This window comes from Zingiber officinale, chromosome 6A (assembly GCF_018446385.1).
Source record: "Zingiber officinale cultivar Zhangliang chromosome 6A, Zo_v1.1, whole genome shotgun sequence".
Classification (NCBI taxonomy): domain Eukaryota; kingdom Viridiplantae; phylum Streptophyta; class Magnoliopsida; order Zingiberales; family Zingiberaceae; genus Zingiber; species Zingiber officinale.
Window position 1 is genome coordinate 59,845,856 of NC_055997.1, and position 72,089 is coordinate 59,917,944.

Genomic DNA, 72,089 nt, shown 5'->3' on the forward strand with positions numbered 1-72,089 from the left:
CATAATAATAAAATAATTTATAAAAGGCTATGACCGGTTTATCTAACTTTAACTATTAATTAATTAATAAAATGTATCAAATGACATTTTTTCAATCAAGATATTTAATTTTTCAAACTGATTAATTTTATAAGTGACACAATTCCATCCATAAAAATTTATTATCAATGACCAAAGTATCCGGAGGCTTCTCAAAACGAGTAGCAGTTTTAGGATTGTTAGTCGTTTTAATGATAATCACCGTAATCGAAGGAAATGACCTATATGATTATTATCTAAAAACATATATTCATTAATTGAACTATAAATTAGTCGTGTATTGAGGATGAATGGACGTGACATGGTACTACGATTTCTAATGAAATGACGATAAAATATAAGCCAACATATTGCAAGTCTTAGAAAAAAAAAATTTAGAAATAATTAGACAATCGTGAATATCTAAATAATAATTAGACGCCGTTCCACTGTACTATAACTCTGGACTGGAGGCCTACTGAGAATGATATAGGCAACATTGATGGAAAAGCATCGTATATTATTTTATCAACGAATGGACACATCTCATCAGAACCAAACATTTCTTTGATTGGAAGGGAAATTTGATCTACCCATGCAACCTTATATAGCGTACATCAGGCATAGGTCTAAGTTGAGTCCTACCAAAACTACTACATATAAAATTAAAACAATACTTTTTTTCAAATTCCCATTAGAAAGGGTTTGACAAATTCATGACTGTGCTGAACTCCAACAAGGCAGAAGGAATCTAGAATCAGATATTTGGCAATGATAGGGATCAACTTTATGTATTCATTTTTTTTAAAAAAAAGGTAGATGTTCTACCATCAATTGAGTAGACACTGCTAGACACCCTACCTGGCTCAGAATTTGCAGTAATTACCTCAATTTTATAAGGAAAACATTTTTTAATTGTGATAAATCTGGAGACAAATGATTATACAATCTTCTAATTATCCCAAATGAGGATATGTGACCCTCGGTAAAATGGGTTGATAATGGTTCCAAATCGCCAAACCTTGTAGACAAAAGAAACAACTTGTTAATTTGGTAACAACATTCTCCAAACATATTAGTAAAAACAAATGAGATAAAATTAAACTTGTGTTTACCTCTGTTAAAAAATTGGCAAGTGGAGTTCAGCCAAAAATCTAGTACTGACGCATGAAGTTTCAAACTAACTATGCACTTTGAAGCACCTCAACAATGGGAATAATTGTAGCAAGTGCTCCCGGCTTCTTTTCTGAACATTCACAAAGAGAAAAAATAAGCTACAAAACACAATGGATAAACACGTGGAGTACTAGATACTTGACCTTGATGCCAACACAACCATTAACATCGAGTGTCATCAGTGAATTTGAGCTGAACTTTGATAAAGCTTCTAGACATGCATCTGTAACACTGATTATCCCATGCAAGCTGTGTAATAAACATTACATGAAGTTAATATGTGATAGTGTGAACCATAGTGTCTCCATAATCCCGTCTCCATTAACATGATCAAATCTTGGAATCGCAAACATGCAGATAAGATTCTACCTGTAGTACCTAGGATGACTCCAATATCTAGGGACTAGGGAAGGAACAATAGGAAATTTTTATTGGAATATTTTTCTTTTGATGGTCTCCTAGGTTTAAGCATATAAAAGCACCAATCCCTCTCCCCTCTTAATTTATACTATCTTTCATGCTCAAACTTTCTCTCCCTTTCTTTAATTGCCATGACTCATAATTCTCTTGCCCCACAAGCTAGCGTAGATGGTTCATGCAATGGTGTTGCCACAGATAAGCTAGGGGTCGATTCCTAGCGGGTGCAGAAGCCCCGCGGGTTACCTTCCCCATGCATGCGCAACTGTTGTTGGGTGAAACCCCCTATGATTTACCTATATCTAGCTAGGGGGTTGGCGATAGTGGGTGGCCTGAGGTGAGCGTTATCACCTTTTGCCACAAATGACTCATAATTCTCTTTTGTACTAAATTCATCACCAAATGGAATCAAAATTGCAAAATGATCCCCTATTTGTAGCTTACTAATGGATTTATATTTGTATGCTTGCTATGAAAGGATTTAGAGAGTTGAGTGGCTATCAAAGCCATTAGAGAGTGATGTGTGATTGGATGAGGTAAAGGTGCAATAGGATTTAGAAGTTTAAAATTTATCATGTCATGCTAATCAAGTGCATCTCAGATCAAGTATGATACTGTTAGGAATATTATTATGGGTGCTCTCATTTTTCATTGTAGACGGTAGGGGAGCCAGCTTTTTGAAATACTCCATGCCTCCTTCAAGATCTTCTAGAACTTCACCACTTGTTCCAGCCCGCTGACCCATTGAGCAAAACCCAACTCAATCCACCAAGTCAAGATGCTCCATGAGCTCCATGTGCACATATATGAGAATTGTCAAAACTTAAAAACATGGTCAAATGTGACCATAATTTAGCATTGTTTCCAAGAATATCATGTATGCTCGCTCGAACATTATACCACATCATCCGCCAACATTGATTGCATTGTTGAAAATTATTGCATGAGCTTATTTTTACATTAATTTTTATCCACATCATCTTTCAGATTTAGGAATGTTCCATCCCCAACATTTCAATTGGCTTCAGCTTCAAGATGAGGAAACGGTGAATAAGATGAAGAAACACTACAACTAACGTGGTCCAAACGGAGGCACTAATACTAAGCCAATTCATTTCACTGCCCTTGGATAGTAGTAGTCTAATCCAAACTTGATAATCTACCTTGTTGTAATGTAAATCTCATAAGAAAAGGGTGCATGGTTGAATAATATTGCACTGCTAGAAGCAGGTTTGTTGCCCTTGTTGATTCATGAAATATTAGTGACTTATTGAGTGTAGATGCTGTGGGAAATCATGATTTGGTAACTATAAAAATTTTCCATAAATTATACAATATGATAGCGTAGCTAGTTTGCATAGAAATTTGTTTAGTTGTGTTTATATAAGTTTGCTTAGAAAAGTGTGTTAAAGTTTCTAGGCTTTTTATTAGAAAAGGTATGATACTTCATGAAGAATAAGTATCGATCTTTAAGATTCCATGTATTAGACAACTTTGGAGTTAAAATAATTTTAAATTTCCAACATGAAACTAGAGTCGAAACTTGTTGATGGGTCTTAGTACTAGTCATCTTATAGTTCACCATCATTCAAGCATTAGCACAGCCCTCATCCATGAACCATTCACATTTTGATACCTGGTTTGATTCCAACTCTCCTTGTTCTTTCCTTACAAATAAGAAGCTAATTCTTTTTTCTTTCTTTGGTATTTTCTATCTTATTCCTAATCTATCCTCTCTTTATCTTTATGTCCTTTTAATACTCTAATCCTTCTATTCATCCATTTTTAGTCTTTCTATTATCATTCCCTCGTCTTATTTATTCTCCTCTTTTTCACCCCTCCTCTCGTTCCACATCTTTTTGCTTGTCCTACATTTTATTTATGCCTTCTAAACATTTCTCTTGCTCTCTTTTGTTTCAATTGTATCCTCGTTCTTCATCCTCCTGTTATTATTTTCGTACTTTGCATTTTTTTAAGTACATTTTCATCATATTTCTAGTTAACTACTTAAAGTTCTTTTAATTATTTATTCTCTTCTTTATGTTTTTTTATTTTAGGTTTTATCTTCTTTTTCTTCTATAACTCATTATTTAGTTTTTAATTTTTTTTTTAAAAAATATTATTTCACTCCTTATCATCCCATATGGTTTCATTCACCACATATTGCATACATCTACTATCATCTGCACCTTTTACCATTTTGTTCCAACATTATCATATAAGTCATAATATTTTCAATATATCGCTAGTATTTTAAATGATAGCGGAGGCAGGCATCAACCACACCGCCTTTGTCTTAGGTGGTGCTTTAGGTGGTTAAAGATTAGGCAAGGCCAGTGAGGCAGGCGAGGCGCATGAGGCAATCAAGGGTTTAGAGTTTAGGGCAAGGCGATCAAAGTCAACAAAATTAAAAAATCTAGATATATTAATACACTTTCTTTCCCTTCCAAAATATAAATAACTCCACCAACCCACCAAGTCACCCACAACCCACCTCCTATCTAGAGCCACCCCTACCACAGCTGATTGCTGCTACCACTAACACATTAAGTTAGCTTTTATATTTTTTTTTAGTGAGTTCTTGTTCTAGTTTTTGATCTTTTATTTAATTATTCAAGATTAATGGTGAAAAATGAGAAACAACCAGAGGCGGAATTGAAACGAAAATCTAGTGATATTGTTTGGGATTATAGGGTGTTATATTTCAAAGACAAAAGAGATTGGATCACATGTAAATTGTGTAAGAGGCTTATTAAGGGAAAAGTTTATTGGATGAAGAATCATATTGTGGGTATTGTAGGACAAGTTGAAGCATATCCTAAAGCATCCTAAGACAAAAAAAAAAGAGTAAGAACTTATCTTGAAAATAGCAAGAATAAGAAGCGAGAAAGGGTGGAAAAATGAAAAGAAGAGAGGGCAGAAGTAAATATAGGTGTTGATGTAGAGGATGATGATTGTCAAGTGGAGGGAGATTCTTCTAAAAAGAAGTCAAAACACCTCAAGTCTATTAATAAGTGGGCATCCACAATCGATCCAACAATGGCAAGATAATAAAACATAAAAGATGCATTGAAGTTAAAATTTACAAATGATGTGCATGAGTACCTTGCAAGATAAATTTATGAGATGGGGATTCCTTTTCATGTAATTGACAATCAAAGCTTTAGATAATTTGTAGAGGCAATTGGCCAATTCAGCATGGGCTACAAACCTCCAAGCCAATATCTTCTAAGAGAGCCACTTTTGAAGCAAGAAGTTGAGAGGACCAAGTTATCTCTAAAAAAGCATAAAGAAGAGTGGATGAAAAATGGATGTTCAATTATGACCGATGAATGGGCGAATTGCAAGAGGAGAAGCATTATGAATTTATGTGTTAATTGCAAACTAGGCACTTCATTCATTAGTATATACCATAGAACTTTGACTATTATGAGGAAAAATACCAAGAAGAGAGATATTGTGAGGCCCGGGGTGACTAAATTTACATCCGAGGAGTGGAGCAAAACAAAATCAAGTAGTGTGAAGGGGAAAGCGGCGGAGGTAACAGTAACAAGTATCTCTTTTTGGAATGGTGTTTCTTTAGTTTGAATGTTTTCACCCCTTTAGTGAAAGTTTTACGTCTTGTTGACGGTGACAAAAAACTCTCAATGGCCTTTTTATTGGGTGTACTTAAACAAGTCAAAGACGAGATTAGAAGGCTTTCAAAAAAGAAGATCATGTCACCCCTATTTTGAAGATTGTTGATGTGAAGTCTAAGGGTATACTTGATAGTCCTTTGCATTATGCCGCTTGCTTATTGAATTATATTTTTTACTTCAAAGATCCAAACATACAAAATAACACCAATGTTATGAATGAGTTCTTGGATTGTGTTGACAGAAGTTTTCCCACCGATAAGGACATGCAATCCACCATTGCTAATGATGAATTGTTGAAGTATAAGAGTAAATCTAGAAAGTTTGGAAGAAAAATGACGGTTGTGGCATATGAGAAGGGGATATATACCATGACTTTGATCCGGGTACATCTCTTTGCTTTATTTCTATTCACTAACATACATGTCTCTTTTACCTATTTTTGGGTTTATTATTTTTTTATCTCTTTACTTCTTAAAGTTGGATGGTGGTCCAATTATGGTGGTGACACTCCAAACTTACAAAAAATAGAAATGAGATTTTTCTCTTTGACAAGTAGTTCATCGGGGTGTGAAAGAAATTGGAGTCAATTTGAAGGGGTAAGTAGTAATTCATAAATTATGTTATCTATTCTTTATGCTTATTAGTTTTTAATAATTTTCTAATTGTTAGATACATACTAAGAAGAGGAATAGGCTTGAGACATCAAGATTGAATGATCTCGTATATGTCAAATTGAACATCAATCTTAGAAAGAAAAGTAAGAGATATGGACGGAGATTTGCTTATATCCTCTCAAGCTAGTGAAGCTCAAGGCTGGCTTGTTGATGGTGGTAATGAAGATAAGGTAGAGCCACGTTCAGGATTTACCTGGAGAATGGTGGCAGAGGTCTCGAGAGTGGATGTAGTGCTACAACCAAGGAGTGCAAGAAACATCCCCATTAGAGAACTTGATGAGGATTTAGATACATCGAAGGAGGAGAATGAAGAAGATATTGATTTTGAATCCAATGATGAGAGGATTGTGGATGTAGTTGATTGTGCATGTGTAAATGATTTAGAAGATTAGTAATGTTTAGTCTAGTCCTTGTTGGTTTGTTGTCATGTTGGATTGAAACTTTGAATTTTAAGCTTAGGCTTTTGGCAAAAATAATAATATTACTTTTTTAGTATTAATATGGTAATGAATCTTTATTAATTATCTTGTTAGTTGTATTTATATATTTATTTGTACCTTATATAAATTGTATTATATTGAATGAAGCTTATTTATGCATAAAATCATTTAATTACATATATTACATAAAGAATGAAAACTATTTATAATATTGTGTAAAAATAGTAAAAAAAAATCAACCGCTTAGGCACTGCCTAGGCGACCGAGACACTAGGCGATCACTCCACCACGGCCTACCGCCATTTATAACATTGAATATCGCTTGAACAATTTGTATAAATATACCTATTCGACTATAGTAATAAATCAATGAAGTAATTATTTCTTTGTTCTATTTTTTCTCTTTCAATTCTGATTCTATTATATTTTTCTCGTGATGCCTATAATTAATTTGCCCACCTTTTTTTAATTCCTTCCATAGTTACACTACACCAAAACATATTAATTGTAGCATACTTTTTTTTAAAAAAAAACCTCTTACATTCAATCATGTCGTCATCTTAAAAAAAAAATCTAAGATGCCTTTCGTATATTCATAATCACGTTGCTCCTTTCCTCACTATTTTCCTTTTTTTTTCCTTTAAAATCTCCACAAGTTCCTCCTCTATTGCTTCTCTCCATCTTTATTTTATTCTATTTCCCTAATGCATTCTTCATCTCTTCCTCCTTTACGGGAATCATAATTTCCTTTTAGATAAGTTCATTAGAATTTTTAGAAAAATCAAATACAAAAGCCTGTTAGAGTTTTTATTTTAAAAAATTTATTAATTTGTGAAGAATAACTCATGTTATCAATCTATGGGGTTAGGATATCATATAATAGATAAGTTCGGAGTTAATATATTTTTAAATTTCCAACATATGTTACATGTTGATCAAGGACTTTATCAATATGATGATATAGCGTGGAGTGCCCATTAAGGTTGTTCAACAATTGTACGAGGATCACATAATCAAATTTTTGCACTCAGATTTTTTATGGCATCTAACTTTCAGATTTGCATCCTAATGGGTGAATTCCCACTGAGTCTTTAAGGAATCTGAGTTCTCTCATTGGAATACAGGAGATTAGAGTCATTGAACATCATTTGTGAAGGCCATGGAGAAGCCCCATAACAATGGAGGAAAAAAGAAACTATGATTTAAAAATTCACTTCATTAAAATATGGAAAATGACAATATGCTAGAAAACAAAGGAAGAAGAGTGAGGTACTGTCAAGAGAGAAGTTGTGAAGAAAAATATAAAAGATATGCGGGGACTTAATAGGACCATACACAGGTGAGATGGTTGAGGAGAGAACATCTTGCTGCAACCTGAATTTGCTTGCAACATGTCTAACATCTATGGAGACAACTTTTCTTGGTGGTGGAGAGGGGCAGTGTTGCCCAGTTAATAGGGTTGCACCAGAGGGTTGATGTAGTTGTGAAACAGCGATAAGAAAAGAGGCAGAAATATGATCAACAGACAGTAAAGGGACCTATAAAACAAATCTGCAACTTGTGGTAGGTGAGAGAATACAGAAAGTGCAAGGTGAATGAGAAGCTTTGTAGAATAATGAAAGATGGTTGCTCCAGTGGATTGATGTGATTGTGAAGTAGCAATAAGAAGAGAGGTAGGTATGAGATCAACAGATGGTGATGAGACCTATTAAACAAATTAGAAATGTGTTTGGTGAGCAAGAAGGGTAGCAAGTGCAAGGGAAATGGGAGGCTTTGAAGTAATTCTCTAACACCCATGCCATCAGTGCTATTTATTATTTAGTAGCTCTGCCTGAACCGCCAACAGCGAAGTGTAATAAGACGAGATACAAGGGGACAATGGAAAACAAAAAGGTGGTGGTGTGAGGGGGGTCGATGTGACTAAACAGGGAAAAAAAGCAGGGACAAGCAGTAAACTTAGGATTATAGACATTGTGACACCAATTACCAAGTGCACAGATAGCTTATTTGTTTATTAAATTGAGCCCCCGATGAATAAAGAGGCATAGCACTGTAAACTAAAATAACTTAAATAAATTATTAACACTTGAAATAGGACTAGTCTTTAACCAAAAAAAAGCCTTGTCTTTATATACACGAATTACACTAAATTTTACCTCAAAAGCTCAAGAGATCTGCAACCTTCTGCTATGGCAATCACTCCCATATCAGTGACACGTACACACCTTCCATATAAAACATAAGAATTTCAAGATTCATTGGTCTTCTTGGAGATCAGATGAAAGCATTTGACAATAATTTACCATGTCAAATTCAAGGAAGCAAGATTTTTGCATCCTGCTATGCAGGAAAGACCTTCATCAGTTAGATTCTGAAATACCATTAGTACAGTTAGATGTCCAATAATATGATCAATATGAATTTAATTATTACCTGAGCACCACAGAGATCTAAGAATGTGAGATGAGACAAGCATGCTATCTTTTTATATGCTGCATCAGTTAAACTGTATGAAAATAACGAAACTATGACAATAAATACAGCTCAGCTCTGTTAGAGAGCACAAAAACTTTCAATTTTTAATCCAAAACCACATTAGATCCAAGACTTTCAAGTGATACCTTGAAAGAGCGTAGAGGTTCAGTCTTTGAAGCAAGGAGCACTTAAGCAGTATCTGTTGTAAACCACGATCAGTTAACTTTGTGCACCTGGAAAGCATGATATTGGAGATTGAAAGGCCAGTAGCAACCAATATAAACATAAGCAGGCAAGAGAATTACTGATCTTCAATATATTTGATTAACAAATATATTGAAAATAATAAAATATACAGAATGCATAGCAAACTAATGCTATCCAGGAAGGATGAAAAACATTGAAAAGGTTGTATTTAAGGCATTTTCCATTTTCCAGATATTCCCTATTATTCCAACCATAAACCTAGAAAAAAATATAGACCTCATGTCCAACTTCTTACCAGATCACATAGGTATGTTGATATGGTTTAGTCAACATTAGAGAGGAAACAGTTTCTGGAAAATCTCCTGCTTCCACTGTTTCTTGAAGTGTGTGATTTATGTCATCCATTACGTTTTTATGCAAAAGTCGGGACTATTGAGAATTTGAGTAATATTGTTCTGTTAAAGTTCAATGTTCTCCATTTCATTTTTGAGTGAAAATGAAAGCTAGCTGCCTGCTTATAGCTAGAGGAATTATAATTGCTTCATAAGCTATTCATTTTCTCTATCCCTTTTGTTCTACTTGTCTGATTAGCCATTTTGGGTGTCAAAAATAGTGGAATACTTGAGAATTGGAGCAATCACCACGTTGACAAGTGTTTGTGTCTTTGTGATATCCTATCATTTAATTAATTATTATTTGGCTTTAGTTAATGATAATTGATATTTTAGCCAACGTTCCATGGCTAAATATGGTCCAATTAACTTTAAGGTTTGGCTGAACGTATGGGTGGTTTTGATTTGAATATAGGCTTCAAATTGGCTAATAATTTGGTTGAAACAAAGTTCATTTGAGGTTGAATTGACTGAACTAAAATAATTCCAACTGGTCCACTTGTTTAAACCTGAGATTTAGTTTCAGGTCATCACCACCTTGTCTCCTTTGCATAAATTGTCTCCTTCTCCCTGGTACCTGATTCTCTATGGCCTCATAGTGTTCCTCTAGATGCTGCCATGGTTGAGCACTCTAGCAGCATTCAAGGACTCTCCTTAACAAGAGCAACCAGGGGTGATGCCTTTAAACTAGGTCTAATCATGGTGATATCCCTTTTCTGCTCTCTTAATTTCTTCTCTTCGTAGCAAAATGACAATGATCTTTGCCAATCGGTAAGCAGCGGACATACTAGGCAGCAAGGTTCATGCAGCCTCCTCTTGTATTGTTAGTTGCCCTCCTATCTGTTGATCAGATGTCACTGATTGGCGACTTCAAAGCAATAATGACTCATGTCTCCAACAACATTGACACTTATGCTGGCATTGGGAGTGCATTGCTACAGATATAGCACAGTGATACTGAAGATCTAGACTCCAATGAGATGTAGTAGTTGACACCTTCATGTGTGGAATCATTTTGATATGCCGACAGCGTATATTCGCTGGTTACCAGCTGTTTTGAGCAGAAGCTTTGCATCTATGTAAGTGACACAACACCTCTTTTTGCTAGATTGACAAACTATTCTTAGATTTGTCGACAGCTAAATTTCGCCTTTAGTGTGCCATGCAATGTGTTCTACAAGGAAAAATCAGTGACAATTTTATCAATTCGATCAGCAACCTCCCTTCATGTTGGTAATCGCTAACCTTTTATCCCTCCTTGTCTATGCTTAATGTGCAAATTAAATTTACTTATGTCTCGTGTTAAGGTTCAGCACTGACCAAAATGAGCAATCTTTTGGAAGCATAGATGGAGAGACTCTCTGCCTTCCTAAACCAGCATGAGTTGGATCCTTTCTTCCTTGTTGGTTGTAGTTTATGTGGTTGCAATAGAGTATGATTGGATCTTTGTGTTAGGCATATCAATGGAACAAGAGTTCAAGAGGTCATGTAGCTTCTTTCTGGTAATCCTTGATACATCATCCATAGGCAAGATTTTTCTCTCTTTTCATTAATTTGCGCCATGATGTTTTCCTTTGCTATTTGATCCATTTGTCTTATTTTGTATTGTTAAATTGTGTTGCGTTCTTTCCGTTTGTGTTGATTGCTGCTTTTGTGGAAGTACTCCCTTGTGTTTGCATATGTGCTAGTGATTGCAATAGGTATGAGATCGTGATATTATTTCCCAAGAGGTTTTGTGCTTGTCATGATACATGATACATGATAGATGTTATAAGGGCTTCTGCAATGGTTGTTTTTAACGGTGTTATAACTGATTTTTGATGTTAAAACCACTGCAGGTCGACGTTAATGTCAATGTGGCATTGAACGCGTTCAATTGCCTTCTTTATAAAAAAAAATAAAATAAAAACTTGAACGTGTGTTCAATTGCCTTCTTTATTAAAAAAAATAATAATAATAAAATAAGATGTTTATAAAAAAAAAATATCTCACTTGTCACGCACTGAGTTTATCTTCTCTTGAACACATGAGTGTATTTTTTTTATTTTTTTATTTTATTTATTAAAAAAATTAAATTTTAAAATGTATTAAAAATAATAATTATCATTTAAATATTTTAAAATATATTTAAAATGTATTTATTTAATATGATATAATTTTAAGATGATTGAATGGACTGTGGGACCCATAAATAATGAGTGTTAATGTTAAAAGGAATGTGGGTGAAAGATATATGCTGTTATAATGAGTATGTGGTAGTGGACCCCATGCTTTTTGATGAGGTGATGAGTGTTATATGGGAGTGGGTTGCGGATGCCCTAACACTGCTTGTATAGAGGTTTTATATATTTTTATGTTAGTCGAGGAGATATAGTTAGTTATAGTTATTTGTTATGTTAGTCGAGGTTTTATATATTTTTATGTTAGTTATTTGTCATATGTTAGTTAGACTATTTGTTGTGAAGGCTAAGTACTAACTGATGCATAATATATAATATGCAAGGACATATTGTTTATCATGTCATACAATGTGCCAGGCTATTCTTTGCTTATGCTCATTTGTGTAGTTTTCGCCCTACCTCGTCTTGATACTGAAGCAAGAATGGACCAATTATGCCCTTACCTTTAAAGATCAATATATCAAGAATCCTTGTGAGCATTATTTCTGATACAAAGTTCTAATTGAGATATCAATAGCGCTCACAAATTCCACGACATAAATATGTGTAGGTTTAATTCATGCATCATGGGACATTTCAACTAAAGATTGAATCGGATGGATGAGGTCATAAAGTATTCTAGCATATTCCTTAATAGAATCATTGCATTCTGTTGATAACCAATATTCATAGAAAGCTTATGCCACGGACTGGAAGTATAGATATTTTTGAAGCCTTATTATTATTATTATTATTTTGATAATCCTGTCTGAGCTTTCGGTCCAACTAGTCCTCGAGGATGATGACCGACCCCACAAATCGACCACCACACAAATCCGAAAGTGCGAGCGGCTCCTCATTCAACAGCCAACGTCCCAAATTTTTCATAAGGAAAATCTCCTATAGTGCCTTAGTTGAGATTTGAATCGTGGGTGCTTGGGAAACTGCTTGAACGCCTTGCCGTTTCACCATAGCCCGAAGGTCTTGAAGCCTTATTGATGTTGGAGCTAGTTTATCTGAAAGTAGCTAGATAATGCACACTCTTCCCCTTTTGAACCTGGGTTTGGGTAGAGTTGATTAACTCTAACAATCTAGTATCCCTACACAAATGCATGGAAAACTTGATGAACATACCAAGAGATGGGAGTCCTAAGTGTTTGGAGTTTACTGAAATATTGGCATAGTTAGCAAACGCTGACCATCTCATTGCTAGAGATGTGAGTCCTAAGTGTTTGGTGTATACTGAAATATTGGCATAGTTCACAAACTCTGACCATCTCATTTGTTGCAAGTGGATGCATAACAAGTGTTTGAGAAGGAATACAAACAGTTCTACTTACATCCTTAGTTTTCTAGTAAGATCACTACATAATGCATAATGATCAAGTGTCAAACAGGTTGTAATTTTTCAAAAATGAATGAACTCCATGAGAAAATAGAAACACAAAGATTAGCTAGTTAAGTACAAAGCACAACATAGACTCACCTAGTAATGTCTAGATCTTGTAACTTCTGGCAATTATCACCAATTAGATGCAAGCAGTGATCAGAGATATTCTGCAATTTTCCAATGAAATTATAAACAAAACATTTCATAGTCATTTTACAGACATCAAAAAGTCGCAGGTTTGAGTCGCACAAAGCCTCAGCCGTAGACAAATATTATTCAATAGCCAGATAACACATATTTAATGAAATTAATACAATATCCATATTAAATTGAACAGTGTCATCGGAATATCATCCTTCTAGTTTAAACCTCTTATTCCATAAATCCAAAATGATGGAAAGACAAAGTTTTGCAAATTAGATGTCGATTAAGTATAGTATGATAGTTCAACATACTGAATCATAGTATATTGTAGAAACATGTTGTCAGCATGCACAAAGGATGCTCGGACTTAACATTACAACAGGGTATCATGACTAATGTGGTGGAGGTTAATCATTGGATAAGCTCAAATATGCTTGTGTACCTGAAATAGTTAGACCAAATGACCAAAATAGTTCCAACTTAACATCCAGTGCATGGTCCTAGCTCTATGTAAGCCAGTTATTAAAGTGGCTATCTGTAATCAATGCTATGCAGCACATAATTATTGTCTGTTTGGTGATGATGCAAAAAGAATTAAATCCCTCCTAAAATTATTGTATTATTATTGCCTTGAGAGATCAAGTCACACTCCCTGGAGTTAGTCCCCCTAGCTCAGTGGCAAGGCTGGGCATAAGGATTGGGTCATTGCTCCTTTAATCCAGTCTATTGGTGCAAGGCATGCCAAGCAATGATAGGATTTGCGGTAATGCACTGTGGCTGTCCAAGCACAAGTCGAGTGGGAGGTAGACTTCGATTGTCACAAGCAGATGCGATGATTGGACGTGCTGGGTCTGAGCATTTAGCCAAGAAGACTTGTAGGAAACGCGAGCAATGGCATGCATCGGGTGCATGCAATGCAACACGACGAATGGAACAGAAATCGCCTAAGTCTATGGCACTGGGCCTGGACCAAGTACAAGGCATGCAAGCTGACCTTTGGCATGGTGGCAAGACAGCAAATGATACGGACAAACAATTTGTACATGTGGATAGTAGTTGACAAAACTGTCATGTAACCGTCAAGCCAACTGCCACCTATCCGTTATAAATAGGCAAAGTTAGGCAACGACAAAGGGAGATGAATGTGTGAGCAAATCTATAAAGAGCCCACTTTGTAATCCTTTATTGTGCAAATAATAAAGGTTGGAAGTTTTTTCTATACATTATGTGTTGCTTGCTTGTGACTTTTGTAAGTCAAATTCGAGGAAGACATTCTCTTGCACTTTTGTGGTGCATTTGTGGGCTAAATCAAGTGTGGGACTTGATGACCGCGCAAGAAAATTTCTAAGGCAGAAATTGACCTGTGACAACGGATATCAAAGCCTAGAAAGATGATTGGAGGCAACCATGAGAGAAAGGATTGCAAATCTTTCCTTAATCAGTTCTATCCCTTTGGGAGAAGATAATTACAATTTGATTGCAAAGATTGCCAATTTGAAGGCTAATATGGAGCGCATTCAGTGGTCTCTGGTTCAGATTCGTAAGGATAATGACGATCTGCACTTTGAATTGGTTATTCCGCGAAGGGCAATGGCTTCTAATGCAGAAAGAGGGGTTGGTCGTCCAACGGTAAGAATTCCAAAACCAAAATCTTTTAGAAGCACATTGAGTGCCAGGGTTGACACAAGGGGTCACTCATATCTCTGTGTCTGCCATGGTGAAAGAAAATAGGTTGTTGGCTTATAATGATCCTATAATTGTTGGCACTTGGGTTGGAAAGACAAATATGATGGTGATTCCACTTGAGGATTTTCAACTAATTATCGGTATTGATTTCTTTCAGAAGACAAAAACAGTATCCATGCCTCACCTGGATGGAGTAATGGCAATGTACGACTCAGACCTTTACTTTGTTCCCTGTGTTCACCCTTATAGCAAGGGCTAGAACAAGGGGAAGACGGATCTAGAGTGTCACTTGAGAAAGGCTTGAAGCGGGGTGAATAAACTTGTTTGGCTACCTTAATTGACATCAAACCTGACAAGAGTTTTGAGTTGCCCAATACAAAGTTTGATAATGTGATGTCATCAGAATTGCCGAAACATTTGCCACCAAGGAAATATTGACCACAAAATCGAGTCGATCCCTAGTATTGTCCTCTCGCAAGGCCCCCATACTGTATGTCTCCAATTGAACTTGCTGAATTGCAAAAATAGTTGAATGAATTGTTGGAGCCAGGATATGTCCAACCATCCAATGCTCCATTTGGTGCACTTGTGTTGTTCCAGAAAAAAAAAATGGTTCCTTAAGGATGTGTGTGGATTATAGGGCCCTGAACAAAGTGACAGCCCAATTCCTTTAGTGCAAGATCTATTGGACAGATTGAGCAAGGCATTATGGTTCACAAAGCTTGACTTGAGAAGGGGATGAGGCCAAAACAACTTGCATGACTCATTATGGTTCCTACGAGTTTCTTGTCATGCCATTTGGTTTGACAAAGGCCTCAAGCTACCTTTTCCAATTTGATGAATGAGGTGTTGTATGACTTCCTTGACAATTTTATTGTAATTTATTTGGATGATATTGTAATCTACAGCAAGTCATTGGATGAGCACTTGGAGCACTTGGAGATGGTGCTGGTTCGACTAAGGGAGTATCAACTTTATGTGAAGATGGAAAAATGCAAGTTTGCTAGCCAAGAAATAATGTTTTGGGACATTTGGTCAGCAATTGCCATGTTCGAATGGATCCAAAGAAGGTGCAACCTATTGCTGATTGGCAAACCCTTCAATGGTGTCCAGACTACAATCCTTTTTAGGCTTACTACCGTAAATTCATCGTTAGTTATTCAAAGAAGGATGCCCCATTGACAGACTTGTTGAAGAAGAATATACGGAGGGAATGGTCAGATGCATGCAAAGAAGCCTTTGAGAAATTGAAGATTGTTATAGCATCTGAATTAGTGCTACACTTGCCCGACTTCGAGTTGCCATTTGAAGTGCATACAAATGCTTATTATAAAGTAATTGGCAGTGTGTTGGTGCAGGAAGGTCATCCAATTGCCTTTGAAAGTAGAAAACTCAATTCGGCTTGTTGTTGTACATTGCTTGTAGAAATTGTCCCCTAAGTAGACCCGTTGGCAAGAGTTCATGGCCAAATATGACTTTATGTGGGACCACAAACCTAGCAGGCATAATCAAGTTGCTGATGCGCTGAGTTGAAAAGAAATATTTGCCACTTTCTACTCTATCACAAGAGTAGAGTCGGATATGTTGGAAAGAATAAAGGTTGTTGCTGTAAATGATACGGCTTATGGGAAGTTGGTGCTACAAGAGATGGGATAATATGATGGTACTGGATCGAGGATGATTTCCTGATTTACAAAGGGGAAGAATCTTTATACTCACAACAGGTGATCTACGAAGAGAGTTGCTGAGAAAAACTCATGACCCACAATGGACTGGTCATCCTGGTGTAGAAAGGATACTTGATCTTTTGGCCTATTCCTACATTTGGCCTAAGATGGAAAATGATGTGGAGGCTTATGTGAAAACTTGTCTGATGTGCCAACAAGACAAGACCGAGCGAAAGAAGGAAGCGAGATTACTCCAACCGCTGTCTATTCCAGAAAAACCTTGGTTTCAGTTTCTATGGAATTTATCAGTGGGTTTTCAAAGGTTAATGGCATGTCTTCTATCATGGTAGTGATGGATAGATTCTCAAAATATGTTATATTTATTGTGGCTCCTTCGGCTTGCCCTTCCAATGTTGCTGCTGAACTCTTCAATCGGAATGTGGTAAAGTTTTTCAAGTTTACCTAATGACATTGTGAATGATAGGGGTGCAAGGTTTACGAGGAGATTTTGGACTTCTTTGTTTAATATGATGGAAACTGATTTGAAATTCTGTACTGCTAACCATCCATAAATTGATGGACAGACCGAAAGGATCAACCATTTATTTGAGGAGTACTTGCGGCACTATGTTACAACAAGTTAGAAAATTTAGCTAGAGCTATTAGATAGTGCACAATTCTGCTACAATTTGCACGAGTCATCAGCCATTGAAAGGAGTCCCTGTGAGTTAGCATTGGGGACTAGCCAACAACTCCTGTGGAGATAGCCAAGCAAAAATCTAGAGGGAAATGCCCTACAACATATAGATATGCAAGAGAAAAGCAAGAGTTGCTTGAAAAAGCCCAAGACAGTTTGAGAAACGTGGCAAACAAAATGAAGAAGTATGTTGATCAAGGCGAAGACCCTTAAAATTTTCTATAGGGGATAAAATGTTCTTGAAACTTACTCCCCAAGTATGACGAATCTTTTAAGATCATGGAGAAAATTGGTAATGTGGCTTATAGGTTGAATTTACCAGAAAGGCTAAGGTCCACCCTACATTTCACGTGAGTTTCTTTCTTGAAGGAGTTCCATGAAGATGAAAAAGCTCCATCGAGAAGTAGTGCCAAGAGAACTCCACTCGTTGTGAGGAAGCAATTCACCAATGATGTTGAAGAAATCTTGAACCACAAAACCTTCGGAATGAGCAAGAAAAATAGAAGAACAGAATTCTTGGTTCTTTGGAAGGGAAAACTTGAACAGAGGCTACTTGGGAAAGGGATGTTACACTTTGGCAATTTGAAAAAAAGACATTGAGTTCTTCTGGTGAGGGAGGTTTGTTAGCCCCTAACTCGGTGGCAAGGCTGGGCATAAGGATTGGATCGTTGCTCCTTTGATCCAGCCTATTGGGCATGTGCACAAAGCATGCCAAGCAGCGATAGGATTTGTGGCAACGTGCGGTGGCCGTCCAAGCATAAGTCGAGCGGGAGGCAAACTTGGATTGTGGTGAGCAAATGCGCGGATTGGACGTGCTGGGTCTAATCATTAAGCCAAGAAGACTTGCAGGAAATGCAAGTGATGGCATGCGACGATCGCATGCAATGTAGCACGACGGATGGAGCAACAATGGGGCAAGGGGTTGTCACACCTAAGTTCGTGGAGCAAGGCCTAGGCCAAGCACAAGGTGTGCAAGCTGACCTTTGGCATGGTGCCAAGGCAGCAAATGATGTGGACAAGCAATTTATACATATGGATAGTAGTTGACAAAACTATCATGTAACCGCCAAGCCAACTGCTACCTATGCATTATAAATAGGCAAAGTTGGGCAATGGCAAAGGGAGAGGAATGTGTGAGAAAATCTGCAAAGAGTTCACTTTGTAATCCTTTATTGTGTGAATAATAATGGTTGGGCGTATATGGTGTATTGCTTGCTTGTGACTTTTGTAAGTCAAATTCGAGGAAGACATTCTCTTTATAACTTTTGTGGTGCATTTGTAAGTTGAATCAAGTGTGGGGCTTGGTGGCCGTGTAGGAAAATTTCTAAGACAGAAATGTGACACCTAGTATGGTTGGTTCCAATGCTCTGACGAGGGACAGGTACAAATCCAGCCAAAATCAAGCAATGTGATACAGTCTTAAGTTTAGCTCAATTTCTTTTTTTTTTTGGTTACAGTACGGTACTGGTACCATACCAGTCTGATGGAACCTAGTCTGATGGAACCTGGAGAGCCGCATTGGATCTAAATTTTAAAAACGGCTTCCTATGCACCCTATCATTCTTTTTGTAACACGGAGTAGCTATTAAATTCCCCATTCAGGAAGTCAGCATAGCATGGCAATACATGAATTGGCATCAGAGTTTGGAAAGGTAGATAATTCAAATCAATAATTCATAGCAATGCTAACTATAATCCATGAGAGTGGTACAGAACTAAGGATAATACTCTGGTCCACAACAATCATACTTTTTAAAAAAAATTCAATTAATAGTTAATGCATTTTGAAGTCTCAAGTTTTCCATCTCCACCAGAAAAGGTGCCTTTGGTCCACTGAAAGCTGAGTTATTCTCACATAGTCTAGTTTCCATTTCCAAATAACAAAAGATATGGATGGTTTATACTGATAAAACCCCTCTCTTTTATTTTTGCTCCGTACAACAATTTTCTCTTTCAGCAAATTTATACATGGGTTGGGAATAGTATTAGCAAATTCAAGGAAAACTTAAATACTCAAGAAAAATGAACTTGAAGCTCTCTAGTTCATATACTCATATCACTAACAAAGCCCTAGAATTCAATGATATCATTAGAAGCATGCATAATAAAAAGGGAAGGATGCAGGAAAAAAATATGTTAGTGCATTATAAGTAAAATAATTTATATGAATAATACAAGAAAGGTGGGTAAATGGAATAAAGGGTTCCAATCAAGAAAATCACAATTCAGTAGAGATATTGACAGAAGATCTTGCCAGTTGACTAACCTTGCAACCACTCAAGTTTAAACTTCTCAATTCCCTACAGTTCCTTACAATGTGAGTTATACCCACATTGGTCAGCCTGTGATATAAATTCGGAGAAATTATAAAACAAAAGTTTGTTCTATAAACAAAGAATCCCAGTTTGAGAAAATCTTCACCTGACATTCCAATAAAGATAAAACTCTCTAAGTTGTGGGCAACAACTAGTTATAGCTTCAATTCCTACATCAGAGATCTTTTGACAGCCATTCAGATTGAGGTGTTGCAAGCCTTGAAGTACTTTTCCCTGGATCTCAAGGATGGAAAGAAAATGTAAAATTATTGACCATTAAGAGGCATAATTTTGAATCATGTTAAAGGATGTAAAACATTAATTTAGATGAATTGAAATTCCTTTGAAAGAATGCATCCCTTCACTCTGTAGCTCAAATGTTTCAGCAAGTTTTTCCATCCAGACAACATTGTTAGCTTGGACTCATATAGCCCTTGTAAACTTGAACATGATAGCACCAACATATAATTTCTTATTTTCTTTACTAGGAAAGAGAAAGAAGCATAGAATTACTTTCATAAACTAGTGTGAACAAACTTAAGGCAAAGTAACCAAAGTGTTACAGTATTGTCCTAGCCTTTTCTTGCAAAACTGCATGCATCTCAACTAAAGCCTTTCTACAGATATTTCAATTGGTTTAAGTGATGCGTCAGCTGTATTGCTGCTACCTAGCATCTATGAATCAAGTGCTTTTAATGGCACTTTTCTTGCTTTAATCAACCATTGAAACTTGAGTAACTTAACCAGAATGTCCAAGATTTGCATAAATTATCTGAGAGCAACTCAATTTTCAGAGGTTACCAGAATGCTCTTAAAAATAAAACCACGTTGAATGTAAATGCCTGAATATTTTCTCCCAAATGAAATTGTAGAATGTTTGCTGATACTGAATAATGTTACATTCGTGATAGTTGCTTATTTTTGTATATGTGAGATACCCTTCACTTCTAACTTTTAAGTTAGATGCCTGAAAAGGCCTGTTGCGATGGCACAAGTAATATGCCTTTGCCACATTTGGAGTGTTGTCAATGTGCTTCTAAAAACCAGCCTTGACAAAGCAACCCTACCACCTGTGCTTCCTCTGCTTTCAAATTCACCAAAAAGAAAGTGTTCAAAAATTTGGTTTTCGTACTGATCTCACTGTTCTCTCAAACCACTACATATAATGTAGTGTATTATGACAACCAACATCAGCCATTTATTTTCAATAGTCACATGTCAATGTATTTGTGGTATTGAAGCAAGTATCACCAAGTACAGCCATTTACATTAGACCACCCAGAGTAGGTTGGCCTGCCTACTGGTCTATGAATGAACTGGTAAAATGTTGACTAGCCCTCAGTTGGTAATTTTTTTTTCAAACTAAAAAGCAAGGTAGTCATTTTATTGCACTACTTGTAATCAACTTTTTTCATTACATTTTCTTATGCTTCTGTGTCTCCTAACTACTTGATCTTTATTTCTTCTTTGGCTTCACATTTCATTACTAAGACTATCTCAAACACCTGTTTTTGATCCAGAATGAAGACTAGCCATGGTATAGAAGATGATATCCTTGCTTTATAATGATACACAGAAGGAAAATTAGCATCCTCCTAGCAAATCCACAGTTAAAAGTAGATAGGTCTTCGCTATGAAGACATCACCTAGAGGTATTGTGAATCTGCTGAAGCCTAGATTGGTGGCTAAGGGATAGACTCAAATTCAGAGAGTTTATTATCTTGATAATTTTCCTTGAGTGATTAAAATTGCTTCAGTATGAACACTTCCTCATTATGGTAACAATATCTTAGTAGTTGCTTTAGGAGTTGGATAGCAATATTCCTTCCTTTAATGCGATCTTTTGTTGCTGAGTTGAGGAAGTGATCTTGTGCACAAAATGAAAAAAGAAAACCTCTTTATTGTTGAGCAATCTTCTAAGGCATGTTTTGGTAAATGGAGGATTTAGCTATTCTCTTGTTTAGTTTGGAATGCTTTTAGTGTTTTACCATACCTCTCAGTCTAGGAGAGGAATAGGAAGTGCATCATTCAAACAATTTGTGTAGATGATATTAGCATTACTTGTAATGATTTTGCAGAAATCAAGAGGCTAAAAGCGCATTTTCATCAATTGTCAAACCAAGGATTTGGTGACTTGAATTGTTTCTTTGCATAGAAATTGCTCACTGTAGGGTAGACATTTATTCTCTCACATGAAAAAATATGCTTGATATACTTGAGGAAGGTGGCAAGTTGGAAACTAAATCAACGGATACTCTTAGGGATTGCAATGACAAATAAGATTAGGACAATGGGAGTTATTATCTAACTCAGGAAGATCCTGTAGACTATTTAGTGCATGAAACTATCTAACACTTGTTTTGTGAGTATGATCAATCAATTTATAGAGGCTCTATATCGCAAGGCAACTTTAAGGACCCCATGCTACGTTACAAATACTCTGCCACAAGGTCTTATCTATCTTGATAGTGACAATCATCAAGTAGTAGGGTATATCCATGCAAATTGACTAGGGCTGCCTTGGGTAGGTAGTCTTAATTGGGTTATGATGTTCACTTGCAAGGAAAACTGAGAAAGCAAAGATGAAATATAGGAATCTTTCCACATATAAGCTTAACTAGCTTAAACACTTAATGACTAGTTCTAGAATTGAAGACATTTATAATAAGTTGAGTTTTCAATATCTTTGACCAGCTTAAGGGAGTGTCAGAGACTTGATTGTGAATACATGAGGAACTAGTTGGAAATAGATAACCTAATGGTAGGCATTAACCTAACAATTTCCCCATTAAACACAAACCAATCCAAATCAACTGTGAAATTTTGGTTCAATCCTAAAGGTAATCAATTAGCTTTAGTTTAAAAATTGTTTGAGTTGGTCTTTACCAGTTCTGAGTTTGACCAATTGACCACAAAAATGAGCAGTAAAAGTATCACTTCATTTTCTGAACTAAACCATAGACCATAAAAGTCTATCAACAACTATTTCAAACTAGTTTGTAACAAAATATATTGAGAAAAAAAACTTAATCACAAAAATGGTTAGTTATTTCTTTAACTACCTGGCCTTTAAGTAGAATAAAATGTTCATCTTCGACTTGTGCAAATTCAAGGTTAATCTTTTTGACAAGCTGATATCGTTCCTGAATATAAAATGATTATTAGACTAGCCCCAGCAAATTTGAGCATGGAAAAAGAACATGAAGCGTTTTGACGCTGAGTAAAGAATGAAACAATTTAATTTCAGAAGAGCCATAATGGACTGGGGGAAAAAAATGAGAAACCACATATTAAGATAGCAGTAACGAGCATAAAACGTGAGAAATTATTCCACATAAGAGAAGACAGACCAATAAGAGTGCAGATCTTAGCCGTTCTCCTGCTTTACTCATCTCATGCAGATCAAGAACCTAAAAAAAGATTTTATTGGAAAATCATTCAGCAGCCAAAGAACTTCTAATTTAGTGTAGAAAATTTGTAATCAGGCAGATCTATATGAAACTTTCTAAATATATATGAGGGCATGCATCCTTTCAAATGAATGAAAAATAACCTAGACATGTATTTTGAAAATTCATAAGGGAATTTGGTTGGTGAAATCTGATTATTACCTCGAATTGCCCCCATGTAGGCAAAAACATATCCAATATGATTCAATAGAAATTCAACTAACGATTCCAAAATTGGACCAGAGATCTAGCGTGCAAGACTATCGGTAGAACTAGTCAAACCTATTAACTCATAAATGAAGTCATAAATATTTAACAAACACATCATCAACATATTAACTGCTAATAACAACGTTTTCAAAATAAGATCTGAGATAAAATTGCGACGGTTACTCATATGATGGTTCGATCTGTTGAACTAGTTGGCCCAAAAAGGATATAAATATAATTTACATTTTCATAGAGTATAAAATATATTTATATAAATCAACAGAATTATTAAAAATTATGAAAAAAGGGTAGCTCAGTGCACAGCTTCCGCCAATGCGGGGTATTATAAACTATGATAATTATGAAAAAAATAATATATAAAATAAAACCTTACATATTGTATATTACAGCTTATATATGATGTATGTTTTGGCTCCATAGTTTTTTTCTAGAAGAAATTACCCATTTCTGATTATTATTATTTTTTGGGTTTTTTCCTATTTCTAGGTTCATATATAAAACCAAACCAGATTGGATTATGGTTCCCGGTTAAACCAGTTTACCAAACATTGGGGGACAGCCTCTCACCTATGAGATTTAGATTTTCCATAATGAAAAAGGTAGAAAATGTGCAACCTTGAAACTCTTCTTTGATGTTCAGAATGTCGGACTCTCGATCAGAAAAAAAAAAAAATGAACATGAGAGATGCACCAGAGTTGACTGTTGGACTCCACCTTTAAAGAAGCCACTAATCATATTTTAGGAGATGTCAAGCAAAGGCAGCCACATAATCCAGAGCTAGAGAAAAGTTTACCAGCAGACACTACTACCTAGAGAAGAAAGATAGATTGCAAGGACATAGATATGTCACAATGTGTTTCCTGCAAGATGATTGTGAATGCTTGAATAAGGCATTTGAAAAGCAATTGATGAATGGGAGTCTTTGTAAAATAAATTGATACAACAAGTGTGTCAACATTCATCAAACAATCAACAAAGATGACACATGAGATCATGAAAGTGGATCAAAAGATGCAATTATGGAGGATGCACATATATGATGATGAACAGCAACCAAACCATGGATTAATGGATGTTTGCATATTGTCCTTTATTCATAGTTTCATTTTAGATATTATATGAAAAAAGAAGAGGAGTATTGATTTAAGTAGTCAACAAATGATAAGATCCCAAGTATGTAAACTTTTAAACTTAAGGCTGCACAGTGCACACTAATATCTAACTAGAGATAATTCCATACACGTGGTTAAATACATAACTGCAACCTACTACATGGTAGAAGTAAATGCGCAGTCAACCCTAAATTAGAGAAGTTCAAAGATACCATCAAACAAAGAATTTAGCAGTGCACATTGATTGAAATTATAATGCAACAAGATCCAACACAGAAGTGCAATGAAAGGCATTTGCCCTTTCATGGAAGAACAGATAGATTCTCCCACTATTCGGAAGTCTAATCGTATTTAATTTTAAACAGATTGTTCATTAGTAGGTAAATGAGTTTAACAGGCCGCGTAATGGCATTCGATGCTCGCCAAGCTCGTAAGTCGTAACTTTACTTCGTTTAAGAAAAATTGAGTAAGCCTAATTCTTCAGGAACATGCATATCATTAAGATCCAAAAATAGGATACATTTTGAATAGTCATACATTGCAAGAGAAACATCGACCTAGCTATCACGAACAATGGAACATTATAATCAAGAATAACCGAGTGGAAACAGGATCCGGGAAAGGAAAAGTGAGTAAGGGAAAAGAAAAGGATCCGCTGGTTTACCTCCCAAATCGTGGAAACAGATAGGAGAGCGCGGTAGCACCATGGGCTGACCAACAAGAGCGAGTAGACGTCCCTCTGGGCCAACATCGGACTTACGATCGTCATCACCATCGGCACCGTCTCTCGCTCCCAACTACGGCTGCTCTCGCCCGTGCCGGCCATGTCAAGTCCGGCCGCGTACTTCGATCTCTCTGTAGAAGTGCTGCCTCGAGGTCAAGACTCGAGAAGAAAAGAGCGAAGCTTCTTGTAAATTTTACAAAGTGATTTAAAAAGTTAGGAAAATGCATATTTAGTATTTGCATAAAAAATTAGAAAATTACTAAATTATTTTTTAGATAAAAAAAAAAAAGACAAAACACTGATTCAAGTGACTTGAACAGATAACACCTTAATCTATTTTTTTCATCTTAAAAATACCTTTATTCTAATATTATTATAATATATTTGTTTAAAACTAATAAACATATAATAATTTTAAATAATTTAATAAAATTACGTATAAGTAATTTTTTTTAAATTACTATTTATATAAGAGTTTTTATTCAAAATTATTATAATAATATTAGAGTGAACTTTTCACAGTGGGGTGATTTTACTTTAAGTTTAGTAGTTTTGGCCAATCTTATCGAGTTATCGTTGTAAAATGTGATATCATTTTAAATGGTTCAGTATTATAAATTTTATGGTTAAATATGGACAGTTAATATTTTTTTTTATACAATGATTCTCTATATAAAAAAATTATACATCTAAAGAGATATTTTACCCGATAAAAATTAATCTCAAATTTTATTAAAACAAATATTCATGTAGACCAACGTATGAATGGACTGAAAATAAATCAAAATTAATAAGATCAATTTTTTAATAAATCAAAGGTCATCAAAATTGAACAAACCAAACATATATAAAATTGATTAATTCTTTCTATGAATTTTTCTTACTAGTCGAGTGATGTCATCCAATTATCATTAATCAATTGATATTAGACATCAAATCAGATTGAGTTACGTTCGATATATATATATATATATATATATATATATATATATATATATATATATATATATATATATATATATATATATATATATATATATATATATATATATATATATATATATATATATATATATATATTAAAATAAATAAATTTTCAAATTAATTGAAATAAATTGCTTAATTCCATTAGTCTGATCAAATAATTTGATTAATCGATCTTTTAGTTACGTGAAAAAGAATAGTAAAAAGTAGTTTGGTACAATAATATGTCTTCTCAGTTTCTCGTATAAAAAATTAAATCTCAATTTCGGTAAATTAACGGATGAATTTTTTTAAATAAATAGTTGGCTCAAGAACGTTGAATTGATGATTGATCCGATATAAGCGCTTCCTAATTTACTTTACTAATTGATAGAAAACTTTCTTAAGATCTCATTAATCATTCCAAGATTAATCAATGTAAGTGAATACATAATAGCCCATTAAAACTTTGTTATAGTGTGTTATGATTAAATTCTTTTATAGAAGTGATAATAATGATTATTAAGATAAATGGAATATATAAAAATAATATTATGAATCAATTTTTAAAAACAAAAGTAATTGAGATAATTTAAAAAATAACTTGAGGCAAATCTATAAGGAATCCAACAAAAGTAACCTTAGAAAGAAAGGAGTGAATCAGAAAAATAAAAATATTAAGGATGTATTTGGTTTGCATATTTTTCATTTTCATTTTTTGAAAAATGCACGTTTTCTAGAAACAGAAAATGACTTTTTGTCATTCTCTATTTTTCTAGAAAACACTATCTATTTTTTTATAAAACAGACACGAAAAATACAAACCAAACATCATTTTTCAGAAACGCGTGTTTTTCAGAAAATGAAAAAGAAAAACACACAAATCAAATGCACCCTAAGTTTTTTAAACTTTCTAAGTATAATGTACCCTGGGTGAAATTTAAACTTTCATTGTCTAAATAGCATATCACGCCTCTTACTATTGTACCATAGTCCCGGGGGCTTAATAATGTAATTATGTTTCTTATATGATTTTAGATGAATATGTTGGTGCTATATTTGAAAGTCCTAAGGTAATTGTCTTAGATATTGTATTATTTATTAGATAAATAAAATTCCTTATTTGAGTATTCATTTTATATGCATATGATATCAATCTTAAACTCAATTAATAAAGTCCACATACAATGCATAACATAAAAGAAATTATGATTGTATCAAAATTAGTGAACATCTCTCTATATATAATTATATACGTAGTGAAATATTCCCTAGTAAATGAATTAATGAGATTGAATATCATCAATTCTGTAAGACTAGTATATGTTATACTCCTTAGTTTATCCTAGCAGTTAGGCCTCACTGGTTGGAAACATTGGATGTTGAGAGTTTAACATATAGATGTTGGTTAAGAGTAACTAGTTCATTAGATGTGACCTGCTATGGGATTTCATGTGGTTATATACATATCAATGAAGATCTCATTGCAGCTTGAGTGAAAGTTTCCTTAAACTTGAGATATTCAAGTCACCTTGGTCATACAGACTTATACTTTGGCATCTTAGTAAGACATCTCCTAGGAGGTATAGATCTAGGATGGTTGGGTATAAATTAATATTGTTGGAGCAATCAGTGTGACCCTAGATTTTGATATTTGGGTAAATGTTTAAGTTAGGTTATTTATTGTATTTGATATGCGATGTTAAATGTGTACGTGGCAGGTACAACAAGAAAAATCTAAGTGTGATATTAGTAAAGGAAAAGTCCAAGTGTGATCTTGGTAAAGGTAAGTCCAAGTGTGATCTTGGCAACGTAAGTCCAAGTGTGATCTTGGCAACGTAAGTCCAAGTGTGACTTGGCAAGGATGAAGTCCCGGAGCGAGGAGCTCTTGGCAAGGATGAAGTCTTGAAGCAAGGAGCTCTTGGCAAGGTTAAAGTCCCAGAGATGAGGAGTCTCTTAGCAATGGAAGACCCGATAACAAAGACAAAGTTGAAGAAAGCTCTTGAAGGCAAAATATGAAGGATAGGGAAGCATCTGAGAGATGCAAGGTTGATGGAGGAGACTAGAAGGCAAGGTCAAGTTATATGGGCGAGGACAAGTATTGAGTGATTGTACTTGGAGGAAAAATCCTAGTGTTAGGGTTTACCAATCGACTTGTATATGTTCCAGTCGACTGGTGGTTGAGAAACAACAAGTGTGAGTTTTTGTTTCTCAACCTAGGGTGACCAGTTGACTGGTATGTTCATCAGTCGACTAAGAGAGAACATAATATTCATGTTCTCTCAATCGAAGTGGACCAATCAACTGGTGTCTTAATCAGTCGACTAGCATCAAGCTATTAGGGTGTAACAATCAATTTCCATAGATGTCAGTTGATTGATGACTTTACCAATTGACTGGTAGTGGGAAAATAACTTGGATGCTTTCCCTCAAACTCTATATAATGGAGCTTGAGATGGTTGACTTGGGTAACGAAATTAGAGGTAGTTAACCCCTAATTAGAGTCTCCAAGCTCTCGTAATCCAAGTGGGTATGATCGAGTTTGTGACGAGGTTTCTCCACCAAGAAGAAGTGGTTCACTAACCGGAGTTTGTCGAAGATTGATCCACCGAAGGATCATTGGGATCGTCCACCTTACGGACACATCGTGGAGTAGGAGCATCATCTCTGAACCATGTTAAATGAAACATGTTAGGGTTTGTTTGTTTTCTTTAATGTTCTTGGCCTTTGCATTTGTATTAGTTTTGTATTTCTGGTGTGCACTAGCGAATACGTAGGAAGTGAATGAAGTGGGTGATCGTCTATTCACCCCCTCTAGCTGGTGATTTAGGTCCTAACAATTTGTATCAGAGTGAGGAGCGCTCTTGAACTACTAACCGCCTATAAGAGCAAGTGCTAGAGGAAGACAATGGAGTTGGAAGCACCGCTAGGATGGGATATCTGGATCCCACCTCCATACTATTGCAAAGATTTCAATTCTTGGAGGAAGCGCTTGGAGATATGGTTCTAAATGGATTTGAATCATTGGATAGTGTTGGAGGAGCTATTCAAAGCTCTGATGAATAAGAAGGGGAAGCGTCTCCAACCTTGGTATTAGACCAAAGAGCAAAAAGAGTAATCAGAGGCGAACAAAGAGGTAATTAGGATTTTAATTAATTTATTACCTCCTAATGTTGTATTGTGTGTAAATGAGTACAAGTGTGCTCATGACCTATGGAGCAACGTGGTTGCTCTACATGAAAACCATACACAAGTCCAAGGAGTGGAGGAGGCGAAGGGGAAGGGCTCAATAGTCCAAGAGAAGGAGAAGGATCAATCATATTTGATACTTGTTCAACATCCAATGAGGAGGATTTTGGTTAGTCCTAGGAAGATCGTACCGGTTCCATTGTACAAAAATTTTGTACAAGTGTCGAACCTATCCTAATAACCTATTGTGTTCTTTAGAAATTAAATTCGGAATCGCAAACGGAACTTAACATTATTGATTCTAAATTTAACTTATCTGTTCTTAATGGTTTAGACTTGGATCGCAAACGATACTTAACATTATTGATCTAAATCCACCTATGTTATAAATTCAATTAAATATTAATTTCAGAAATCGGCTTTCAGGTTAAACATGGCAAGACACTAGGCCTTCATGGATATGGGAATAATCGAATCACAAATTCGAAAAATAAAAAAAAACACAAACTTGAATCACAAATTTGACACCTAGAATTATATACCTCTTGTGTTTGGAATTCATACAAAGAAAAACTAGTATGATGCGGAAAACAATTACTAGTTATACCTTTTTTTGTATGCAATGACCTCTTGATCTTCTACCGTATTCCTCTTCTTATCTTGGACGTTGTATGGGCAACGATCTACCTAGATGAGAACTACTCAAACCCTTTTTCTTCCTCCTTGCAAGTTTCGGCCAAGCTCCTCTCCTTGAGATGAAGAATTTCGGCCACACCACCAAGCTCCAAGGGATGCTAGAAACAAAGTCTCCTTTCTCTCCTTCTCCTCCAAGCAAGATCCGGCCACCACCACAAAGCTCCAAGGGATGATGCCACCGGCCACCAAAGAAGAAGAGAAGTGGAGAAGAACAAGGACTAGGGCCGGCCACCACCAAGGAAGAGAGATAGGAAAATAGAATAGAGTTCTTTTTTCATGAAGGCACCCTACCCCCTCTTTTATATTCCTTGGTCTTCGAAAATAAGGAAAAATTAAATAAAATCTTCCTTATTTTCTTTGCCATGAAAAGGAAAATTTAATTGATTAAAACCAATTTCCTTTTCTTAAATATCATGGCCGACCACCTCATTGCTCCAAGCAAGGAAAGTTTTAACACAAAATTAAAACTTCCTAATTTGTTTCCGAAAATTTTAAAATTAAAATTTCTCTAATAATTTTCTCTTCATGGTTGGTTATAAAAGGAATTTTATAAATTAAAATCTCTCTATTAAAACATTTAGATGATTTCCAAAAAGGAAAGTTATCTTTTAAAATTAAAATCTTCCTCTCAATCTACAAATAAGGAAAGATATTAAATCTTTTCTTAATCTTTTGTAGAAACTTATAACACAAAAATTTATAATTTTAAAACTCTCTTTTAAATCATGAACATGGTTACAAAAAATGAAAATTTTCTCAAAATTAAAATCTTCCTTTTAATCTACAAATAAAGAAAGATATCAAATCTTTTCTTAATCATTTTATAGAAAGTATAAAAGGAAAGACTTATAATTTTAAGCTCTCTTTTAAAACCATGGAATCTACATAAGAAAAATTTTAAAAAATTAAAATCCTTTTAATTTGATGTGGCCGGGCACACCAAGCTTGGGTTCAAGCTAGGGCCAGCCACACAACTTGGCTCATCCTATTTGCATAACCGACCCAAGCTTTGGTTCCAAGCTTGCTTGGCCGACCACCTTAGGATGGGTATAAAGGTGGGTATAGGTGGGTATAATACTTTATAAATAAGAGGCTATGATAGGGACCTAGAGGAGGAATTGGTTTTGGTCTCCCGATGAAATTAAGCTTCTCGTGTTCGCCCCGAACACTCAACTTAATTTCATCAATACTAATTCATACCACTAAAGAATTATTATTGAACTACCGCACCAATCCCAAATTATATTTTTGGGCTCCTTCTTATTATGAGTGTGTTAGTCTCCCTGTGTTTAAGATGTCTAATGCCCACTAATTAATTGAGTTACTGACAACTCATTTTAATTAATATCTTAGTCCAAGAGTAGTACCACTCAACCTTATCGTCATGTCGGACTAAGTCCACCTGCAGGGTTTAACATGCCAATCCTTATGAGCTCCTCTTGGGGACATTATCAACCTAGATTACTAGGACACAGTTTCATTCTATAATCAATAACACACACTATAAGTAATATCATTTCTCAACTTATCGAGCCTTTTGATTTATCGAGCTAAATCTCACCCTTTGATAAATTAAAGAAATAAATACTAAATATATGTGCTTGTTATTATATTAGGATTAAGAGCACACACTTCCATAATAACTAAGGTCTTGTTCTTTTATTAAGTCAGTATAAAAAGAACTTACCTTAAATGGTCCTGCTCAATACACTCAGAGTGTACTAGTGTAATTTATTAGTTAAGATAAACCAATACCTAATTACACTATGACTATTCCAATGGTTTATTCTTTTCCATCTTAATCATGAGCTACTGTTTATAATTTATAAAGAACTGATAACATTATCTTCTGTGTGTGACACCACACACCATGTTATCTACAATATAAATTAATTGAGCAACTACACTTAGCATATAAATGTAGACATTTGACCAATGTGATTCTTATTTCTAAAATAAATGTTTACAAAAGCTAGGCTTTTAGTATATACTCTAACAATCTCCCACTTATACTAAAAGACCAAGCTGTCATATTTGCTGCCATATATCTGATTCTCATCCCCTCCACATGTCGATCAAAAGCTTTCGTCGGAAGGACCTTAGTGAAAGGATCTACTAGGTTATCTGTTGATGCAATCTTGGCGACAACAACTTCTCCTCGCTTGACGATGTCTCGTATCAGGTGGTACTTGCGCTCTATATGTTTATTCGCCTTATGGGCTCGTGGTTCCTTCGAGTTTGCAACTGCACTGCTATTATCACAATAAATTGTGATGGTTTTGGGCAAACCAGGAATCTCATCTAAGTCCATTAGGAAGTTCCTAAGCCAAACAGCTTCTTTGGTTGCCTCAGAGGCTGTCACATCCTCTGCTTCTATGGTTGAGTCTGAAATACATTTCTGCTTAACACTCCTCCATGCAATGACTCCATCTCCTAAAATAAACACATAGCCCGATGTAGACTTACTATTACCCCTATCTGATTGGAAATCTGAATCAGTATAACCCACAGGGAGCATATCATTTGCTTGGTAAACTAGCATATAATCTCTAGTCCTTCTCAGGTACTTCAATATATGCTTTACAGCAGTCCAATGTCCTTGTCCAGGGTTATTTTGATATCTGCTAACCATACCCACGACAAAATAAATATCCGGTCTCGTGCACAACATTGCATACATTAGGCTTTCCATAGCCGAAACATAAGGAACTGTCTTCATGTCCTCTATCTCCTTTGATGTCTTCAGAGACATCTCTTTAGATAAAGCTATTCCATGCCTAAAAGGTAAGAAACCTTTCTTGGAGTTTTGCATGCTAAAACGAGCAGGGATTGTATCTATATATGACGCTTGAGATAGGCACAACATCCTTTTCTTGTGATCCCTTATGACTTTGATCCCAAGAATGTGTGCACATTCTCCTAAGTCCTTTATATCGAATTATTTGGACAACCATACCCTTACGTCCAATAACACCTTGACATTGTTGTCAATTAACAAAATGTCATCTACGTATAGTACAAGAAATAGCACCACATTTTTGTTACATATCTTGTATACACAAGACTCATCCGGACACTGAATAAATCCATATGACTGGATTACTTCGTTAAATGGGATGTTCCAAGATCTTGAAGCTTGTTTTAGTCCATAAATGGACCGATTGAGCTTGCACACTAGATGCTCTTTGCCTTTTTCAATGAACCCCTCTGGTTGCTTCATATGGATGTTTTCTTCAAGACTTCCGTTAAGGAAAGCTGTCTTGACATCCATTTGTCAAACCTCATAATCCATATGAGCGGCAATAGATAAGAGTATCCAGATAGACTTAAGCATGGCTACCGGCGAAAAAGTTTTCTTATAATCGATTTCCTCTTTCTGAGTATACCCTTTTGCAACAAGCCTTACTTTGAAGGTTTCTACCTTCCTGTATGTCCCTCTTTTCCTTTTGTAGATCCACTTGCATCCAACGACTTTAACACCATTTGGTGATTCTACAAACTCTCAGACTTTATTAGAATACATAGATTCTATTTCAGAATTCATCGTCTTTTGCCAAGATACTGCATATTTATCTTGGAGTGCTTCGTCATATGTCCGGGGATCAGGTTCATATTTACCCGAGATCAAGTCTGAAGACTCTCTCAAAAACATGAATCTCTCAGGTTGCCTTACAACCCTCCCACTACGACGAGGCACTATTTGTAACTGTGCATCATTTGTGATACGTGTTGCAGTTTCTTGTGGTACTTCATCTTGTACTGTTGGTACTAAAGTAGACGTGTCCTCTCTAATTTCTTTTAGAACAATTTCACTTATGGGCTTATGGTTCATTACATAATCTTCTTCTAGAAATCGAGCATTGGTACTAACAATAATCTTCTGATTTTTAGGATTATAAAACAAACCACCTTCCGTTCCCTTAGGATATCTCACAAACAGATAAACTTCTGTACGTGATTCCAACTTGTCAGTATCTCCCTTCAGCATATGTGCTGGACTACCCCATATCCGGATATGACTCAAACTAGGCTTACGCCCATTCCACAATTCCATGGGAGTAGAAGGAACTATTTTAGAAGGTACCATATTCAGAATGTACACTGCTATTTCCAAAGCATATCCCCAAAATGAATTTAGTAATTCTGAATAACTCATCATCGATCTAACCATTTCCATAAGAGTCATATTCCTTCTTTCTGCCACACCATTCTGTTGGGGTGTACCAGATGCAGACAATTGGGATTGGATCCTGACTTCTCATAAGTAATTCCTAAACTCTCCAAAGGGATGTTAGAAATAAAGCCTCCTTTCTCTCCTTCTCCTCCAAGCAAGATCCGGCCACCACCACAAAGCTCCAAGGGATGATGTCGCCGACCACCAAAGAAGAAGAGAAGAGGAGAATAACAAGGACTAAGGTCTGCCACCACCAAGGAAGAGAGATAGGAAAATAGAATAGAGTTCTTTTTTCATGAAGACACCTCTACCACCTCTTTTATATTCCTTGGTCTTGGCAAATAAGGAAACATTAAATAAAATCTTCCTTATTTTCTTTGCCATGAAAAGGAAAATTTAATTGATTAAAACCAATTTCCTTTTCTTAAATATCATGGTCGGCCACCTCATTGCTCCAAGCAAGGAAAGTTTTAACACAAAATTAAAACTTCCTAATTTGTTTCCGAAAATTTTAAAATTAAAATTTCTCTAATAATTTTTCCTTCATGGTTGGTTATAAAAGGAATTTTATAAATTAAAATCTCTCTATTAAAACATTTGGATGATTTCCAAAAAGAAAAGTTATCTTTTAAAATTAAAATCTTCCTCTCAATCTACAAATAAGGAAAGATATTAAATCTTTTCTTAATCTTTTGTAGAAACTTATAAAACAAAAATTTATAATTTTAAAACTCTCTTTTAAATCATGAACATGGTTACAAAAAATGAAAGTTTTCTCAAAATTAAAATCTTCCTTTTAATCTACAAATAAAGAAAGATATCAAATCTTTTCTTAATCTTTTTATAGAAAGTATAAAAGGAAAGACTTATAATTTTAAGCTCTCTTTTAAAACCATGGAATCTACATAAGAAAAATTTTAAAAAATTAAAATCCTTTTAATTTGATGTGGCCGGGCACACCAAGCTTGGGTTCAAGCTAGGGCCAGCCACACAACTTGGCTCATCCTATTTGCATAACCGACCCAAGCTTTGGTTCCAAGCTTGCTTGGCCGACCACCTTAGGATGGGTATAAAGGTGGGTATAGGTGGGTATAATACTTTATAAATAAGAGGCTACGATAGGGACCTAGAGGAGGAATTGGTTTTGGTCTCCCGATGAAATTAAGCTTCTCGTGTTTGCCCCGAACACTCAACTTAATTTCATCAATACTAATTCATACCACTAAAGAATTATTATTGAACTACCGCACCAATCCCAAATTATATTTTTGGGCTCCTTCTTATTATGAGTGTGTTAGTCTCCCTGTGTTTAAGATGTCTAATGCCCACTAATTAATTGAGTTACTGACAATTCATTTTAATTAATATCTTAGTCCAAGAGTAGTACCACTCAACCTTATCGTCATGTCGGACTAAGTCCACCTGCAGGGTTTAACATGACAATCCTTATGCGCTCTTCTTGGGGATATTATCAACCTAGATTACTAGGACACAGTTTCCTTCTATAATCAATAACACACACTATAAGTAATATCATTTCTCAACTTATCGAGCCTTTTGATTTATCGAGCTAAATCTCACCCTTTGATAAATTAAAGAAATAAATACTAAATATATGTGTTTGTTATTATATTAGGATTAAGAGCACACACTTCCATAATAACTAAGGTCTTGTTCTTTTATTAAGTCAGTATAAAAAGAACTTACCTTAAATGGTCCTGCTCAATACACTTAGAGTGTACTAGTGTAATTATACTATGACTATTCCAATGATTTGTTCCTTTCCATCTTAGTCGTGAGCTACTGTTTATAATTTATAAAGAAACAATAACATTATCTTCTGTGTGTGACACCACACACCATGTTATCTACAATATAAATTAATTGAGCAACTACACTTAGCATATAAATGTAGACATTTGACCAATGTGATTCTTATTTCTAAAATAAATGTTTACAAAAGCTAGGCTTTTAGTATACACTCTAATAGAGGAAGAAGTGGAATCGACCATATCTTTAGAGGGGGAAGAAGTAGTACCGTCTATGTCTTCGAAGGAGGAAGAAGAATCCAAGACGGGTGAAGAAGAAGTCTTGGAAGTTCATGTTGGATCATGAAACGTCGATAGAGGGGGGGGGGGGTGAATATCGATTCAAAAAAACAGCGTTAAAAAGAGTTAAGCGCAGCGGAATAAAATAACTTAGGCAAATGAACACGGTGTTTTTTACTTCGTTCGGAGCCTGTAACGACTCCTACTCGAAGGCCCGTACTCCGTGAGTACTTTCGTTGGGCAATTCACTAGCAATTTGAAATAATGATTACAAAGATAGTACAAGAAATGCTAATAAAAATTAAAACAAAGCTATACCGACAGAAAGAAAACCACAAGGACAAGAGCACGTTGTCGGAGCTTCGTTAGCGTCGTTGGAGCGCAGTGCAACAGAGCAAACAGTCTAAGAGTTCTGAGTTGATCTTGAAGCTCCACCCCTGGGGCTTCTTTTATATGCTGCTCCGAGCGCCTGGATCCCTTCCGGACGCCCTGGTGCGACGTGGCAGGTCTAATCAGTGAACTCCACGTGACGACGACTTGGTTTGGATAAAATTCACCTCCGGGCGCCCGGACCTCCTATTTCTAGAAATTCCTTCTCCTGCAAAATAGAGTTAGTCCGAGGCAAATATATATCTTGTAAAACAGATTGTTAGCACAATTAAAGTTCAACAAAGTAATAGAAAAGAGTATGACTTAGATTCCGTCTTTCCGAGACCGGAATCTAGTCACGATCTCGACTTAGATATCTGAAATGGATCTAAGCCGGATCGACGCCTAACGTTTCCTTCCCGGGAACGCGTTCTCGCAGTCACTCCCCTCCAGTGACTTACCTCACTTACCTGCCAGACGTCCGGTCAGCCCGTCGACCCTTCTGGACTTCATGCCAGCTATCCGGTCAGCCCGTCGACCTAGCTGGACTTCGTGCCTAAGCGTCCAGTCAGCCCATTGACCCGCTTGGACTTCGTGCCAACTATCCGGTCAGCCCGTCGACCTAGCTAGGCTTCGTGCCAGACATCCGGTCAGCCCGTCGACCTGTCTGGACTTCTCCTGCACACTCGATCAGAGTGTTAGACAACAACAGACTAACTTAACCTGATTTTGTCATTCATCAAAACCTAGGTTAAATCGTTAGTGCTAACCGCACCAATAATCTCCCCCTTTTTGATGGAATGGCAACCTGGTTAAGTTAGTGAAAACATATGCAAGTAACAACATGCATTTATGCGGTTTTTAAGTTAGTTTGTATTTTTAGTTTGGTTTGGCTAACTTAACCACCTAACCCTCCCCCTTTGTCATTCATCAAAAGAACAAGTGTCAAGTAAGCATAAATACAGTCTTCAGATAAAAAAATAATGTCAAGTTAACCTAGGGGAGTTTAAACGATAGTTTTACCGTTACTTTAAAAAAAACTAAGTCTCGAAAAAATAGCTGATTTATAACTTAGAAACTTTGAAAAATAGCTAATTTTTCAAGTATAGTTTTTAGGTCAACGTTAAAAACTAATTGAAATTTATTTTTCATTTCCACAATTTTCAATAACAAAAAAATTTTTAAAACTAATTTTTGTAAAATTTATCTTTCAAATCAAATTGTCAAAATTAAGTGAAATCAAATTTTAAGAACTAGAAATTCAATTTTCAAAACTAAGTTAGATATAATTTTCAAAATCAATTTTCAAAACTAAGTTGGATATAATTTTCAAAATCAATTTTCAACAAAAAGTAAAACCCAAAACAAGGTTTAAAAAAAATTTTAAGAAAATATTTTTCAAACACAAATTTTAAAATATAAAGGGAAAATTTTAATTAATACCTCCCCCTGAACCTAACATAAAATGTTGAAAGTATTTGCTAAAAATATTCAAAGTAGAATAATTTTTAAAACAAAGGAGTTTTCAAAATAATTTTGTAAGTTTCTTTTTCCAGAATCAAATTTTCAAAGTTCAAAAAAATTTCACATTTTTAACCAAGTTGAGTTTAAACTTTGATTTTCAAAAATAAGTTTGAAAAACTGAAGTAGTTTTATTTCACCCCCTGAACCTAACATTAAATCAAATGTCTAACCAGTTTGTTACTGACTGACTTATCAGAAGATAGCAGCTTTCACTTGGTTAGTCAAGTTAAATTCAACCTTAACTTGATTAATGTATATTTTGTATTTAACGCCCAGACTTATATCGATGCACTGAAATAAGCATCTTAAGTCTTATGCAAGTGACCTATACATCTCACCCCTTTCTATGTTCGTCAAACACAAGCAAGGTAAGCCTAGGGTTTTGGTGAGATGCTCAAAACTAGTCCTATGGGTGCATGCTTTCTAAGGATTTTGAACTAGGCTAAGGCTATTTTTTTTTTAAAAGGATAAAAATAGGAAAGTTTTTGAAAATGAAATATGTTTTAACCTATAATTTGAGAATAATCATTTTTTAAAATATTTTTAAAATTTGAAACTCCTAGTCTATTAGGCACATTCCTAGTTTTCTACGCAAATTGCTAAATTCACTTTCAGGGAGTGGTTTAGTGAATATGTCAGCTAAGTTTGACTTGGACTCAACGTATTTGAGCTCAATGTCACCCTTAGTAACATGATCCCTGATAAAGTGGTACTTGATTTCAATGTGTTTAGTTCTTGAATGATGCACTGATTTTTTTTTTAAATTTATTGAGCTAATATTGTCAATTAAAACTTTTACATTTGTGATTTTTAAGTTGAAATCTTTTAAGGTGTGCATCATCCATAATAATTGAGCTACACATTCTCCTATGGCTATGTATTCTGACTCAGTTGTAGATAGTGCAACACAATGTTGCTTTCTACTAAACCAGCTAACAAGTGATGGGCCTAGTAGTTGGCATCCACCACTTGTGCTTTTGCAGTCTAATTTGCATCCAGCATAATCTGAGTCAGAATATCCTATTAATTCAAAGTCATTGGTCCTAGGATACCAAATTCCTACGTTTGTTGTTCCCTTAAGATATCTAAAAATCCTTTTGACTTGAGTCAAATGAGATTCTTTAGCACAGGTTTGGTATCTAGCACACATACTAACTACAAATAAGATATCAGGTCGACTTGCAGTTAAGTAAAGTAGACTACCTATTGCACTTTTATAATACTTTAGATCCACTGGTTTTCCATTTGGGTCATTGTCTAATATTGTGTTTACTGCCATGAGTGTTTTTATTTCTTTTGTATTTTCCATTCCGAATTTTTTAAGTAATTCTTTAGTGTATTTATGTTGATAAATGTAATTTCCTTCATTTGTTTGTTTAATTTGTAATCCTAGAAAATAGGTCAATTTTCCTACTAAGCTCATTTCAAATTCTTGTTCTATTAGGTTGATAAATTCTTCTAAAAAGTCTGAGTTAGTTGAACCAAATATTATATCATCTACATATATTTGTGCTATAAATATGTCGTTATTTAGTAATTTAACAAACAAGGTTGGGTCAATTTGACCTTGGTTGAATCCTTTAAGTAAGATGTTAGCCTTTCATACCATGCCTTGGGTGCTTGTTTAAGTTCATATAATGCTTTATTTAACTTAAAGACATAATCAGGATATTCTAGATTTTCAAATCCAGGAGGCTGACCTACATAAACTTCTTCTTTTATCAGTCCATTGAGAAAAGCTGACTTAACATCCATTTGATATAGTTTGAATCCCTTATGGGCTGCATAACTTAGTAACATTCTAATGGATTCTAATCTGGCTACTGGGGCATAGGTTTCATCGTAGTCAAGTCCTTCAACTTGACTGAACACTTTGGCAACTAGCCTAGCCTTATTCCTAGTAATTTCCCCAGTTTCACTTAATTTGTTTCTAAATACCCATTTTGTTTCTATTATTTTCTTATCTTTAGGTGGTGGTACTAGATCCCAAACTTCATTACGCTCAAATTGAGCTAGTTCCTCTTGCATAGCGATGATCCAATCTGGATCAAGTAGGGATTCAGCTATAGTTTTGGGTTCAATTTTTGAAATCAGGGAAATTTAACTTGGGTTCCTAAAGGATGATCTGGTCTGAACCCTTAGGTCTGGGTCACCAATTATTTGATCAGTTGGATGGTTAGGGTTGATTCTTATAGTTCTAGGGAGTTGATTTGCTTGAGTGTGTTCATCTTCTTCATGATCTAGGGATTGATTGGTTTCTTCAGAATTATTATTTTCAATAGGTTGAAGTTGAGTTTGTCCTTGGGTTTCTTCAAATTTTACATTTGTGGTTTCCTCGATTTTTAACGTAATTTTATTATATATTTTGTAACCCCTACTGTTTAGAGAATATCCTACAAAAATTTCATTTTCTACTTTAGAGGTAAATTTTCCTAAGCGTTCTCTAGTATTTAAGATGTAGGCTGGACACCCAAATACTTTAAAATATTTTATGTTGGGTTGTTTGTTATAAAATATTTCAAAGAAAGTTTTATTATGTCTTTTATTTAATGTTGTTCTATTTTGCACATAGCAGGTTGTACTAACAGCTTCTGCCCAAAAATATTTAGGTAAGTTATATTCATTTAACATAGTTCTAGAGGCTTCTAGTAAAGTTCTATTTTTTCTTTCTACAATTCCATTTTGTTGGGGGGGGGGGGGGGGTTTTAGGACACGAAAATTCGTGATGGTGGTCATTCTCAAGACAGAACTTGTTAAAATTATGATTTTTAAATTCTCCCCCGTTGTCACTCCTAATTCTTTTAATCTTAAGATCTTTTTCGTTTTCAATTTGTTTGCAAAAGTTTGTAAAGATTTCAAAAGTTTCGTCTTTATGTTTTAAGAATTTAACCCAAGTAAACCTAGAATAGTCATCTATTATTACTAAACAGTATAAGTTTCCATTTATGGATTTGACTCCATGGGAGTCAAAAAGGTCTAAATGTAGAAGTTCTAATATCGAGTTGGTTTGTGGCTGATTGGTTGGTTTGTGAGTGGATTTTGTTTGTTTACCTTGTTGACAAGCATTACATATGGTTGAATCTAGGTTAGGTAATTTTGGTAAGCCTCTCACTAGTCCATTTAATTTGCTTATATTTCTAAAGTTGGTGTGAGACATTCTCCTATGCCATAACCAAGTTTCTTCTTTTTGTGTTAAATAACACTTAATTGAAGAGGTGGTTAAGTTGATAGCATAGATGTTGTCTTTTCTAAAATCTTTTAGGCTTATAGTAGGATTATCTAGATGTTTGATTAAACACTCTGTGGATAGAAATTTAACCTTATACCTAGTATCACACAATTGACTTATACTCAGGAGATTGTATTTAAAATTCTCGACAAGTAGAACATTTGTAATTATGAAATCTATTTTTAATTCAATATTACCTATTCCAATTACCTTGAGTTTTTTGTTGTTTCCAAAGGCAACTGTTCCTAAGCTTTTGTAAGTGAGTTGAGTGAACTTGGTGTGATCTCCAGTCATGTGTTTGGAGCAACTACTGTCCAAAATCCACTTGGTTTCCTACAATGAGTAGGAATTAAGGTTAGTCTTTTAAGATTATAAATTTAAAGTTAAATTAATTTTTAAAATATTTTTTAAAATTAATTTAATAATTTTTAAAATAGTTTTTAAAGTTAATTTAATTTTTAAAATAATTTTTAAAGTTAATTTAATAATTTTTAAAGTTAATTTAATTTTTAAAATAATTTTTAAAGTTTAATAATTTTTAAAATAGTTTTAAAGTTAATTTAATTTTTAAAATAATTTTTAAAGTTAATTTAAAATAGTTTTTAAAGTTAATTTAATTAAAATTTAATTTAAGATTTAACATAAATTAATTGTAGTTCATTTTAGTTATTTAATTCAAAGTTTAATTTAATTAGTTTAATTCGAAATTTAATTTTGATCCTTAGTCATCTCACCCGATCTAAGTTTTCAATCAGGGAATCCTATAATTTTGTGAGATGAATTGGATTTTAATTATGGAGTTTGGTTTAACTTGTGTTAGATTCAGGTTTAGCTTTGGTCTCAACAAATAGGCATTCTTCGGATAAACTTCTAAGCTTGGTGAGTCACTTGGACGTCATTAGAAGTAACCAACCTTTCGAGGTTTTCTGAATAGTCCTATCCACGGAGCTTAGTACTAAACATTGGTCTAACTAGTTAGGATCCATTTAAGGGTAGCTTCGGTCAGTTCCACTTGGCCAAATGCACCAGATCGAAGCCATATCTTTCTAGACATGCAATGCCCAAGCTTCCCTAACGTACTATCATCCAAAAATTTCACCAGTACCATGATTCAAGTTAAACGTGGTCTCTTTTTAACTAATCCTAATCACCCTGCTAGGTTAGTTTGTTTAGGTTACCCTGTCGGGTAAGTTAGTTTTGGAGGTGCCGGCTATTCTGGAGCCTCCCCCTGAATTATTGGCCTTTAATTTAAATTTTCGTTTTAGGTTTGTGTCTATTTTTTTTATAGTTATAATTAACTTGGTGATAATTTATATTTTGTTGAGTTTTAATATGTTCAAATTTTGATTTCTTTGATTTGTATTTTGGTTTTTGATTTGGTTTATTCGAGTTTATATAATATATTTTTTCTTTAGGTATGTAATATTGATTAATTCCTACTTGCGTGATCAAACACGCTTTCGGAACCCAAGCTTGATTAGTTGATTTGTATTGGGTTATTAATGATTTAAAGGTTTTATTTGAGTTCGACTTGTATCCAAGTCCGGTTTTATTATAACATGCTTTTTGATTATTCAGGATTAGGTCTAGATTTTTTGATCTTGTAGTGAATTTTTCTAGTATTTCTTTTAAGTTATTAATTTCTGATTTTAATGATGAATTCTCTTCAAGTATTAGATCTTGAGTTGGATTTGAATTTTTTATTTGTTCCTTGAGGTCTTGATTTTCCTCTAGGAGTGATTTGTTTTCATTTTCTATTTTAATTAACTTACTATTTAAGCAGGAAATAATTTTAAAAAAAAATTTGTTTAAATTAAAATATACCTCATCCGGGCCTTCGGAAATGAGTACGGACTCGTGGCTTGATTCGGGTTCGGACCCGTCTTCATCTCCCGACTCATCTTCCGTTTCAGTTTCGCGGGCCATCAGCGCGAGGTGGCTCTGGTGCTTCTGCTCTTCTACCTCCGATTCGTCTGAGGAGGAGGAGTCCCACGTTGCTTTGAGGGCCTTCTTTTTGGTTGGCTTCAGTTTGTCGAATTTTAGTCTTGGGCATTCATTTTTGTAGTGCCCCTTTTTGTTGCATCCGAAGCAAGTCACATTCTTTTGTTCCGCAGGAGGACTGATCTTTTGAAGGTCCTTTTTGCTGAAGCTCCTTTTTCTCCTGGTGAACATTTTTCTTACCAAGTTCACCAGGTATTCTTCGTCTTCGGAATCTTGACTAGAATCCTCTTCAGATTCATACTTGCTCTTCTTTTCTTTGGATGAGCCTGCAACTAAAGCAATACATTTCTCAGCTCCAGCATTAGTTTGTTCATGTAATTCTAACTTACAGAAAAGCTCGTCTAATTTTAACTTAGATAGATTTTTCGAAATTTTGTAGGCATCTACGATCGATGCCCACAAGCTATTACGAGGAAAGGCATTTAGTGCGTACCTTATTAAATCTCTATTTTCCATCTGATGGCCTATCGCGTGGAGTCCGTTGAGGACGTCCTTGATCCTCGCATGTAGTTGACTTGCCGTTTCCCCTTCCTGCATTTTTATATTAAATATTTTATTTAAAAGTAGGTCTCTTTTTGTTACCTTTGTGTCGCTTGTTCCTTCGTGCAACTTGATCAGTTTGTCCCATAATTCTTTAGCGTTTTGATGCGGTCCGACCCGATTCAGCTCTTCTCGTGTTAGGCCGCAGTGTAGTGTGTTGATTGCCTTGTTTTCTGTTGATGCCTTTTTCCTCATGTCCGGAGTCCACTGTTCCGGGTCTAGTGGATTTCCAGAGTTGTCGACTGGAGTTCGGTACGCTTTATGACGCTGAACCATTGATCGTAGTCTGTCTTTAGGTACACCTCCATTCTTTTCTTCCAGTACAAGAAGTCATCCCCGTTGACTAGGGGAGGACGTACTGTGCTAAAGCCTTCTAGTTGAGACATCCTGCACACAAGTAAACAACGAAAAAGAATATCCCAAGACTTGGTCTTGGATTAGCAGTGCGGAAAAAAATAATAGGAGTATCTAAATTGGTGTTGCACTAATTTAGATTTAATTGCAACGAAGAAGAAATTCCCAAATTAATAATAATATCAGATTAGAACTGAGCGTAAAACTGAAAAAATAAAAAAATATTTTCACCCCCTGTCTGATTGGTGGTTGCACCAAATCAGAGCGGTACCTGCTCTGATACCACTTGTTGGATCGTGAAACGTCGATAGAGGGGGGGGGGTGAATATCGATTTGAAAAAATAGCGTTAAAAAGAGTTAAGCGCAGCGGAATAAAAAAACTTAGGCAAATGAACACGGTGTTTTTTACTTCGTTCGGAGCCTGTGACGACTCCTACTCGAAGGCCCGTACTCCGTGAGTACTTTCGTTGGGCAATTCACTAGCAATTCGAAATAATGATTACAAAGATAGTACAAGAAATGCTAATAAAAATTAAAACAAAGCTATACCGACAGAAAGAAAACCACAAGGACAAGAGCACGTTGTCGGAGCTTCGTTAGCGTCGTTGGAGCGCAGAGCAGCAGAGCAAACAGTCTAAGAGTTCTGAGTTGATCTTGAAGCTCCACCCTTGGGGCTTCTTTTATATGCTGCTCCGGGCGCCTGGATCCCTTCCGAGCGCCCTGGTGCGACGTGGCAGGTCTAATCAGTAAACTCCACGTGACGACGACTTGGTTTGGATAAAATTCACCTCCGGGCGCCCGGTCCTCCTATTTCCAGAAATTCCTTCTCCTGCAAAATAGAGTTAGTCCGAGGCAAATATATATCTTGTAAAACAGATTGTTAGCACAATTAAAGTTCAACAAAGTAATAGAAAAGAGTATGACTTAGATTCCGTCTTTCTGAGACCGGAATCTAGTCACGATCTCGACTTAGATATCCGAAATGGATCTAAGCCGGATCGACGCCTAATGTTCCCTTCCCGGGAACGCGTTCTCACAGTCACTCCCCTCCAGTGACTTACCTCACTTACCTGCCAAACGTCCGGTCAGCCCGTCGACCCGTCGACCCGTCTGGACTTCGTGCCAGCTATCCGGTCAGCCCGTCGACCTAGCTGGACTTCGTGCCTAAGCGTCCGGTCAGCCCATCGACCCGCTTGGACTTCGTGCCAGCTATCCGGTCAGCCCGTCGACCTAGCTGGGCTTCGTGCCAGACATCCGGTCAGCCCGTCGACCTGTCTGGACTTCTCCTGCACACTCGATCAGAGTGTTAGACAACAACAGACTAACTTAACCTGATTTTGTCATTCATCAAAACCTGGGTTAAATCGTTAGTGCTAACCGCACCAACAGTTCAACCCTCAACCTCATCTACCAGGAAGAGTGGGAAGAACTATATCAAGTACTTTGAGTGTGGGATAATGAGATACTACAAGAGTAGGTGTCCTTCGCTTAAGAAATTAAAGGAGGTAAATCCTAAACCCACTAAAGTTCATTTAGAATATAATGTGGATTGTAGGAAGGGTGATGCCAAGAAGAAGAAGTGACATATCATTTGCTTCACGTGTAGTGAAGGGGGCATTACCACACAAAGTGGCCAAAGAAGGGAGCGCTCATGAAGATGGAGTGATTAAAGCAATAGAGGAGAATGAAATCATGTGGATGCTTATATCAAGGGGGAGCTCCAATGGTAGGTAGGAAGGCAATCCCTAACTTGATCTTTAATTCTAATATTAATTCAAGTTTTAGAGATATGCATGCTAGAGATAATAATGGAGGTTATTTACCCATACATAATTTTAGATTTAGGTATAATGATAGGAATAAGGTTAACAAGGTAGATAACCCTAGGAAATCGTACTCTAAGGTTAGATCTAACAAAAAATAACCCATTTTTCCTAAAGAGAGGAAGGTGGTGAAAAACCTAAGTGTTAATCTCAAAAAGGGGAGACATATGCCTAGGAAGGGTAGGTCTAGAATATCCATGGTGGACAAGTTAATTCTAGGATTAGAGGAACCTAGGAGTAGAGAATCAAGCTTTTAAGGGAAAAACTTTATAGGTTAGAGAAATCCCTTGAGAGATTTAACGTTGGATCTAAGGGATTAGGTATGATGTTGGATAGTCAAAGACCCAATGGCGATAGAATTGATTTGAGATACCGATCTTCATCAAACAAGGGTAAGGGAAAGTTACCCATGGAGCACTTTGGCGAGTATACCATAGTAGAGTTCCCTAAGGCCAAAGGAAGGTCACATGCAATGATTGCAAGTACAAATGGCAAGGGGGAATCCTCCAAAGCTAGAGAAGAGTCATATGCTAGGATGCTATATGACTATAGCAAGGAGAGGTTAAGAAATGGCAAGAAACAGTCATTTAAAAACAAGGAGAGATCAACCAAAGACAAGGGAAAATCTAAGGTTGAAAAGAAGAAGAAGATCAAATGAGTAGATCAATTATCACCCGAGGTGCATCATAGTGGTCTAGCCATAGTAGTTGAGTCTATTGGTGCAGGGTGTACCAGAATCGAATCTGAGTTTTGATGTTGTCAAAGGTTCAAGTTAAGTCTTATTGCAATATGATAAATTGACTTAGTGTGCAAGATGTTTATGTAGGATTATTGCGCGCTAGAGGGGGGGTGAATAGTACTTGTGGCTTTCACATTCGTTTTAAAATCAATCGAAGAGATAAAGGCAATGAAATAAAGATAGAAAGAAAACAAGACAATACTAACACTTTGATTTACTTCGTTCGGAGCCTTGACGACTCCTACTCCAAGGCCCACATGTGAGAGTACTTTCGATGGGTAAATACTATCAATTCAAATAAGTTACAAATGTAAATAAGTAATTAAGTACAAGTAACTTGACAATTAAATAATACCGATGACTTTAGAAATAGATCTTGAATGTAGTCGTCGGAGCAACTTTTAGGCGTCAAAGAGGCATTTTCTAAACAACACGCAGAAGTGGAAGTTGCTCGAAATGTTGTATTTTAGCCTCTGGTCGAAGCCTCCTTATATAACCCATTTCGGGCGCCTGGACCACCTCTGGGTGCTTGAACCGTGACATAGGTCCGACCAATCAGTGTGCTTCATCTTGTTGACCAGATAAACTTCGGCGTTCCGGGCACCTCCGGGCGCCCAGACCACGAAGGCGCCAGCTTAGGCGCATCGCCCAAGTAAAAGCCTCCCAAGCACCCGAAGCAGCTCCGGGCCCCCAGACTCTGAGCGCCCGAACCACCAATTTCCAGTACTTCAATTTCCTACAAGATAAGGTTAGTCCAGGCAATAATATATAATGAAATATAAGTTTTGATAGTCTTCAGACTACCCGGTACTAACTTTGAGTTTCGCTAAAACTCTAGGTCGAATCGACGCCTACTATTCCTTCTTCGGAGAATGCACCCTCACCTACTCCTCTCAGGAGAAATTATCTTTTGCCAGATCGGTCCTCCAAACCATTTGGACTTCTGTTCAGCTTATAAAAGTAATTGTTTATTTTTCTAATTTTTCATCTCACCCATTATATGTTATCAAGTATGTTCAGCTTATAAGTTTGTGTAAGATGGAGTTAAGTTAATTTTGAAGTTGATTTTATCTCTGACTTTGAAAAATATTTATAATATTGAAGAATATTTAAGTTTGAATTTCAAAAATAATTTAAGTTAAAATTTTAAATTAAAATATTTGAATTTAAATTTAAATTTCAAAAATATTAAATTTTAAAATATCTAAGTTTAAATTTGGATTTAAAAAATATTGAATTTTAAATTTTAAAATATTTAAGTTTGAATTTAAATTTGGATTTCAAAAATATTAAATTTTGAATTTTAAAATATTTAAATTTGAATTTGAATTTGGATTTGAAAAATATTAAATTTTAAAATATTTAAGTTTGAATTTAAATTTGAATTTTAAAATATTTAAATTTGATAATTAAGTTTTAATTTCAAAATATTCAAGTTTGAAAAATTTTAAATTTTAAAACTTTTAATTAAGATTTAAAAATTAATTAACATTTAAAAACTAATTATGAATTGAAAATAATTAAATTTTTAAAATTTAAAGATTAATTGAAAATAATTAAGATTTTTAATTTTGATTCGGTTTAGTTAAGTTTAGGTTTAGTTTAATTAATTTGAATTATATCTGCATTATGTTAAAGATTAAGTTAAGTTTAAACTAATTTTAAAGCTAAATTCATCTCACCCTTTTCTATATTATTAATTAGGAAAACTTATAAATTTTATGAGATGGTTAATTTTAATCTTCAATTAGATTTAACATATAAGGATTGATTTATATTTGAGTTAGGCCAATGTTTAACAGTTAGTCAATTAAATATTTATTTCAATAATTGGCTTCTAGGTTGTGGCGAGGTACTAGGCCTTCTTGGGTATTGGATCATCGACCACTTCTAGACAAAGTCTTTTAAAGAAATTAAATATTTAATTTTATTCTTGAAAATCATAGGTCTAACTAGTCAAGTGTAGATCAAGCCTAAGTCTTTATCTATCCTAATCTAAGCATGTATAAAGAAAAAATAGTAAATCAAGCATTAATCAAGTTTATCTAATGAAAATGATCTTTCTATTGGCTCCCCTGGATTATAGCCTCGATAAAGTTTATCAAGGTAGTGAACAATATTGATTAAGTCAAACTTGATTAATTAGGTTAGACTTGGGGACTCATGCTTAGAATAAGTTTTTATTTGATCGATTTACAAGAGAAAAGTAAGATCTAAATTTATGTTTAGCTTTATACCCAAGTCCAGATCAACTGTATACAACTCTTTGTTTTCCAAGAATCAGATCAAGATTTTTGGAACCCAAGGTGAACTGTTGCAATGTATCCTTCAGTTCCTTGACTTGACTTTTCAAGCTGAAATTTTCATCCTCGGTTATTGGACTTGAGTTGAAGTTTCAGTCTGAAAAAATTCAGTCAAGGAGTTTGAGTTAGTCACTTCCTTAAGGGCTATTACCTCCTTTTGGAGTGACTTGACCCGGATATTGGATTTGTCCAACTTCTTTAATAGATATGAAATTAAATTTTGTAAATCATCGACTTGAGTACCAACAATTAGAGAACTTACAATATTATTTGGCCATTCGAAAACGGATACGGATTTGTAGCTTCTTTCGAACTCTGTTTCTGATTCGGCTTTAGCTTCAGATTCAAAATCTGTTTCGGCAACGTATGCTTGTACTGGTAGAGCAAGGAAGCTTGTTTGTTTGTGTTCTTCGTCAGAATCTTCTGAGCATTTGGACCCTGTTGCTTTCAAGACCTTCCTTCTTTGCTTCTGGTTTGAACACTCTGGCCTGTAGTGTCCCTTATGGTAGCACCTGTAGCAGGTAACTTCAAACTTCGCCTTCATGTTTGATTGAGTCACCTTCTTCTTTTTGTACATTTTCGTACCAGTTTCATGAGCTCGGCGGTAATTTCATCGTCTTCTTCCAAGTCGAATTCGTCTTTGGACTCGGGTTCGGTTCAACGCTTGATTTATGGTTCCCTCGTTCTATTTGTACCTGCGACCAAAGTAATACCTTTCTCGACTAACAGTGCATTAGTCTATTCATGAAGTTCGAATTCAGAAAATAATTCATCTAATCTAATTAAGGAATGACCCTTAGATACCTTGTAAGTATCTACTACTGATGCCCACAAGGTGTTCTTAGGAAAGACATTTAGCGCATACCTGATGACATCACGATTCTCTACTTTTTATCCTATTGCATTTAGACTGTTGAGAAGGTCTTGGATGCTTGTGTGTAGTCGACTTGCCGATTCATCATCCTATATTTTTATATTATATAATTTATTTAAAATTAGATCTCTTTTACTTACCTTAGTATCGGAGGTGCCCTTGTGCAACTCGATCAATTTTTCCCACAACTCCTTTGCACTGTTGAAAGGGCCGACCTGGTTCAACTCTTCTTTGGTTAAGTTACATTGTAGAGTACACGTTGCTTTTGCTTCCGCCTAGATCTTCTTTCTTGTTGGTGCATCCCACATATCATAGGGGATGAGTGCTCCGTCTTTTGTGGGAAATGTGAGTCCAGTTTGAATTATGATCTACATTTCCACTTGGGTCTTGAGGTGGTACTCCATTCGGTTCTTCCAGTAGCTGAAATCTTCGCTAGAGAACAGTGATGGGCGTGCGGTGCTGTAGCCTTCTTGGTATGCCATTTGTGGGAATCTTGCACACAAAAATGAAAGAGCAAAGAGTACCAAGACTTGATCTTGGATTAGTAGTGTGATATGAAAAGAGATTATACAACTCGAGTGGTGTTTGCATCGACTTCGAGACACAAAAAAACTTGATTGTGAAAAAGAAATCTAATCAGAAGGGGTGATGATACCAATTTCAAGGGAAAAAATAAAATAATAATAAAATAATTAAAAATTATAATGTCAAATTTTGTCAAACGTAATATTTCACAAATTCTTACTAATAGTGAAAAAATGAAAGTGAATTTTAAAAAAAAATTGGAGGGAAAAATGATACATAATTTTCTTTTTCAAAAAAGAACCCCCTGCTTGATTAGTGGTTTCACCAATTCAGTGTCCTCGCTCTGATATCAATTTTAGGATCGTTGCGCGCTATATAGGGATGGTAATTTCATCCGAATCTGATTGGTAATTCGACATCCGACCCGAATGGAGGAGGATATGGAGGAATTTTTTATACCCGATTATAGTAAATGGGTATTCAGGTATGAGTATTTCGGGTATGGATATGGAGACGAATATGGTAAAATCCTACCCATACCCTACCCAATACCCGATATATATATATATATAGCCTCATTTTTTATTGAGAAAAAAAAAAACTTTAGCCCGCTTTCCGTCTTAGAAAAAAAGATTTAGTTTGTCTCTTTATCCGGTCATCAACATGTATCTTATCTTCTTTTCCACGCGAAATGTTCACCCGATCAAAGGAGTGCGAGACGAGGAAGAGCTGACAAGTACATTGAAATAGTTTTTTTTAAAAAAATTAGAATGGCAGGGAGTAATAGGATTATGGGTAGGATATGGATACCTGAAAATCCAGTGGGTATGGGTACGGAGGATATGAAATCTTACCCATTGTCATCCCTAGCGCTAGGAAGGGGGGGGGGTGAATAACGCTCATAGCTTTCACATTTGTTTTAAAATCAATCGAAGAGATAAAGACAACGGAATAAAGATAGAAAGAAAACAAGAAAATGCTAACACTTTGATTTACTTGGTTCGAAGTCTGTGACGACTCCTACTCCAAGGCTCGTACATAAGAGTGCTTTCGATAGGCAAATACTATCAATTCAAATAAGTTACAAATGCAAATAAGTAATTAAGTACAAGTAACTTGACAATTACACAATACCGATGATTTTAGAAACAAATCTTGAATGTAGTCTTCGTCAGAGCAGATTTTAGGTGTCAAAGAGGCATTTTCTGAGCAGCACACAAAAGCAGAAGTTGTTTGAAATGTTGTATTTTAGCTTCTGGTTGAAGCCTCTTTATATAGCCCATTCTAAGCGCCTGGACCATCCTCGGGTGCTCGGACCGTGACGTAGGCCCGTCCAATCAGCGCACTCCAGCTTGGCGACCAGATAAACTTCGATGTTCCGAGTGCCCAGACCAGCTCTGGGCGCCCAGACCAGCTCTGGGCGCCCAAACTATGAAGGCGCCTGCCCAGGTGCCTCACTTGGGCGAAAGCTTTCCGAGCACCTAGAGCAGCTCCGAGCGCCTTGATCACCAATTTCTAGTACTTCAATTTCCTGCAAAAGAATGTTAGTCTAGGCAGTAATATATAATGAAATATAAGTTTTGACAATCTTCGAACTGTTCGGTCCTCACTTTAAGTTTCGCTGAAATTCTAAGTCGGACTGACACCTACTGTTCCCTCTTCGGGGAACGCGTTCTCACCTACTCCTCTTAGGAGAAATTACTTTTTGCGTGATCGATCCTCCAGACCATCTGGACTTCTGCTCAGCATCCGTGGTTTCAGGACTTTTCCATTGGACGTCCGATCCCGGACTAATCCAGTCTTCCACCTAGTTAGGAATATAAATAAACCAAATAGTTCGCGATCTATTCGGAGCTCGATTCGATAAAAATGTCATTCAAGTTCGTTCGTTTAGCTTATTGAGCCGAGCTTGAGCTCGATTTTGAGCTCGACAGTTTTATTGAGCCGAGCTCGAGGTTAAGGACATTTATCTTGTGAGCTCATGAACATGTTCATTTATAGGCTCGTGAGCTCAGGCTCGAGCTCGGCTTGTTTAAAGGGTTCGAGCTCGACTTGTTTAAAGGGCTCAAGAACATACTCGATTATAGGCTCGTGAACTCGGGCTCAACTCGGTTCGTTTAAAGGGCTTGAGAACATATTCATTTATAAGCTCATGAACTTGGGCTCGAGCTCAATTAAAGGGCTCGTGAACATGTTCAATGGTGTGTTGAGTTTGGAAGTTTAATGTAGTAGTTTGGGATGTTTAATGATGTGTTGAGTTTATATTATTTTAGTTGTTAGATTTGTTGAATATTTATTCAAATGAGTTTTCGAGCTCACTTAACAAGCCTACAAAATGAGCCTTAAAATGAGCTTTAAAATGAACAAAAAAATAAGCTCTAAACGAGCCTAAAAATGAGCTCGAGCTCGCTTAACGAGTTAGGTTCGTTAACTATGATAATCGAGCTAATGACGAGCCGAGCTCGAACTGTTCACGAGCTTAGTAATTCTAAAATGAGCTGAGCTCAAGCCTTGTGATAAAAGTTTGATTCGAGCTTGAGCCCGAATATAACTTAAATGAACTAAGCTCGAGCTTAATACTATTCGGCTAGATTTAGCTCATTTACATCCCTACACTTGGTGTCCACAACCCCCAGGACTTCCACATAGAATCCTCGATCCTAGGATTTTACATGACATCCTCAACCTGCTAAGAATTTGCCCAGTCCCCCAGACCAGGACTTCATTGTCTAACTGTAGCTAGGACTTTCCATGACGTAGGGTTACCTCCCCCTAGGACCTAGGGTTACCTCCCCCTAGGACCTAGGATTACCTCCCCCTAGGGTTTTCCATTTGCCTAGAATCCACTAGAACTTTTGCCTAAGAATACTTAGGACTTTCTTGCAAGCTTACTCACACTTGTTAGACAACAAATAACCTTAACTTTGAACCCTTTGCCATTATCAAGACACATGTTTGATCGTCTGATGCTCCTTGCACCAATAGTTTACTCAATTGGGAAAATGCCTAGTCGCAGCTAGGTAGCAAAGTCTTAGAAGATGGTCAAAGCTAGGCAGAATGTCCTGGTGGGTCGAGGACCTGACACTTGGCAATTGGACTCGATAGGTCTAGAGGACCCGATATCGAGGGGGAAGCCCTAGTGAGCTGATTTGATGCTAAACCAAAGTCCAAATAGGTCTGAAGGACCCAATGTTTGATAGGTAGGTTGAGATAAGAAACTGGAGTAGAGCGATAAGGAGGTCGTGTCTCGGGAAGGGACAAACCCTAGGTCGTTGATCCAATTGAAGAAACTAACGGAGGTTTCTAAGTTGAGATCAAGACAGTCCTAACTGTCATACTCATGCATACTTAATATCTATTATCTAACTCTGTTTTGCAGGATCGATATCTATTATCTAACTTGTATTGCAAGATTATATGCCCCCTTGAACTTTAAAAGGTCATAACTCATAATCAGGTTCTGTCACTAGCCACGCATGCATAACTCAAATACCTTCATTTGACCAAGGGTTCGGTCAACTAAATAGGAGGTTCAGTTAATCGATCAGGCCATTTTATCAGTCGATCGAATGGTGGTCCAGTTGACTGAACAAGTAAGAATAGAAAAATAGATCGGGCTCGCAAACATGGTATCATAGCAAGATTGATCAACCGAACCCAAGGATCAGTCGACTGAACATTAAATGACATTAATGACATGGAGATTGGATCTTAGCGAAGAAGGAAGGTTGGTTGATCAGTCTACCGATAGGGTGATCGGTCGACCGAACTGATCAATAGACTGAATGTCTTTTTGGTTGACTTAATGCGACTTATAAAAGGACCTCAAGATCAACATCGAAAATAACAACTCTATGAAACTTCTGATCTTCTTCCTCCCTATTCATGCTGTTGTTGATCTACACTTCTGTGTGCAAGCTATGACAACAAACAAGCTCCGACGATCTTCATATCAAATATTATTTGTTGGTAAATTTAAGTTTAACTTGCATAATTTCTTGTAAAACTCTTGTATGAATTGCCTCTTCTTCAAAAGTTTTGAAAAGGGGATTTTTAGTGGATTACCCAATGGTGCAATTAAGGACCATGGACCTTGGAGTAGGAGTCAACATAAGCTCCAAACCAAATAACCAATCGAGTCACTTGTATTGCTTTTACTATTCTATTCCGCTGGTTACTTTGATAAACAAAATTTTTTTAATGAGTAATATTCAACCCCTCCCCCCTCTATTGCTTTTCCGATCCTTCAATTAGTATTAGAGAGAAGGTCGCTCTGAATTAACTTAATAGTTTTTCTAGAACTTTAAAAATATTTTTCTTTTCATTTTTTCTTTTAAAAAAAATTGTCGTTACATTCTCTTTTCTCCTTTATCTCACATTGCTAATCTCAAGACAAATGTCTTGGAAATCTTCTTTGATTATTTTTCTTTTTGCAAGAATGATAAGTTCTCACAAGAAGGTTATAACATTATTCGTCCGCCGCTCTTCAATGGAGAAATTTTAGTAACTAGAAACAAAGGATGAAGTGTTACCTTAAATCAAACATTGACTTATGGTTCACCATCAAGAAAGGGTATACAACACCAGTGAACAAACTCGGAGAACAACTAGATCCGGAGAAATGGAATCCGAATATGAAAAAGAAAGCTCAACTCGATGCTTAGGCCATATACACCCTCCAATGTGGCTTGACGAATGAAGAACTTGATCAAGTTGGCTACTTCAACAATGCTAAGGAACTTTAGAATAAGTTGGTCAAAATTCATTAGGAAACTCACGCTCCAAAGGTAATCGAAGGCAATCCTATTTTAAATAATTTTTCTAATAATAAAATGCAGGACAATGAAACGTCCTTAGAAGAATCAAACACGGAGGAACCAAAGCATAAATGCTTCATGGCACTAACAACAAAAGAACAAACTGATGAACTAGAATCCGAGTTTGAGTCTGAGGATGAGTACGAGTACGAGTCCGAAAGAAGCCACAGATCCACATCCATTTCCAAAGGTTCCAATATGGTAACATTTTCTTCCAAGTCAAACTTACTTAAAGTTATAAAATGCATGTTTAAAAATTAACCAAGTACGAGGAACAAAATGATTTACTACTTAAGGAAATTGATCACCTTAAGGAGCAAGTTAACTTGAGTCACTCGACTGACCAAGTTCAAGTTGGAACATCAACTTAAGTTGTAAAACTTGAGAAAGAAAATTCTAACTTGAAAGCTCGAGTGGAGTGATTGAAGAAGACATTGGAAAATTTTAAATTAGGATCCAAGTGTCTAAATATGCTACTTGGATCGTAACGAGCCATGTACAATAGATCCGGACTCGGTTACAAACCAAACAAATCATACTTTCTTTACTTAGTCAAAACATAAGAAAATCAGTCCAAGCTTGGGTCTCCAAATCATATTTAATTAAACAAACTGAACCAAATTAGTATTAGCTCCCCAAGAGTTAGATCCATCTCTTAGATAAACCATATCTAAGCTATCACTTAGGGGGAGCAAATAGAAAAACTGTTTACTCTACTTAATTGATTGAATATGCATGCTTAAGTTTAGATTTTCATTTTTTGCTTAACTTAGAACAGTTAGTTAAAAAGTTCTAACAAACCCTAGTAATATAGCATCGAATTAGATTGGGATTATAGGACATTAAAGAAACTTTGTCGAAAGCATGTCTAGATTGAATCATATGTGTTCTACGTGGTGCACTAGACTTAGTGGATTTGGCTAAAGTTACCCCAGTCAAACATGAACTAATTAGACAAAAATATAGCATTAAGTTCTTTGGGTTGGTCGTTTTAAGAAAGTTATCTTAGATGTGACTACTCTAATGATGTTCGTTGTGACTCTGTAAGATACGACAAATTTAATAATAAGTGTTATTGAAGTAATAACCTTATTAGATTTTTAAAAAAATTTTATAAATTTTTTGAGAATTAAACAGAGTCCGTATGACATGTTTAAGGGGATGAATCAATTGGGCTTATAGGAATCCTGTTCAGAATAACTATTAAGTGGGAGTTGATTGAGGAATTAACTTAGGGTTTAATAAATTAAACCCTATGTATATAAGTTATATTAAGTGCCCTAAATCATTTGCTGAAGCTTCCTCCTTCTCCCTTCCTTTCTTGCACCAATTCCCCTCGCCCTCTCCCTTCTCTCCATGTTGCCTCTGACCACCCTGGGATGATGCAAGGTCATCCCCACCCTGACATCGTCGATCTCCATGGCCATCGGCACCAGATGTGGCCGCGACAGGGGAGGAGACCAGCCCCTCAGCCGATCCTCTTCTCCTCACCTGTTGCTATCGCCTCCTTCATGTGAGGCCAGATCTGCGATGTCGTGGATGTTTCCATTGCAAGGATTGAGTTGTCGGCTCCCCTTAGTCCTGATGTATCGCTGCCGCTCGATCATCTCGAACATCTCTTTCGAGCGCCACTGCCTTTGCCGTTGCCACCACCTGATCGCATCAGTGCTGCTCGACCCAGCCACCGATGGTGTGAGAGCTACTGTCATCCACAGTTCTTTGCGACCACTTTACCTTTCACTCGATCGCCACTGACGTAGCCCTATTGCTGGGTGCTACTGTTGTAATGACCCACCTTCTACTAACTAAGCTGTAAGACCGGACCATCACATTATGCTGTGCTAAACTATTCCCTGACCATCATTAAATCTAGGTGCGGAAGCTGTACTAAATAAAATTTTGCTAAACTATTGTCATTTCTTTATTCCATATGTGCTAAGGGGTGTAATCTAAAGTATACCTAGCATATACTACATCCCCTATGGACAAGGAACTGAATTAAACATTTTCCAACCGTTATCAGACCTCCCAATCGATCCACCGATCGATTGGAATGGTCGAATCGATCCGGTGATCGATCCAGCATGCTACTGTATGCGGAACTTGGGTTGGATCGATCCAGTGATCGATTCAGCACGCTACTATGCTCGGGCAATATTCTGGATCGATCGGCTGATCGATCCAGGCTAACCAATCGATCCAGTGATCGATTCCGGAGCTCTCTGTTCGCGATGAAACTAGACTGGATCGATCGGCTGATTGATCCAGACGCAATCTGTTCACGGAACAAGCTGCCAATCGATCCATTGATCAATTGAGGACCCCCAATCGATCCACCGATCGATTGGGGTTTCTGATTTTGCAGCTAAGCTCTGATTTCAGCACTTGTTCGTGCCAAAATTACTTATATCAATTCTAAACTACATGCAAAACATTCTAACATCACACAAATAGTGTTCTAAGCATGATAGGGTGCATGATTAACTAATTCATAGCAATTAACATACTAAGGTGCAAAATAATAAAATGCTAAAAGGTTTTTGTGCTTAAAACAAGCTTGCTGAAATTCCCTAAGATCTTTATTCCAAGTTCCATCCACACACATCTTCATCACATTGCCCTCCAGCCTCCGCTAGTCCATCTTTCCTTTACCTTTATCTGCAGTATAAGGAAAAAGTATCTGTAAGCTTTCGCTTAGTAAGAAACCATCTACCTCACAAAAATGCAATTGATGCAATATGCTTTTCAAACATACTATTTGAATATGTACTGATTAAACTAAAACATGGCATGCTATCATACAATACATGGAAACCAAAAACTAGTCATGGCATACTATCATCTAAAGCATGTGTAACAAAAGCTGAACATAGAGCTATCATACATAATCATAAGAGTGAGCTGAACTGAAGCATAAACTGAGCTAATTCTAGCAAATGCTAAAGCTATACTGATTTCACCTAACTATTTTGTGAGAGTTTAAAACTACATATATAATAGATGAAAATACTAATCATGCTGTTGTTTGGGCCAGACAACTGTACATGCTGTGCGCGCATCCCTAACTAGACCCGGGTTTGCAAGTCCTGAATTTAGTAGGGTTACTAAGTTATCTGAACCTAGGGACGACTGTGGGAGTCCAACCCAATAGATATCTAATCCAGTACAGTGCCACTGAGAAAGTAAAATACTGAACATAAGCTAATAAATTCTTGTCTTGCTTTTACTAGGTTGTCTAAACCCAGAACTAGGTTATCTAAACCTAGAGGCTACTGTAGGAGCCCACCCATTGGACATCTAGTCCTGTAAAAGCTGTAGCAAGACTATATGAGCTGTGAAATGCTTCTATTGCATTTAACTAAGCTATTAAAATGCCTAAGTTGCATTTTAACTGTGCTAGTAATTTAATCGAACACTTGGTATGCGCTAATTCGCATCCTTTGTGCGAAAAGCTATATACTACTAACTAAAACATGGAATTCACATGAAAGCTACTTATACTGCAGGTGAGGGGTTTCTTACCTCCTGTTCGGATTTTCTTACGATTCTAATCGCTAGATTTCCGGAGGAGACGATCTACTTGACGATCTTCTCACGTCTATGCGTTCTTCTCGCGAAGAGGAGCGTCCTCGTATCCTTTGTGTTGCCGGGAGGTGCTCCTAGAACCCTTGGCTTGGTGCGCCGAGAGAAGGAGAGGAGAAGGGAGAGGGGTCGGCGGAAACTAGGGTGAGGAGGAGAAAAGCTACGTTAAAAGAAATAACTCTTCACTTAATTCCTCCCTATTTATATTAAGTGGTAGATTCACCCAACTCAAATATAAATCTAATTGATTCCCTTTTCTTTCAGCACGGCCCTGCTGGGTTCACTTGGTTACTAAGGTTCACCATAAGTCATAGGACCCATAGGTCTCGGGTTCAATTCCCGTGTAAGCTATTTTCGTTTCCTATTTATTTTTTTTGGTACTTCCGCTATTCTAAAAATTCCATAAAAATATCCTAAAATTCCAGAAAAATACTAGGATATTTCTAATAATTATTTTGAGAATTTTCGGGCGTTACAATCCCCCATACCTTATAAAAAGTTCGTCCTCGAATTTAGAATAACTCTGGATACTTCTGCCTCCTACTAGCTTCTGTCTCCCAAGTTGCCTCTTCTGCTGAGTGATTTTGCCAAATGACTTTTACTAATGGCACCTCCTTGTTCCGCAATTTCTTAACTGCTCGGTCTATTATCTGAATAGGCCGACTATCATAGCTGAGGTCTTCGCGGATTGGTACCGACTGGGGCTCAATCACCTGGGTGGCATCTGGGATATGCTTCTTCAGCATAGAGACATGAAATACATTATGGATGGCTGGCATCTCCTGTGGTAGCTCTAGCTCATATGCTACCTTGCCAACTCTTCTGCTGATAAGGTATGGTCCCACATATCTGGGACTTAGTTTGCCCTTCTTCCCAAAACGCATTACTCCCTTCATGGGAGCCACTGAGGAATCATCCCCAACGAAAACTCTAAAGGTTTGCGTGTATCAACATAGCTTTTAAGCTCTGACTCTCTATCCTCCTCGGATTCTGTCAGATAGGCTGTGGTGGCCGCCACTAGATCTATCCTGGAGTTCTAGTTCTTCTGCTCACCACTCATCGAGCATTGGAGATCTACACCGCCCATAGAGAGCCTCGTAAGGTGCCATGCCGATGGTGGCATGATAGCTGTTGTTGTATGCAAATTCTGCTAAACTCGGATATTTGCACAAACTTCCTGAAGTCTAGGGCACATGCTCGGAGCATATCTTGATGCACTGATTTACTCGCTCCGTCATCCCATCCGTACATGAGGATGGAAGGTCATCTTGAACTTTCGTGCCCAAAGCTGACTGTACACACTCCCAGAAGTGTGATATGAACCTACTGTCCCTGTCTGAAATAATGGTTCGTGGGACTCCATGTAGTCTAACGATCTTCTTGAGATACAACTGTGTTAGCTGTTCCATGGAGTAGGATATCCTGATAGCTAAGAAGTGGGCTGATTTAGTCAACCTGTCGACTATTACCCAAATAGTATCAAAACCATTCGTGGTTCTGGGTAGTCCTACTATGAAATCCATAGAAATATCTTCTCACTTCCATTCTGGAATCTGAATGGGCTGTAAAACTCCTCCTGGTCTCTGATGTTCTGCCTTAACTCTCTGACAGGTTAGGCAGGTGCTGACATATCGAGCGATGTCTCTCTTCATCCCAGGCCACCAAAAACGTTTCTTCAAGTCCTGATACATTTTGGTGGAGCCAGGATGCATCGCATAGGGAGTCTTGTGAGCCTCATCTAAAATCTTTCTTCGTAGTTCCTCCTGATCTGGAACACATAGCCTGTCACCAAAACACAACACCCCGCTAGCGGACACTCTGAATTCTCCACTTTCTGATTCTGCTAATCCTTGCTTGATTTTCTAACTTTCAGGATCCTGCTCCTGAGCTATCTGGATGTCACCAAGCAAGGTAGACTCTAATGTCATAGTAGAGAGCTGTCCAACTATGAGTTCGAGATCAAAATCTGTGATTTCTTTCTGTAGGGGTGGTGACATGGCTGCTAGAGATAATAAGACAGTACTGAACTTTCTGCTAAATGCGTCTGCTACCCTATTTGCTTTTCCTGGGTGGTAGAGGATGTCTATGTCGTAGTCTTTGACCAGCTCTAGCCATCTGCGCTGTCGCATATTCAGATCCTTCTGAGTGAAGAAGTACTTCAGACTCTGATGATCTGTATACACTCTGCACTGAGCTCCATATAAGTAATGTCTCCAATTCTTGAGAGCGAACACCACTGCTGCAAGCTCAAGGTCATGAGTAGGGTAATTCCTCTCATAATCCTTGAGTTGTCTGGAGGCATAGGCGATCACCTTGCCATTTTGCATCAGCACTACTCCTATCCCAACTTAGAGGCATCACTATATATATCAAAGCTGTCTGTATTTTCTGGTACTGTCAGAATAGATGCACTGGTCAATCTCCTCTTCAGCTCACTGAAACTGTTCTCACAGTCCTCTGTCCACTGGAATTTTTTGTTCTTTCTGGTAAGAGCTGTCAGTGGGGAGGCTATCCTGGAGAAGTCCTCTACAAATTTTCTGTAATAACCTGCTAATCCCAGAAAGCTTCTGATCTCACTAGCGTTCTTGGGTCTTTTCCAACTACTCACAACTTCTATCTTACTGGGGTCTACCATGATACCATCCCTTGAGATGATGTGACCCAGGAAGGACACCTGATCTAACCAAAATTCACATTTCGAGAACTTGGCGTACAGTTGGTTCTGCTGAAGGGTCTACAATACTATTCCCAGGTGCTCGGCGTGTTCTTCCTGAGTTCCTGAATAGATAAGGATGTCATCGATGAATACGATAACAAACTTATCTAAGTATTCTCTGAATACCCTGTTCATGAGGTCCATGAAAGTAGCTGGAGCATTTGTCATGCCAAAGGGCATGACTACGAACTCGTAGTGTCCGTATCTAGTCTTGAATGCTGTCTTGGGTATATCCCCTTCTTTAACTTTCACCTGATGATAACCTGATCTGAGGTCTATTTTCGAAAACACTGCTGCTCCCTTTAGCTGATTAAACAGGTCATCAATTCTGGGAAGAGGATACTTGTTCTTGATTGTGACTTGATTCAGTGCCCGGTAATCTATACACAGGCGCATGCTCCCGTCCTTCTTCTTCATAAACAATACAGGCGCCCCCCATGGTGAGTGACTAGGGCGTATGAAGCCTTTGTCAAGCAGCTCCTGTAGTTGCTCATGAAGTTCCTTCAGTTCTGCTAGAGCCATGCGGTAGGGTGCTTTGGAAATAGGATTTGTACCGGGAATGAGTTCTATCTCGAATTCAATCTCCCTGTCTGGTGCTAGGCCTGGTAACTCTTCAGGGAAGATTGCTGGATAGTCACATACGACTCAGACCTCTGCTAGCTGTTGGTCCTTGTCCTGACTGGTATTGACTACTTGTGCTAGGAATCCCGTACATCCTGAATCCATTAATCTCTGTGCTTTCATAGCTGAGAGAAACTTCTTGACTTTTCTCTTTGGTTCTCCGACGTATTCAAACTGCACTTCTGCTTCAGGTTGGAATACGACTTTCTGTTTACGGCACTCTATAGAGGCACCGTATCTGATCAGGAAGTCTATCCCAAAAATGACATCGTAATCAGTCATGTCTAGCACTATCAGATCACAAAAGAGTTCTCTGTCTGCTATAATGACTGGCACTGCTCTGAGCCAGTGCGTGGACGCCATAATTTCTCCTGAAGGTAACGTCGTCAGAAACTGACTACGGAGTACCTCTGGAGGTATTGCTAATTTCTCGGCAAATGTCCTGGATATATAAGAATGGGTTGCCCAGTATCGAATAAGACAGTTGTACTTTACTGTAAAATACTGATCTGACCTGTAACAACTATCGAGGCATTTGCTACGTCCTCTCTGGTGAGTGCGTAGATCCTCGCATTGGTCGTAGCTGGAGGAGCTTCTAATCTGTCCTGGCTGATGTGTGGACCATCTAAAGTGGCCTGCATCTGATGTAGCTGTGCTAGCTGGCCTCCATACTGTATCGGCTGTGGTTGAGGAAGACTTGTCTTGTTCGGGCATTGCTTAGCCATATGCCCTTCTTGTCCACATTTAAAGCATCCTCGTGTGCCCTTGCGACAAACTCCTGGGTGAAATTTCCCACAAGTAGCACACTTGGGATAACTAGGCTGTTTACTAGCTGGTCCTCCTTTCGGGTAACTCCCTGGTTTGCGCTTATTGCTGGAGTTCCCCTTCCAGTTAGAGCTGTGGCCCTGTTGTTTCTGAGTACCTGAGCCTCCTTGCCCTTTGGACTCTGAGAGGACTTGCTTCTGCTGCTTGATATTGTTCTGGTAGTGCTCGGTGGTCAGAGCACTGCTGACTAGTTCTTCGGTGGTTTGCGGCCTATGTATGCCGCCAACCACGTTCATTGCTATTTTCGGCCTCAGCATCTTGAGAATCAACCGGACTCGTTCTTTTTCTGTGCTGACTAGTTCAGGGTATAGACGAGCCAATCTGTTGAATTTCTTCACGGCTTTCTCAACTGATAGGTTGCCCTGACGAAACTCCGTGAACTCGTCGTAGTGGCGGTTTGTGACCCGCATGTGAAAGAAATCCTCAAAGAATTCTTTCTCGAAGTAGGCCCACGTCATCTGGTTCACTGGGCGCTTTGCTCTAATTCTCTCCCACCACATACGTGCATCTCCTGTCAAGCAGAAGGAGGCGCACTTCACCTTTTCATGCTCTGGCCAGTCCAGAAGCTCCATCGTGCTCTCTAGTGTTTTGAACCAGGCTTGAGCATCCCAGGGTTCACGGGTGCCAGAGAAGTTCTCGGGCTTGACTCTCTGCCACTGGATCAGATAGACTTCTCTTCTTGCCTCTGTTGCTGGGGCTACTGGTGCTGCAGGCTGGACTGGTGGAACCTCTAAGACTACTGGCGTTGCTAGGTTTGGTTCCGGGGTGACTGTGGGAGTATTCTGCTGATTAGCCTTTAAGGTGGCTATCTCCTGTTGTTGTTCAGCTAGCTGCTGCTGTAGCTGAGCCACTAATGCTGTAAGGTCTAGGGGAGGCACTGAACTGCCTGCCTCGTGCTGGGGCTCAGTAGCTGGTGCCCTTCTAGCTGGGCGTCCTCTTGCCATTTCTAAAGGAAGAGAGGACATACATAACTAAAGCATCATGTTTACATAGCTAATACTATCATGTTAGTTACTACCACAGATAAGCATACTTTAGTTATCTAAAAACAGGAAAGCAATAAACATAACAAAGTGAGAGGTATTCTTACTTGGAAGCTGCAGGTTCAATGCAGATGTGTGTGAAGGAAGTATGGAACTTGGCTCTGATACCACTCTGTAACGACCCACCTTCTACTAACTAAGATGTAAGGCCGGACCATCACATTATGCTGTGCTAAACTATTCCCTGACCATCATTAAATCTAGGTGCGAAAGCTGTACTAAATAAAATTTTGCTAAACTATTGTCATTTCTTTATTCCATATATGCTAAGGGGTGTAATCTAAAGTATACCTAGCATATACTACATCCCCTATGGTCAAGGAACTGAATTAAATATTTTCCAACCGTTATCAGACCTCCCAATCGATCCACCGATCGATTGGAATGGTCGAATCGATCCGGTGATCGATCCAGCATGCTACTGTATGCGGAACTTGGGTTGGATCGATCCAGTGATCGATTCAGCACGCTACTGTGCTCGGGCAATATTCTGGATCGATCGGCTGATCGATCCAGGCTAACCAATTGATCCAGTGATCGATTCCGGAGCTCTCTGTTCGCGATGAAACTAGGCTGGATCGATCGGCTGATTGATCCAGACGCAGTATGTTCGCGGAACAAGCTGCCAATCGATCCATTGATCAATTGAGGACCCCCAATCGATCCACCGATCGATTGGGGTTTCTGATTTTGCAGCTAAGCTCTGATTTCAGCACTTGTTCGTGCCAAAATTACTTATATCAATTCTAAACTACATGCAAAACATTCTAACATCACACAAATAGTGTTCTAAGCATGATAGGGTGCATGATTAACTAATTCATAGCAATTAACATACTAAGGTGCAAAATAATAAAATAACAAATTGATCACCTTAAGGAGCAAGTTAACTTGAGTCACTCGACTGACCAAGTTCAAGTTGGAACATCAACTTAAGTTGTAAAACTTGAGAAAGAAAATTCTAACTTGAAAGCTCGAGTGGAGTGATTGAAGAAGACATTGGAAAATTTTAAATTAGGATCCAAGTGTCTAAATATGCTACTTGGATCGTAACGAGCCGTGTACAACAGATCCAGACTCGGTTACAAACCAAACAAATCATACTTTCTTTACTTAGTCAAAACATAAGAAAATCAGTCCAAGCTTGGGTCTCCAAATCATATTTAATTAAACAAACTGAACCAAATTAGTATTAGCTCCCCAAGAGTTAGATCCATCTCTTAGATAAACCATATCTAAGCTATCACTTAGGGGAAGCAAATAGAAAAACTGTTTACTCTACTTAATTGATTGAATATGCATGCTTAAGTTTAGATTTTCATTTTTTGCTTAACTTAGAACAGTTAGTTAAAAAGTTCTAACAAACCCTAGTAATATAGCATCGAATTAGATTGGGATTATAGGACATTAAAGAAACTTTGTCGAAAGCATGTCTAGATTGAATCATATGTGTTCTACGTGGTGCACTAGACTTAGTGGATTTGGCTAAAGTTACCCCAGTCAAACATGAACTAATTAGACAAAAATATAGCATTAAGTTCTTTGGGTTGGTCGTTTTAAGAAAGTTATCTTAGATGTGACTACTCTAATGATGTTCGTTGTGACTCTGTAAGATACGACAAATTTAATAATAAGTGTTATTGAAGTAATAACCTTATTAGATTTTTAAAAAAATTTTATAAATTTTTTGAGAATTAAACAGAGTCCGTATGACATGTTTAAGGGGATGAATCAATTGGGCTTATAGGAATCCTGTTCAGAATAACTATTAAGTGGGAGTTGATTGAGGAATTAACTTAGGGTTTAATAAATTAAACCCTATGTATATAAGTTATATTAAGTGCCCTAAATCATTTGCTGAAGCTTCCTCCTTCTCCCTTCCTTTCTTGCACCAATTCCCCTCGCCCTCTCCCTTCTCTCCATGTTGCCTCTGACCACCCTGGGATGATGCAAGGTCGTCCCCACCCTGACATCGTCGATCTCCATGGCCATCGGCACCAGATGTGGCCGCGACAGGGGAGGAGGCCAGCCCCTCAGCCGATCCTCTTCTCCTCACCTGTTGCTATCGCCTCCTTCATGTGAGGCCAGATCTGCGATGTCGTGGATGTTTCCATTGCAAGGATTGAGTTGTCGGCTCCCCTTAGTCCTGATGTATCGCTGCCGCTCGATCATCTCGAACATCTCTTTCGAGCGCCACTGCCTTTGCCGTTGCCACCACCTGATCGCATCAGTGCTGCTCGACCCAGCCACCGATGGTGTGAGAGCTACTGTCATCCACAGTTCTTTGCGACCACTTTACCTTTCACTCGATCGCCACTGACGTAGCCCTATTGCTGGGTGCTACTGTTGTAATGACCCACCTTCTACTAACTAAGCTGTAAGACCGGACCATCACATTATGCTGTGCTAAACTATTCCCTGACCATCATTAAATCTAGGTGCGGAAGTTGTACTAAATAAAATTTTGCTAAACTATTGTCATTTCTTTATTCCATATGTGCTAAGGGGTGTAATCTAAAGTATACCTAGCATATACTACATCCCCTATGGACAAGGAACTGAATTAAACATTTTCCAACCGTTATCAGACCTCCCAATCGATCCACCGATCGATTGGAATGGTCGAATCGATCCGGTGATCGATCCAGCATGCTACTGTATGCGGAACTTGGGTTGGATCGATCCAGTGATCGATTCAGCACGCTACTATGCTCGGGCAATATTCTGGATCGATCGGCTGATCGATCCAGGCTAACCAATCGATCCAGTGATCGATTCCGGAGCTCTCTGTTCGCGATGAAACTAGACTGGATCGATCGGCTGATTGATCCAGACGCAATCTGTTCACGGAACAAGCTGCCAATCGATCCATTGATTAATTGAGGACCCCCAATCGATCCACCGATCGATTGGGGTTTCTGATTTTGCAGCTAAGCTATGATTTCAGCACTTGTTCGTGCCAAAATTACTTATATCAATTCTAAACTACATGCAAAACATTCTAACATCACACAAATAGTGTTCTAAGCATGATAGGGTGCATGATTAACTAATTCATAGCAATTAACATACTAAGGTGCAAAATAATAAAATGGTAAAAGGTTTTTGTGCTTAAAACAAGCTTGCTGAAATTCCCTAAGATCTTTATTCCAAGTTCCATCCACACACATCTTCATCACATTGCCCTCCAGCCTCCGCTAGTCCATCTTTCCTTTACCTTTATCTGCAGTATAAGGAAAAAGTATCTGTAAGCTTTCGCTTAGTAAGAAACCATCTACCTCACAAAAATGTAATCGATGCAATATGCTTTTCAAACATGCTATTTGAATATGTACTGATTAAACTAAAACATGGCATGCTATCATACAATACATGGAAACCAAAAACTAGTCATGGCATACTATCATCTAAAGCATGTGTAACAAAAGCTGAACATAGAGCTATCATACATAATCATAAGAGTGAGCTGAACTGAAGCATAAACTGAGCTAATTCTAGCAAATGCTAAAGCTATACTGATTTCACCTAACTATTTTGTGAGAGTTTAAAACTACATATATAATAGATGAAAATACTAATCATGCTGTTGTTTAGGCCCGACAACTGTACGTGCTGTGCGCGCATCCCTAACTAGACCCGGGTTTGTAAGTCCCGAATTTAGTAGGGTTACTAGGTTATCTGAACCTAGGGACGACTGTGGGAGTCCAATCCAATAGATATCTAATCCAGTACAGTGCCACTGAGAAAGTAAAATACTGAACATAAGCTAATAAATTCTTGTCTTGCTTTTACTAGGTTGTCTAAACCCAGAACTAGGTTATCTAAACCTAAAGGCGACTGTAGGAGCCCACCCATTGGACATCTAGTCCTGTAAAAGCTGTAGCAAGACTATATGAGCTGTGAAATGCTTCTATTGCATTTAACTAAGCTATTAAAATGCCTAAGTTGCATTTTAACTGTGCTAGTAATTTAATCGAACACTTGGTATGCGCTAATTCGCATCCTTTGTGCCGAAAAGCTATATACTACTGACTAAAACCTGGAATTCACACGGAAGCTACTTATACTGCAGGTGAGGGGTTTCTTACCTCCTGTTCGGATTTTCTTACGATTCTAATCGCTAGATTTCCGGAGGAGACGATCTACTTGACGATCTTCTCACGTCTATGCGTTCTTCTCGCGAAGAGGAGCGTCCTCGTATCCTTTGTGTTGCCGGGAGGTGCTCCTAGAACCCTTGGCTTGGTGCGCCGAGAGAAGGAGAGGAGAAGGGAGAGGGGTCGGCGGAAACTAGGGTGAGGAGGAGAAAAGCTACGTTAAAAGAAATAACTCTTCACTTAATTCCTCCCTATTTATATTAAGTGGTAGATTCACCCAACTCAAATATAAATCTAATTGATTCCCTTTTCTTTCAGCACGGCCCTGCTGGGTTCACTTGGTTACTAAGGTTCACCATAAGTCATAGGACCCATAGGTCTCGGGTTCAATTCCCGTGTAAGCTATTTTCGTTTCCTATTTATTTTTTTTGGTACTTCCGCTATTCTAAAAATTCCATAAAAATATCCTAAAATTCTAGAAAAATACTAGGATATTTCTAATAATTATTTTGAGAATTTTCGGGCGTTACAACTGTTGTCGGAAGGGAGGATCATCGCCTACCCTCCTTCATGTGTGAGAACTCTAGCTGAGTAGCTTATGATTCCATCCGTGGAGATATCGCTGGTGAATCCCTAATCCCCTTCTACTGACCCACAGTTCCCTTCGCCAGATTTGAATTGTTGATCTATGATCAGTGATGATTTAGGGTTATTTAATTTGGAGGGCAACACTTTTACCTAGCTCCGATCATCGCCGTGACACCATCCTTTCATCGGATCTGAGAGGAGAGCTCTACTTCCATTATTGTTGTGATTGGTTTTCTTCATCAAGCAGTGAATCATATTTGGGTAAGTTGTGGAGGTAAATTCATATATGAACTATATTTGATTCTAGTTATGGAATGGATATGGTGCCCTAATTCTATTTGGTTGTGATATGATGCTTGAGTGGATTTGGGTTTGTGATTGATTATCATGTGGATCGATTGTTATTGAGATAAATATTTTTGGTTGAATGGAGGATTGATTCATTGCTGCAATTGGATGAGTTTTTGATTGATTGTGAGTTGGATTAATTGAGGTGGATGAATTATGTAGGGTTGATTCATGATGTTTAGTAGATGGTATAATGGATCGTAGAAATTGATTAAGTTGTATTTGGTGGATTAATGAATTTTAGATTACGATTGGAAAGATTAAAGGATTTATGGATGATTCGATTAGGGGGTTCCTTAATTAGTTTCAGTTGAGATTTAGCTAGTTGTTGCATATGTAATTAACTAAATTGTATATTATGTGATTTGCAGGACTTTGATTCGAGACGAGCGTCTCGCCGTGAGATTGGTTTATCAGGATCGATAGATAAAGGCGGGTACTTCTTTCTTTGTCTCTTTAGTACTTTGACCCTAGTGCATGAGCTTTATATTCAGGTAGTTGCTGTATTTACCTTGACTCCACTTGTATTTTTCTTATGCTTGATACTTATCCACTCTATCTTTGAGATAATCTACTTGATATCTATATAGTCTCACGTTACTATCTATGATATTTAGCAGATACTAGATACCATGCTTACTTGCTTTGATTTCTGTTTATTCATATACCTTGTTGAGCATGTTGGCTTCATGCAGTTTACTTGATTTCTATTTATATATGTGATGACTGCTGCATCTTGCACATCATGTCATTGCATGCATGTCGATGATCATGTCTCCCTTGTGGTTGAGAGGGTTGTTAGCCAGAGCCGCACGCTTGGCTACTCATGGGTAGTGGTAGCTGGAGCAGATGTCGCTTATCCTGTCGTGCCACACTCGGCCACTCATGGGTAGTGGTAACTGGAGTTGTGAGTAGCAGGGACCCCCTTCGCTATGTAGCTAGATAGCCACTCAGCACCTGTCCACTCGGTCACTCGAGAGTAGTGGCAGCCTTTGAGTGTTGTACATTTGTCATCGATCCCGCCTCTCGATCATACAGGGGTTATGGTATAGTGGCGTGGGTGGGGTGACCATCTGTGCATACACTGTTATTATTATACCTATTGATGCTGTTGATTGCTTATTTATGCAGTTGTTTTACTATATTCATGTGATATGCTTACATACGTTGAGTTATATACCTGTTACATATGCTTAGACATTGGCTTACTTGTTAGTAATATGTATATACCTCGCAAATTACCCTTGTAGATATGAGCAGTACTGTAACAGATATGTACTACTCCTGACATCTAATTACTAGCCTAGGATATAGTTTCAGGTATGGACATTTACTATGATATCACTGTAGTATTTGTCATTTATCCTTTGAGACTGTATAACTTTGTATCTCTAGTTCTTTATTATGTTAATGCACTATTTGTCTATTATTCGCTGAGTCTTAGCACTCATCACCTCTTAAACTGGTATTCTTTCACCAAGTAGTATGTAAAGAATTTATGGAGTCGTTTGGAGATCCTGTCCGCCAGTCCCATGTCATATCGAGTGACTTCTTCTGTTATTGCTTCCATTCACATTATTGGCTTTGGACTTGTTTAGGTATATGTATCTTTGGTATGGAGTTTAGTTTTGGGGTTTATTATATTTGTTTTGATGTTGTTGAGTCAAGCCAGGCCAACTCACAGTTAGTTGTATTATGATTTTACGTTCATTATTTTGTGACTTCTGCTGTGTTTTGTTACAGTCATGTGGACTGCTTATTATACAACTGTGTGGTTATGCTCTTTTTGTTCCAGTCATGTGGGTCGTCTATATAACTGTGTAGTTGTGCTTTATATCTAGTTGTATGGGTTGTCGATGGCTTGTGAGTAACCTTGTGATATTGTATTCATGTTTCATTTGTCATTGCTACAGGGAAGGTACTGTCCAATTTTCGTCTAACAACCTTACCCTTGGGGCGTGACAAACTCACCACAGTATAAAAACTTACCCTATAAACTCCTTTTTGATGAATCCAAAGCTAAGTTTGAATCTAACAAGAGTTAAACAACTTTTTCAAGAATTCTTAATAATTCAAACTAATTTAATATAAACTTAACCTTAATTAATGAAATAAAATTAACCTTGTAAATTAATAATTAATCAAATTTACAACCAATAATCGATCAATTAATTTAAAATTAATAAATTACCTTTTATTTAAAATTAATTTAATAATTTATTTTAATCTAAAATTAATTAAACAATTATTGAAAAGTAAACATTTAAATAAATATTAATCACAATTAATCTTCTTATTCAAAATAAATTAATTTAACTATAAATTAATCAAAACTAAAATTCTCAACTTAATTCAATTATGAAGTTATTTTATTCAATTAAAAGATAACTCAATTGGATTTAATATAATGCTTAACTAAATCAAATCAAATAAATTATTAAATCAATAATAAAATTCCTAATTAAATTAAATTAAAACTATAAGTCAATCCTTAATTCTAAGTAATCTTAATTAATTTGAAACTTAATTGATCAATTAATAACTTTAATTAAAATTAAATTTCCTAAATTCAAAACCAAAATAACTTTAACTTAAAATGATAATAAACTTTTTTATTGAAATAAGTAATAACTAATCTAACAATTATAATAATATAAACCAAATCAATCTAATCCGAAACTAATTTAATTCAATTAATTAATTCTTAATTAATCAAGCTATTTAAATCTAAAATTAACAATTAAAGTTAAATTAAGTTAATCAACTTAATCAATTAATCTAATTTAATCAATAAATGAATAAATTATTCTTAATTAATAAATTCATAGTTAAATACTAATTCTAAATTAATTAATCTTAAATTATACAATAAAATGGAAACTAAATAAATCAATAAAAAATTTTAATTTCAAATCTAATTTATTTAATTTAATAAACTCAAAATCATTCATTCTGATTTGATTTGAAATTTATTAATTTAACTTAATCAATTTAACTTTACAAATCTAATAAACCCAAAATTCAAACTAATTCAACTTTAATTCTCAACTTAATCAACTTAATTAATTCATAAATTATTTAATTTATTACGA

General features: G+C 36.7%; 1 protein-coding gene across 3 annotated transcripts; it reads right to left on the reverse strand.

The window, feature by feature from the left end:
• Window positions 1-833: 833 nt before the first annotated feature.
• On the reverse strand, window positions 834-25,188 carry LOC121996416 (F-box protein At3g58530-like). 3 transcript variants are annotated; one of them, XM_042550380.1, is made up of 13 exons: window positions 24,953-25,188; window positions 22,846-22,905; window positions 22,558-22,638; window positions 19,602-19,729; window positions 19,447-19,522; window positions 13,083-13,153; window positions 8,985-9,071; window positions 8,797-8,869; window positions 8,667-8,734; window positions 8,520-8,588; window positions 1,338-1,443; window positions 1,134-1,264; window positions 834-1,039 (listed from the first exon to the last, which is right to left on the reverse strand). In XM_042550380.1, exons 1-12 carry the CDS (start codon window positions 25,112-25,114, stop codon window positions 1,199-1,201), a joined length of 1,047 nt encoding a protein of 348 aa, XP_042406314.1. In that variant the 5' UTR covers window positions 25,115-25,188; the 3' UTR covers window positions 834-1,039; window positions 1,134-1,198. The 3 variants fall into 3 exon arrangements, with proteins under 3 accessions (XP_042406314.1, XP_042406313.1, XP_042406315.1); XM_042550379.1 differs by having other exon boundaries at window positions 19,602-19,735; XM_042550381.1 differs by lacking the exon at window positions 22,558-22,638.
• Window positions 25,189-72,089: the final 46,901 nt, after the last annotated feature.

Coding starts and splice junctions, on each gene's coding strand:
- LOC121996416 (XM_042550379.1), bottom strand. CDS start 25,114: ATGGCCGGCACGGGCGAGAGCAGCCGTAGTTGGGAGCGAGAGACGGTG. Junction 22,639..22,845: donor TAAGATCTGCACTCTTATTG/GTCTGTCTTCTC, acceptor TTTTATATTCAG/GAACGATATCAGCTTGTCAA. Junction 9,072..13,082: donor CAAGATCTAGACATTACTAG/GTGAGTCTATGT, acceptor CATGCTTTCCAG/GTGCACAAAGTTAACTGATC.